We start from the raw sequence: 72,089 nt of genomic DNA on the forward strand, positions 1-72,089 counted from the left end.
TTCACAGAATAAACCTTCAGGTCAGACAAATACAATCTTAATCTCTAAAATACGACAAAAATGAGTAGTTTATCTAAAACGTCATCTTGTTGAGTCGGCATCTGAACCAATGAGCTGTTAGATCAGGTGAGAGCCAGGCGGTGCAGTCGGTGGAGAGCAACTGCAGCACCTGGCTCTAAAAACTGCGGCCGCCTCGCTCTCGCGGCTTTATCGCCGTCCACTTTTGTAATACGTCAGAGCAAGTCGGGATGAAGTTGGACTCAAAACTAACCGGCATGCATTGTGCGCCAATCGCCGGTGATCGAATCTGCGAATCAAGTATAGGTAGTACCTGTGATTGACACCTTGATTAGCAAACAGAAAATAAAATGTGTTGGAATGAAATAAATAATACATAAAATAACACTGGGAGTAAAATAACTTTACAGTACTCACTTTTCTACTGGGTTACAATCGTTTTGTTTTGGGGGTTTTTTTGTTTGTTTGTTTTGGGTTTTTTTGGTATGATAAACGTATAGTGAAAATCTAATATCATGCAAGCCCCAATGCTAATACGCTAAACCAAGATGATAAACATGTCAAACATCAAACTGCTAAACAAGGTGTCACCGTAGCCATTGTGTTAGCATGTTATTATTCTAGAATTAGTTTTTAGCTCACAGCACCACTGTGCCAAAGAACACCACAGCTGCTGGTGTGGTTGTAAACTTTTAGTCTGGTAACCACCATAATGTGCACCCTAAATCTGCTGAAAACTTCTACTAAAGTTTACTTCTGAGTGCAGGACTTTTATTTAAGAGAGGGTTTTTACATGGTTGTTTTACAACATTCTCTTAATTAAAGGTGCTGAATATTGTCTCTACCACTGATTAAAAAGAGGGTGGTAGAGCTGAGTCATGCTGTGCAGCCAGAAACTGCCGGACTGAGATGGAGCCCTCAATCCAAAAGCTCCAGCATGTGTCCCTGCTCTTTGGGTGGAATTACATTTAGTTTCAGAAACTACATACATCCTGAAACAACCCCAGGAACAACCATTACATATGGAGTCCAGTCCTGCACTTTGGGTGGCGAGTGCAGTTTCATTTGGAAATATTAGTTGGAATAATTTTTTACAGTATATGACCTCATTTCCAACAATAACAGCTTCTTGTTTACTAAGTGCTTGCCCCCATATTTTCACAATGCAGGACAACTTTGATGATTTATGAATGAATCATCATGTGTTTTTATGAGTACACTTAACTAATTCAGGCCTTTCCTTTGAAGAAAGAGCACTGGGACAGCAACATTACATAACCTCTACCCAACTCACTCAAACATGTACACTCTGTACAGCGCATGTGGAGGTTTCTGTGCATAACTTCGGAAAACTGTGCCTGCTGTGAAGCAGGAATTTCAGGCACACACGTTCCTGATCTCCCCCTTGACAAATCACTTTGATGGTGATTCGCTTGTCTGTTTGCATTCGCAGCAACTGTCCTGAATTTTGTACAAGTCAATTTTCCCAGCTTGTATGCATGTGGCGCTTTAAAATTGTCTCATTTCCTGCCTCAAACTGTCAGGGGGCAGAATCCAAGATGTCATGGTTAAAATAATTATACCTCAGGAAGTGGCATTATGACTTTGTAACTGTCATTCAGGCTTATGCTGATTTATATTTAAATGGTCATTTATGTTGCTCCTCTCTTTTGTGTTTTGCTCCATTTTTGTCATATGGTTACTATAGAAACAAAGAGAGGAGGAATGTATTTTATTTTTGCATCTGGGCTATTTTTTTGGTTTCAGTGTGGTGGAAGCTTTGTGTGTGAAGTTATCTCCGCAGCATCAGAGTGATGTTTGCAATTATAGGTCTTGCCCCTGTCAAACTTCCTGATGTCCTAATCCGCAAAATATACAACTCCAGATATGTGGATCGAGGCTGTGACATAACAGCAGCTCATAAATTTAACATGCTCTGATTATATAGGATAATGCATGTCAGAAAAAAAAGTTATGTAAATTCTGCATGTTTGCCTGAGGCGAAATACTGTACCATACCAGTGATGAAGTGGCTCGACTGATAAAAGGGACATATAGTCGATTTAATACCTCCTCTCTCAGCCCCTTAATTACAGTATAAGTCCAAAATGACTGATGCAAATGTTTACTATGTGTTCAGTGTTTCAGGAAGTTTGACATTAACACATTAACCCGCCCAACCCCTCTGTTCTCTCCACAAACACACACACACACACACACACACACACACACACACACTGCATTAGCTTCATGCTGACCCCATTATAATGCACACTAATTCCTTGTGACATTTAGCTTTACAGTGTTGGTCATCCCTGTCATCTAAAAATAAACAACACACACCTCTAAAACACCATCCCGAGCCAAATTATGCTGCTTTTTTAAAGTGCATCCACAGATAGGAAGCTTTTAGAGGGACTAAAGTAAAGTGGATTGTCCTAGCCACTGCCAAATGTATTCTGAAGGAATTATTTAGTTGTTTATGCTAAAAAAAAAACATTCATAAAACACAAGTGTAAAAAACTCTTTAAGAATACCTTGTGTATTACCAAAAGGTGCAAGGATCATTTTGACATAGCACACTAATTCATGACATTATGATAATTACATTAAACACAAGACTGTTACAGACAGTGGTCTTCGTTTCACAATCTGCTGCACAAAGCCTGCACAGTTTTAGTGAATATCAACAACAGATGGTGGACACACTGAATGCATTTTGGCTGATGGCAAAACTTGAGCTTTGTAGTGGCCTTCAAAACAAACATATAAGTGATGGAGGATGGGAGGGAGAACGATGACACAATGTAATTCTGGCAGGTAGCAGCAAGGTTGTCGGGAAATGTCTGCATGTCTGGATTTTTACAAACATTACCACTGGCAATTTAGCATAATTAAAGTAACCAACAGTCTTCATACTGGATTCATTTGTCTACTTATCCTAAATGATACTAAAAATACCTGCTTTCACATTAGATACATGTGTTTAACTTAAATATAAATGTACAGTAATAACATCAGCACTGTTTTTGTGCAATATTTCAATTATAGTTATTATATTATATTTCAATTATATATGTATAATTTCTACAGTACATGCTAATTAAATCAGTATTAGACATTTGTTTTCATTTGCATGATAAAGGAATATTGTTATACCATCCATACATTTAATTCATAGCACAGTAACAAGTCTTTAATTTGTCTTTGTGCAACCTAAGCCCCTTTCCTAAATGCACTGCAAACCTGATCTCATCAGACATTACCAGGAGGAGCTGTACAGAACGCAAATGTCCAAATCATTTGGATCAGACATTAAAGGGACTTTATCATGCCAGCTCCCTAGTGAAACATCTGTGTAATGTCCGATTGAGCCCGTGTGTGATTAGAGCAGGTAATCGCCCAGAGAATTCACAGCGAGTGAGTGTGGATGACGTTTCTTCATAACTCTAGCATGAAAACAGAAGGAAAAAAAACATCCAAGGGTGAACAAGTGGTGTCATTTACACCAAGATGGCAACAATGGCTTGATGGAGAGATGACGAGACTTGTGAACTTCTGTCTGTAAGGACTAGAGCTGAAATCATCATGCAAAGTAAATGAACAGCAAGAGGCTCTGTTGTTTATGACAAAATTACAAACCAACTATGTCACAGTTTAACAGATGTGTCCTGACTCTTGCATGCCCTACCCAGGTGCCATCCCTTGCCCAAACCAAACGGAGAATCTCCAGTGGGTGAGAACACTTCTGACACAGACCTTTCCTGCTGTGTGCTACATGTATGAAAGGGAAACTCCGGAAAATGTCTGGGCCTGATTCTCCAGACACTGACCAGACTTAATATGGGAACTCCAGCCAACATGTTTCTCAGCTCACAACAGTTCCATGTCTGTTTGGAAAGCCTGGTTCAGACCAATCATTTGCAATGAGACAAAACAGTTTTGATGTGAACTGGCCGGTCTGAGCGACTGAAGCCGGCTGATGGTGTCACCTGCAACTCAGCTGGTCAAATTCCTGGTGGCTGGTATTAGAACAAAAACCACATCACAGGTTTCAACATCCACTCAGCTTGTAGTTAAGTCCACAGGTCAGATCAAAATGACCACAGACGGCATGTGACGCCGAGCCCTCTCTTTTCATCCTCACAGTGTGCTAGTGTTGGACAGTAGGTTGCTGCTGCCGCTCACTGTTTGTGTTTTGCAGAACAGCACATTGCAAGTAGTTGCCTGTTTCAACTTCTCTCGTTATGAATCTTTGGTCTGAACTGGGCTTAAGGACTCAAGGACTGGCTGTCTTGTCTGCTCCATCACTGAGTAGATAATTAAGGAGCCGAGCGCCTATGAATCTGCAGCTGTGGGCGCATATTTTCAAACCAAGACACTCCCTGCATTCAACTTTATTTCATAGTTTTAATCATCATTATCTAGTTGAAAAATCTCAACCTAAGGCAGGGACCAGAGATGTTCAATTGGTGTAATTACTTTTTTATCTTTTAAACTCTGCTTTGCTTACAGATACTTTTTTACAGTAGGATTTGGTTATCTTAACTTGTAAAAGGTGTAAGACAAAACACAGTACACATTTACTTTACCGTATAAGTGATTCCAGGAGGCAAAATCAATGAGAAGCAAGTGAAAGCGGCAGTTAAGGTGATCTAGGTCTATTGTCCCACCAGCTTGTTGTCTTCTTTTACTCAGCTTTTTGTAACCCTAAACATTATTTTCCAAAGTGAGTTCAGGTTATAGTCAACCTTGCAATCATTTTAACAAAACTTGACCAAAAACTAAAATCAAATGCACACATGGATGCAGGCGATTGACATATCCAGAGAGAATTTCAAATAAATTACATTTGGAAATAACTGAAACCTTTTTGTTACAAAAGGGCCTGAGCCTGACCTGAGGGATGTAACAACCCAATATAAACTTTTGGTGGGAGTACTCCAGTGTCCGTAATGTATTAGATTTTCTGACTTGCCATAATTTTACAACTGCAGCAGACTGTATCAAATTCTTAATTAATTGTATTCCCACGTCTCACTTCCTTTTCAACTGCCCCTGTACTTTCAATAGTTGTTATAGTGTCAGTAAGTGCTACAATGAACAGAACAGAGCCTTCACTTATTTCCCTTGTCACCAGCACTCTCTTGAATGGCACTCACTTTGTCAATTATTATGCCCTCTGTCAGTAATAGGAGAAAGATGTTAATAATTTATGAATGCGTGAAAGGAAATTCTCATTTTGCTGGAGGTCAGAGGTCAGACTCCATCACAGAGCGGCACGCTGGAGCTGGTAGAGATTCAGTGTCTTGCTCAAGGACACTTGTGTATTAAATGAGGTAACTGGGAGTGGGGACTGATAATTACAAATGGCCTGTGGACATCAGGAAGGTTAGCAAGTAAAATGAAAGATCTTTTACACTAATGTCTTATTCTGCTCTTTACCCTGATTGACAACTACAACTTTAACAGAGCAACCAGCTGTCAATTCTCTCACTCCTCTTCAAAACCCTTCCCACTGTCCTGTTGTCTTTTCATATATCAAATCTCAGCTCCTCCAGTCACTGTGCTTGCTCCCTTACAAAACTTGTAACGTGTTGTGCTTGTACACCTGCTTTTAGTAACTATATATTCACATGTGCACAACAGCTGCAAAGTGTTGCTTCTGAGTTTTGGTTGTACATAATAAGTGTCCACAGGTTACAACTTAAAACATGAGTGGTTGGGTCAGTGTATAAGGATGTGACGTACAGTAAAGTCAACAGGGAACTAAACAAACCACAACAACAAAAGCAGAAAGTTTTGATGAGAAACTTATCTTCATTTATGTCATTGCAACTTTTCTGCTGTGACCTTTACATTATGTTAATAGCATAATACCCTTCTTAAATGTTGCTAAATGTTTATGTTGTGAATGATTATGATTCTTAAGCAAGAGATTCTGGTGTCAGCCAGAGATACACTGCCCCTAACAGATGTTTGTTTTAATTCCTTAGGTGGGATCAAAATACACAAGAAAGTACATGAACAATACTGCTTAGATCACAGACATGTTTGTCCATATACATGCTGGTTAAAAAAGTATGTCATGAGCCTGAAAAGTACTCCTGACAATCTCCTGGTTCTTTCCAAGCCTGATACCGTATCTTACCCTGTGTCATCATATTTTCACTTTACACCAAAATTCTGTGGCTATATTGTCTCATCTCCTAACGATTCTATGCAGATGATACTCTGGGTTCAAACTAGGGCTAGGCGGTAGGCCTAAAATTTATGTCACTGAATAATTTGAAGCGAAGATGCAACAGTATATATCACAGAGTTTCATTGTTCTCAAAATCTGAATATATAGTAAGGTGGTAAAACACTGATTTCGCACCAGCATGGCAGCTAATACTGCACAGTTAACTGTATTACTAGGACTTATTTCACATAGTACAGAGGTAATTTAAGTATATTTATTGTGCAAAACTGTAATGGTAAATAGAAAGAAACACAAAACATATTCTCAAGTAACTTCCATCTCTGTGTTGACAGTTCTTCAGTGTGGTCATCAGGAACTTTGAAGTCTCTAACCAGCTGCACAACTCCCACTCAAACATTAATGAAATGAATGTTAGGCTCCATGGTGAGACTTGACCATGGTAGTTGCATAGTGTTTCATGTAAGTGAGTAACTTTGCTATTTCAAGTTGGCCAGAGTGTTCAAGGCCAGGTACCACTTATCTTGTATCCAGTGCTTTGATCATGTCTTTAAAGCCCCTTCTATCAACTGTCAGGACATATTATTTTGCTTTTCTCATTTTCTTGAGCCATTTCTTCATTCCCAAACAAGGCAACATGGGCTCCCACGTTTCCCAGACGATTCTGTGGCGCAGGCTGATGATGACGAATCCTGTGAAGAATCTTGGGACAACTTACTTGTATTGGTCAAGCAAAATGAGGGCTCTACTGGCAAGCACAATGTACTAAAATTTCATATCTTAGCACAAATTCATGTGTGTACTTTCTATACCATTTATACCACCCATCCCTGGTTCAAACTATAATTTTCTGCATGGGTAGATGATATTTTTATCATGACCTGTCACATATGATTTCACTTTATTCAAAACTGGCAAACCCAAAGAGGCACAAAACCATTCTTGCAAAGAACCATGTCAATTTCTGATCTTTGATAAGCAACTGTCCTACAAGATCCACATTATAACCACTGTCTGATCCTGTAACACACTGCATTTTATAGATGTTTCAAATCAGACTCTGAATCAGCAAGGACTCTTACAGCAAATGGTCCAAGCTCTTGTCGGTTATGCCTGACTAATATCCTCTTTGCCTGCATCTGAAACACTTGAAGCTCATGCAGAATTCATCAGAACACCTCCATACATCCGGCCCATGATTCACTCCTGTGGTCACTCCTCTGCCTTCTTTCCCAACCTGACTGACGGACTAGTCCTGACTCTTTCCTTTCATGGCAACCCAGTAGTTATCCTCATCAGTCAGAGCTGCACATTGTCCTCTGAAAGCAGTCTCAAAAAACCCGTCTCCTTAACTTTTAACCCTCCAGCCAACTCTGATCCTCTTAATGAAAAGGCTTCCCATCTTTCTTTGCCCTCCCCAACATGATGCTTTTCTTTAAGCAGAGTTATATCTCACCTATCCGCCCTCAACCTATGACTCATTCTAATTTTAGATAACAGCACCTGGTAAATACCAACACTGTCACTTGAGCAATATTTGTGAATGTGTTTTTCAAACCTAAATATAACTTTAAGGGTGTGTCTGCTCCTGTGAGGGCAGCCTTTAGTGAAAAACAGACGGGCATGAAGGAGACTGTCTCGGCCTTATGGCTTTCTGTGACATGTCATTCGTCTGCATAATTAGATAATAATGACAGCATTTCATTACAAGCTGATGTAGTACACAGGGTGCTCAGAGCTTCAGACCACCTTACCCCTGCCGAGACAAGTCAACTCAGCTGACAAAGTAAGTCAGCGATTGCTTGCTCTCCCACATCTTTTGCTTTTATGTCTTTGTGATTACTCACACAAACTGTCCTTGCTTTTTTTGCATTCTCAGATGCTGCCAGGGTTGAGCACAGGCCAAAATGCTGTTCTGACAGACAAGCCGTTTGCAGCTGGTGCTGTACTGTATGTGTCTTTGGCCAAAAGATGTGAGCGATGCTGTACATAAAAGACAGGGTTTCTCAAATACTTCATACACCGCAAGGCAATACTTGAATTTGGCAGCACATAGACACTATAAAGCCCACGCACTTCAAGATAAATAAAAAGAAAGGTCAACTGTGGTCCTGTCAGTGAGCATCACAAGGCACACTATCAGGTGTATTTTCAGCAAAGCTTTATTATTTTGACCCTTCTGATGCTGTCTCTTCTAATATGCAATTACAAATATTCTGAATTTCTTACAATAAAGATTTTAGCACAGTGCTGACTAAGCTGTGTTGTGCAAATAAAGGAAAGGTGGCTAAAATGAGTTTTAGTGGGTTTACTACACACAGCATCCCTGCCTCCGGCTCATTTTAAACAGCGAGTGCAGCCAGGGTTTTGTTTTTTCATAGGTTTTAAGATTCCAGTTTGAAAAGCACCAATTAAAGAACACAAAATCTGGGGCAACATGAATATATTTTAGACTTGTTGTCAATGCATAAGTGAAAGAAGAGTGAGAAAGAATAGTTGCCATTACAGACCTCTGCACCTTTTTCTTTTTCCTGTGGCTGGAAGCTCATGAACTCTTAACCCCCAAATTCTAGCAGATTTTTCCAGGAAGTTTCTCGAAGAAACTTTAAAGTCCTTAGTTATTCATGTCCACAGAAAAGTTAGGAGAAAGGAAGTCTGGTTAGAGTTGCAAGGATAAAAATGAACAAAATATTTCATACTACTTTATTATCTGACAGAGGTTCACAGTACAGGCTTTCAAACAGACACGTAGTTAGTTGTAGGCAACGAAGATCATAGATTTAGTTAAATATTTTAACAGTAAAGTATTGTCTAATGTCACCATTGACTTTTTTATAATTAACCAAGACACTGATCTTTCCCAAACCACAGCCAGCTGCCCTTAAAATATAATTCATGCTTTAGTCGCCTCAAATGAAAATCGAAGAAGAGGAATTAAACATGTTGTCAGTGGAAAGTTAGAATGAAATGTGGAAATGTGGACAGCAGTGCAGTTGACTGACATGTTTTATGTGTTACTTATCACAATTTTGTTATTTGTCTCAGAGTATTTCAGGCCTGTTTTTCACAGTTGGAATTGGACGCTTATCTCTAGTTGTCAATGAGATAAGATAGGAATATACTGTGGCATCCGGAAAGCCTCCCAGTTTGCACCAGGTCAACAGGATTATGGACACTGGTCTCTGATTATGCATTTTTCTGTAAAATTACCAGTATTATTGGTTATTTCAACCAGTATTAGGGACACATATGGTTAGACCTTGAGTGTTATGGGGTATAGGTTTAGTAACCCACCTTCAAATAAGAGTACAAAGATGGTCCAATGCAATGCTGAAGCTCTGCCCTGTTGAACTAGAAAATGTTTTACTCGCTGAGATCTCCTGAGAGGAAACCTTTTTTCTCTACCATATGTTTATTGTTTATTAGACCATTTATGGATTTTAAAGTTCAGTTAATAAAAAAGACATTTAAAAAATAAAACAAAAAAAAATCTAGAGTGACAGCTGCTCTGTGTTGTTTATTCATAAATGTCTACCTTTCTTCCTGTTGGAGCTCCCTGACTGTGCTGCTGTTCATTGATAAGTTACATCATATATTTCATACTCATCTAATGACAGCCTGCACGGTTTGGTGAAAATACAGTTTTTACCATCTCTGCCATCTTCATTTTACTTTCTTATGCAAAGCATGCATGCTGAGTGATTTTTAAAGGAGAAATATTAAATGTAAATTATGCAAGAATTAGTGTTTACTGTTTTGTAAAAACTGTTGCTGGTGAAAGAAAAAGTGAAAACCAACCCCAGATACCCTTTTGGAAAGAGGTTTGTCCTCATTGAGCTGCGCTATATTTGCATTTTTTCAGAGCTATGTCCATGAATTTCTAAGCTTTCTCTTGGATTAGTGCTGCAAACAGCCTGACTCCTGTCTACTACCTTTTTATAAAGTCACAACCTCACATGCATGCTGTGTCCAAGAAAGTCCTGAACACAGCAAATTAAGAAAAGCATAAGGAAAGAAAGGCAGAGGGCAGACTCTCTGGTAGGAGGGGCGTTAGTCCGACCTCCCATAGGTCCAACTATCCATAACTCCGACTACCCGCTAATCCGACCATGCAAGTCTATGGCGAGTTTTATCGTTTTAGTCCCATAATGTCGACCGCCCATTAATCCGACCATTTTAATGCCATTATTCCGACCGTCGGATTTCATACCCAGTAGTCCGACTGGCCGTTGTCTGTGCACAGTCTGTGCATTTCTCCCTCACTGCGCCGGCACAGACTGTGAGGACAGTTGCATTTATCTCATCAACGGGAAATCACATCCATCTGCTATATGTGACACACATGCCCTTATTTGGATATGGTTTGTCATGTCAGAGGTAGTGAGTTTTGGAGTATAGACATTTGTTTGTTTTTGCATCTTCAGCACCAAGGACAGCGCTCAAACTACTGTAGTTCTTGTCTGCTTTTGTCATGTGGTGAATTCTACTGTTGGCTTCCTTATGGAAAAAATGTAATAAAATTTGCATTTGTTAGAACTTCTAATGCTTTATTTGTGTGTAGCTTATGGCAGCCGCTCAGCAGCCTAGTGAGTGGTGATGTGCAATGCGCTATACAGCAGGAAAAAAAAATACAGTGATGTCACTCATTCATTCATTCAGTTGGCAGCCCCCACTACTTAAAACATCTTCCCGTGTGTGGGGAATACCAGGATGTGTTATCCAAATAAGGGCATGTACGTCACGTATAGCAGATGATGTAATTTCCCGTCGATGAGATAAACGCAACTGTCCTCACAGTCTGTGCACAGAGACATTGCAGCTGTTTAGTGGTACTGCTGCTCTGTGTTTACTGGAAGGGGGAAGTTGCCTGGTCCCCCCTGAAATGTAACTTTACTGCGGTCGGATTTTTGGGAGGTCGGACTAATGGGATTCAAATACTCTGACACCACACACCCAGACTGTCTGCTAATAAATACACTACATAATTTTAGGGAAAATCCCACAAAGTGAACCTAACAAATTTTTTGCCATTTTGCCTTTAATGGACAGGACAGGTAAGCGTGAAAGGGGGAGAGAGAGAGGGGGATGACATGCAGCAAAGGGCCACAAGCTGGATTTGAACCTGGGCCACTGCGGCAACAGGCGCCTGCTCTACCCACTAAGCCACCGACGCCCCAACCTAACAAATGTTAAGGTACAGTAGAAAATAAAATTACTGCTTACCAGCAATCATTACTGTACTAAGATACATGTATTTAAAAGGTAGAGCCTATGAAGTCCACACACTCTGATTCAAACTCTTTGCTTTCTGTCTCATGGCTGTGTGATCACTGTAAACTAGGTGGAAATTCAGCAGCTCAGTGCTCATATGGATTGTGGGTGTGAATATGACTTTAGTAATAAACACCAGTGTTAACTTTATTTATGTCTCATTTAGCTCTTCTTTGTAACATGTGCTGCAGATTATAGGCTAAACTGTATTATAGTCACATAGTTTATGGGCAAAAACCCACCACTGTGAGATCACTATAATGTAGGCTGACACATATTAAAGGACTGTACACAAATTCTGTGTGCAGCAGGTAGTGATGCGTTTATGGCATTGTTCAACAAAGTCTTTAGCCGCAGTATGGATATGACAGCAGTGCTGACAGATGTCTTTTCATACAAGACCAATCAGATGAAATGACTGGTCTGTTCATTCCGTAAGCTTCCCGCTTAATTCCAACCCATAGTCATTATGACCACAATGTATATCCACCACTTATTATATATGGTAGGAATGCCTGAAGAATCAAAGGAGTTTGCGTACAACAAATGCATTTCAAACAATACTGCCTGAAATAGAGGAAAAGCTCACATAGCAGAGTAACTAAAGGCTTTCAGGTAATCTGCGTGAAGCTATCAGAGGGATTAAACTGTGTTTTTTAAAGATGAAATATGACTACTTTAATGAAAGTACATGTGCTCGTGTGAATATTTCATAAGCCTACCAAGGGAACTGCTGCTGGTGTTGAGATCAGCACAAAACAGCAGAGAGATCCATTGGAACAGGTTATAAATAAGCTGTCGCTAGCTGCGGCTGTGTGGCGGTGCACTCAGATTGACCCTGTTTAACGTGTCAGCAACGCAGCGAGGAACCTAATCATTGAGGGGTCTGACCTGCTGTGCATATACGGATAGTATACGGAAGATCAAAGGTTTAACATGAACTTGTGAAAACTGCCCAGCGCCAAACCTTGTCCCCTACAAAATGTTAATGTATTATGAAATGCCAAATAGATTTTTCATGGAAGTGTAATTGCTGCCTGGTTCATGTTCACTGAGTAACAGTCTGGGTTGTTTTGTTTTATTTTTGTTTTTGGGCTGGACCGTAGAATATGAGGCCAGCCCTATAAACATGAAGGTATGTCTGTGAGTGAGTGATGAAGTTACACCACTGGTCAAACTAAGTGATGATGTGTGTTGCTCTTTTGAAATGAAATTTCAAATGTATGGCAATGGCTGAGGTTGTGCAACCACCACCAATCACGGAGGACAGACTTGCAACTCCCCAGAAAAGTCGTGGTGAAGCAGACCCCCTGTTTATTTTTGTAAACTGAAAACCACTTCCCTCAATGGAAACAGAGCTTTTATTTACTTTTATTATACAGATAAGAAACAATAAATAATAGCATTTGTCTTGTGTGTGATTTTCCTGGCCTCATATGAGTAGAGGAAAAGTTCACTAGCAGCTAGACTAATACGGGAAATATCATAGGCTAAAGCTAATAATGTTAGCATGTTGTATATGTGGGGAAAACATTTCTAGTATGAGACAACTGTTGTGTCAGTTAGTTATAGCTACAGTTCAGTCAGACAACTCTGGATTGAATTAAGCATTTTTATTGAGCATAAATATTTGCATACTGAAGCAGAGCATGAATAGTTTTAGCATGGCTGAAGCAAGATTGGCGTCAGGCTCTATCTCAATTTATTCATTCCCTGAAAATGATCTGCATGACAGACATTACAGGGAATGAATAGCAGACCCCCAGCTGGGGATCCTAGAAACAGAGCCCACAGGTGGATGCTGGGGACGTGGTGGGATTTGAGAAGCTTCATAAGCAGCACACAGCAGCGGCAGCAGCAGCGAGAGCAGCAGAACACAGCAGGATCAGCAGCAGAAACAGCAGCAGAGCAGCAGTAGCACCATGCAGCATGCAGCAGCAGAGTAGCAAGGAATGATCAGGTAAGCACAGGGGGTTTAAATAGCCCACCCTACCAGCTGAGGAGAGCATGTGGCTGATCAGCTGATCAGAACTGGCGCACTTGAGTTGTCTGCCTGAGCTAGCTCCGCAGGCTTCGCATCATTTAGTTATAGTCGAGTCAAAGTTTGTGACTTTACCTTTGGTAACTGTTGCCCTTGTTCCCAGCTTCATATGATTAAAAGAAAAAGTCCACAAGCTGCAAGGCTAATTCATGTAAATTTTCATAGGCTTATACTAGACACACCAATGCACAAGTTTAAATGCTCACAAGAGTGTAGGCCACTTGTGCAGGCTATGGCGAAGACTCTGTGTAGCACCTACATACAACTATAAATCAGCTTTTATGGCCTCAAAAGGGGAGAGTGATGTTAAATTGCTCAAAAAGGAGCTTCAGTGGGTACAGCTCCAGAGAGGGCAGTTCCCTGCTGGTGTGTAAGTGTGTCCAAGTGTTTTGTTCTGAAATTTAAGATGAGTTATTGGGCTGGACTTCAACAGCAGGACCATGGCTGTAAGAGAAAGTCCATGATCGACTGAATGCCACCACTACCTGTTTCACATTAAAGGCCATTGATTTTGGCTCACGTGATTGGGCCACATGTTTTGAGCATGTCCAGTACTGAATAGCTTCTGGAACTGTATTTTTGAATCGCTCTCACGGTGTAACAAAATCACAGGTGAACTTATCTGCCCATCAGAATAATGCTATAGCATTTGCATCTCTCTCAGCCTGCCGAATCATTCTATTCAACTGGAAATGAACAAAGCCTCCTTCATTTATACAATGGATCAGAGAGATGATGAGCATTATTAAAATTAGAAAAAGTGAGATATTCACTAGGAGGATGTCATAATGTCATAATATACCGATGCCCCTTTAACTACCATAATTATAGCAAGGCTTTTTTTTCTTTTTCTGTTTGTTTTGTTCTGTATTTTGGTTTGTCTGTTTGTATTAACATGTACAGTCTATGTAAGACAGTACTTTTGTCTGGTCTTTGCTACTTTAATGTACATGTATATATGTCAACCTTGGAAGGGAGGGGAGGGGGAATAGTGAGGGAAGATTCAGAGTGGGAACTGTAACTGCACCTTCTCCTCTGACTTGAAAAATCAAAATAAAGTCTATATAGCCTATACACACACACACACACACACACACACACATATATATATATATATTTATTTATTTATTTATTTATTTATTTATTTTTTTCTGCTGATCAGTGTGAAGATAAGCTATTTCTATATAGTGTATATCCATACCTTTAGGAAACTGTGTCCGGGTCCACCCCAGGTCGCTTCCAGGACGAAACGATTTACAGCACTCAGACGGCACACGTCATCTTACCTAGCTGCTTACATTTATAGTGACTCTTATAAATAGTCGCTATTCCTCCTCCTCAACCCGACATCCGCGGGGAGTTAAAATAGCAGCAATCATCAGGTAGAAGTTCTGTGAAAGCACTGGACTCACCAACAGTCAGCCACGTGTCAGTCACACAGAGAAAACCCAATCCTCCGGAAGTCTGGCAGGAGCCGGCGGGTCCATGGCTTTAGCTGTCCGGGGAGCCACACACAGAGGCCACAGGTTGTGCAGATTCACCCCGCGCCAGCGGGGACGAGGAGAGCAGGGGCCGTGGGGCTGGAACACTTCATCCAGGCCGATGACAGGTACCAGCCGGGCGTCGACAGGGTCCAGCGAGTGCCGAGAAATAAAGAGGCGAGGCACCGCTCCATACTCAGTCCAAGAAGCCGTGGAGGTGCTCGCCAAACAGGCCTTCAGCCTTACCAGCCAACCGCTGCGTTTACCCCGGCGGCGGTGGCGCTTACGCTGGAGAGGCGGAGCTGGGGCGCGGCAGAGGTGAGCTGGGATCCCCGATAGGAGCAGGGGTAAAGTTTTCCCGTCTTGTTGTTTCATTCATCCCCAAAACAAACACATGCGCGAGCCAGGTAAGCGTCTTTATGACAATACGCGCTAGAGCTCATGGGAAATGTCGGCTTCATTCTGGCAAAACACTACCGCTTTTGTCCACAGGGTCCCCAAAATCAACTCAAAATGAAAGTTCCTTGTAGGGGCTTTAAAACCATTGATTCAAACTAAAAAGCCCTGTAGCATTTCATTCACAGTCCAGTCGTATAGCTACTACGCTTTGACCTAATCTTGTTCAGTCCAGATTCAAGTTTTATGTTCTTGAACCACATATCAGTCTGAATGAACAGTAGGACACAGCACTTTGACCCCAGAGGCCACATGTGATTGGGTGTAGCCAACAAAATATCTAGACTGGGTTGAATATTGGAGCAGTGAACAAGTCTTTTCTTATGTCACCATAGACAGGAATGGTTCTCTCACCATATCCAGGTGCTTTGGTTGGCTAAACATATCCATAAAAATATAAGTCATGCTATAGTTGCCACAAGTGTATATTGTGAGAAAGGAATCCAATATGTTGTTCAATATCAACATTTTGCAACATCACACATTATGTTGCCAAGTGTTACATGCTTGTTACATCATTTGACATAATTCTCATCATTGAAAATAAGAAGTATATAAACAGAATATTTAGTAGACAGGGTTTCTCCATCATTCAGTGAACACAAAGTTAAGTGAAGTGTTTTTCATTTGTTTACAAAGGCACATGCTACAGTATGTGTCCCTTATCTCACATCTTGCCTTTTTATCTTACGTATTTATTTTTTGACATGTCTGGATTAAAAGAATTCATACAACAAAGAAAAAGATTTAGTTTGTTGAATTCAGCTTTCATTTGTAAGAGGAGGATTTGAGAAGACTGAGATTGATTGAAAAATGACATATGGTGGCTTCAAAGTAAATAGTTTCAAATAATATGTGTGAAGTGCAGAAAAACTCCCTAGACAAAGCAGTCATGGCTTGAAACAAACCCAAAGTGATAAACACACTTTTTGAGGGATATCTCGCTTTGAACCAAAATGTTGGCTGAATTAACAGACCAACAAACACTGACATTTTGGTGAACTTCTAATATCTTCTTGGATTTATGTCACTGTCATCACAATAGCGGGTTAAAGTGTCAGTGCAGAAACCAGATGATTCTTATCTCTTTATTGAAAGTAAATGCCAAAGGTTCCCTGATAATCAGCTTTTCTTGGCAAACATTTCAGCATTCAATTATAGTATTTTTTTCATCGACAAAGTCTAACCAAAGCCAAAATACCTGGCAGGCTCTGCATCACCCCTGACTCTATCAAGCCATTGAAAATTGGTTCATGTTTTGACATGACAAGGTGGGATGCTAGTAAGCTGTAGCCTGAGCACAGTGTAACTGCCAACACCTCCACCCTAAATACACACACAGGATTTCCATACCCCAATCTTCTGAACATTACTGAGAAAATGTGCATCAAGTTCAAATTAGCATTCAAGTATGCCTTCATCAATGCAATAGTCATGTTGAATAAATGCAGTCAATATATGGCTGCCCTGAATGTAATGAGTGTGTTCATGTCACTCACCACTGTTCATTAATAAGATGTAATTACCATTTCAAAGACTGTGATAATGGCCACCGTGATATGGGGACAACAGAGGCCTTCACTCTGAATCAAAACAATTTAAGGGGTTGATTTCCCGCAATGACTGCCAATTCAGCTGATGAAATGAACGTTCCGCTTCAGCAGCCTGGGCGTATAAAAAAATGAGTCTTCTTGTCCACTTAGAGGAGAAATTCCCCATCTCTACACTGCAAATGTAACCTCTCCTCCCTGACAAACAGGGAGGGAAAAAGGGAGCAGGTCTCATCACGCAATCAACCGATCAGTTATTGCAAGACACAAGAAGGGCAGTGATCATTCCACACACAAATCAAACATTTCAAAAGCAGTAAATCACGGCTAATCACCCCAGCTGACAGAAAGTCATCCCACCCACCGGCAAAATATTTTGGTCAGTGTTTTTCTATTTAAATGCAAATTAAGTAACAGGTTTCTCACAGGCACAGAGTCCCTGGCCAAGGCGATTAGTTTAATTTAATATTTTATATATAAAAGTGGTATTGCTTGTGGTACCATGCACATTCTTCGTCTTCTGCATATAGTAGCACATGTACATATGTGGTGAGATGGAGCAGCTTGGTTTTCTACAGAAATACCAGTGCATTTGGGATAATGCTGGAAGCTCAGTGATAAATTCTTAAAAAGATTCAGTGAGACTGAATAAGATTCAATAGGAGAAACCAAGATGACCAAGGTAAACTTAAAATGAATGACTACGTATGAAATATTGTCTAACAGTGTGTAAAGGTTCAAATGGGAACCTTTCAACAATCTTTCTTCAAAGGCATTCAGGGTGTTGCCCTTGTTTGTACACATGTGAAGTGAGAGAGTAAATCAACAAGTCTACCAACCCATATCACCACATACGTTGTATGCCATATGTGGTCATACAACCTATGTGGTCAAAAGAACAAAATGCAAGACTTGATTTTACATTACGACATGTAAACATATACAGTACCAGTCAAAAGACTGGACACACTTTTCCATCCAAGTAAATGGGAAAGTGTGTCTAAACGTTTGACTGGTAGGATACTGTATGTTCATTTTCGTTTCTATTCATTTTTTCAATGTTGACACTTAAAAAAATAAATTTGACTCTTGAAAAAAAATTAAACACTAAAAAATAATGTCATATTTGTTGGTCTGTTGTTGAATATCTTCAAAAAGCAAGGAGATATTAATAACAGTTAAAGCGTTGGTGATAAAATTCTAAAAATAATTGCACATCATCGCAACATGCTGAGTATTGCAATATTATGTATTGTGATATTTTGCAATTTATTACCTTTTTCCCCAAAGGAAAACGTCGTTAACATCAGTTTTACCTCATAAGATAAAGTTTTCAGTCTGTTCATCCGACTTGTAAATCATTTTTATTGCAGCAAAATGTGATGCAAATCAGACAGACTGACCAACACCATCATAAAACCTGTCAGAAATGCTGCATAAACCTGACAAACTGAACTGTTGGCAGATTTAATGCCCTCTGTGAGATCAGATTAAGTGAGTGAGCAAAACACTTCACATGCAGGTATCCCGCTACCTGAATGGCAACACCCATGTTAGAGGCGTTGTCTGTTATGACCCCAATCCCCCATTCTTGTGCTGCATTTAGTACTCTGCAATGTTTTCTCCGGTGTGACTTCAGTGTACTGCTCTAGTTTGGAGAACATGAGACAGCAGTTGCCAGCTGTCTGAGAGATAATGTGTTGTCATAGTCACATATGAATCCACTGACCTTGAAGTCCAGGCGTCACAAAATTAATGCTGCCCTCTCTGCTGTACTCAAAGATTCCTTATCTTTATGCTTCACTTCTCTGTAGAGCTTGGGTACGGCTGTGTTGGTGAAAAAACGGTCAGGATGGAGTCACATACCTGAGTTTGTAACAAAAGCCTCCGTTTTCAACAACTCTGTATGGACACAGATTCTTGCACATGAAGTAGTTCATGGTCTGTAGAGGCTAATGCTGTCTCTGGATGGTGAGTGTGCTTGCAAATTGCACGTCATATCCATATCCTCCTTTCCTTCCATGTTCAAGATTTTGAGCAGGATCAGTCAGTAACGCTACTATACAACCAGAAACAATGATTATCAGCTGAAAAAATGGTTTTAGGGTTTAGTTACTCTTTAATGCCCCATCTGACATGCTGTGACTAAGAAAACTAGAACTGCTCAACATGCTGCAGTCATCGCACCTTTTACCATCTTCTCAGTCCATAAATAAGAGTTTCTATTCACATAGTTATAATGATTTCCCCTGGGCTGCAGTGACAGAATACAGGTCCTAAATAGTATGAAACCAATCAGTGACTCAGCGAACAGCTTTGTAATACAGACAGAGAGAGTGGTGACTGCTTGTCCCACAAACTTTTATTTTACCAGACTTGGAATGTAATTTTACTTTGAGTGATTGACAGTCTAGTAGATGTGCTGTCTGAGGTTACCATGGTTTCTGGCAGTTAAAGAATGAGCAAGCTTGAACCTAGAACATGGCTTAAAGGGCCAGTGTGTAAAATGGGTTGAAAACAGTGACATCAGTGGTCAAATTCTAGATTGCAGGGCTCACTCGCTCACCCCTCCTGTCGGGTAAATGACGGTGGCCTCGTAGGGACAAAAGGCCTTGCGCACAAGTTTTTCAGGAGTAGGTCTATCTAGTGATAGGTGAGTATTTATTTAGAAATCTAAACCACGTTACGATATTGTAATGAATCCCTCACGAGCAGGAGACCAGAGGAGCATTCGGGAAAAAGGCCAGTTTATTTGAGCACTCCAAAAACTCCAGTAACACTCCAGGGTAAAAGACTCCGTCCCAAACTCTGACTCTTCTAGCGTAACACACACACTTCATACACACATACTCGTTTACCATACTGAGTGGGGACCCCCTCCCCTCTCTGCTCCACCAATCTCCAGCCCGCAGACTGACTGACAGCGTAGCCTGTAAACAGAGCTCAGCTGTTTATTTAGCCTAGCAATATCTCCGGACTATAGTAGCTGCAATGGACGACGTTGAACACGATTTTGAAGAGTTTCTTGTAGCGGACACAGACCCAGAGCCATACCTGTTTGAGCCGGAGCATACAGATGAGAAACTCCATGTGTTTGATGCTGAGCGGGCGAGAAGAGAGGCTGAATGCACAGAATGGGATTCGGTGCTACTGCTGCCATCGTTGGGGAGATATATCATCAGGAGGAAAAGCGCCGCAGAGAGTGCATCACAAGGAGTGAAGTTGCGTCTTCTTGTCCTCGCAGATGACGGTTCGGGTTTATTCTCTCCTGTTGCGTGGTAAGTGTGGTCCATTCGCAAACTTTATAACTAAAAAAACTTTTCACTACTCTCTATCGACAAACTACTAACACTCTCTGCTGTTTCCTCCTCCTTCTTCCTTCCTTCCGCTGTCTTCGTTGGTTCATTTATACACGCGAAACACGTCTGGCTGGCTGGATTGTCCGCTCGGTCTGCCGTACATACATGGCAGTGCAAGATGGCGACCTCTCTAAAGCAAGGCCCTTGCTATATATATATATATATATATATATATATATATATATATATAAAAGCATAATTAAAAGGCTACGAAAACCAAACAAATTTTATTTTATAGTGATTATACACTTATATAAACATATTAATGGGTAGAATATTCAGATTCAGATTGACAGTAAACCATGCCAAATATTACACACTGGCCCTTTAAGGCTAAAATAAGCTCAGTAGCACACTTATCTTGCTTCAGGTCTGAACATTTAGGATGTATCCAGTCACTACAGCAGCGCTTTCAATCGCCCCCTGGTGGCTGGCTGCAGTATAGACCATAAAGCCCTCTCCCTTCCATGTTAGCAGATGGGACATGGGCCAAAGTACGGCTCAAATAAATTTTTCCCAGAGATGGTTTCTGTTTCTTTGGGTAGTTCTTACCATGCTGATGTGTTCAGGTGTTCGTTTTTCTGATAAGTTTGGTTTTAGTTGGTTATTTGATACTTTATTATTTGATGTCATAATTGACAGCTGTGCATGTCAATTGGTGTGCTCACAACCAATGGACAGATGAATTGGTAGGAACTCTATACTGCTGAAACCTCTACTGTGCAGACTCTGGCTCCAAAAGATGTCACCAGCAGTGGTTGTATGTTGGACATTTTGGCTTCATTTTTTGTACAGTGAGAGGAAGAAAAAACACACAGTGTTCATCTTTATTTATGGTCTATGCTTAGCAAGCAACTAGAAACAACTTCTGTGACTTTTTCTGACAATTTTAAAACAGTTTTTTTTTTTATCTGAAATCTTCAAGGAGTGTGACATGCAAAAGAAAAACCCAAGACACAAAAATAATCTTCTCCACAGACATTTATCCACACCTCAGGAAACCTACACTTTTTGGTTCACTGCCAGTGCCACACTTTCATTTGTGTGTGTGTGTGTGTGTGTGTGTGTGTGTGTGTGTGTGTGTGTGTGTGTCTGATTTTTCCAAAAGCAAGCCAAAGTTAGCTTTACAAAAGAAGCTATCGAGTAGCTTTGAGCGATGTTGCCAGACCCTTAGCAAAGTGGATACAGGTGATCCCTCTCAGATCCCTGTGACTGTGACTTCTGAATAAACGCTGTGCAGCAGCTGATGGCACAACTACAACAGATTTGTTCTCTAAAGCCCCAAGGTAGCGGCACAAATCTCTCCTAGCATTCCTTGTTCCTTAAAACAAGGATGGACAGCCTTGTATCCCATGCATTTGAACATAGGCCTACTGTAACATGTAATTTCATGCTTAGATAGACAACATAAGGAAGAAGGGATGAATGAACCAGCACAAAGAGTCTCTAGCGTTCCCCGCGTCTGTTTGTTGATGAGATATTAGCATTCATATTTTGTTTCAAGGGGGAGGAGAGCATGGCAATGCCTGCAGAGCATGAAGTTCTCCTGCCTCGCCAGCTTTCCCCCTCTTTTTGAAAACTTTCCTCTCCTGGATCCTCGGGAGATGTAATTACTGTGCAGTCAACTTGTAAGACCCATAGTCCCGGGGAATGCATCTCCCTTATCGACCATTCCTGGTTGTTATTTTTAACAGCTCGCATCAGAAAATGGCTGTTATGCAGTTTTCCTTTGCTAAAATGTATACCATGCCATCACAATGAAGAGGAAAGGGGCATTAATTCATGAGATGCACCCAGACAATCAAAGTATTGCGGGGCCCTCGGTGATTCAGAAGAAGTCATTTTGTTTAGCTGCGACATCTGAAGGGTTACATTATGGCAGAGATTATAATGTGCAATATCACACACGGATGGAAATATTGATCAGCGAGCAATCATCTGCCATACATCGCCCATGCATAATATTTCAGCTTTCATTTTCCCGGCAGTGAGCAGAGAGTTGACACAATCTCTTTAATGGTGCTGCAGTCAATACAGAACTGACTTCCCTAATAATTTGTGCCTCTCCATGGCTCATTGGTTTTATATTGAGTTTTATAATTCTGTCAGCCATATGGCTACAGTGGAAACTGATTGTTCGTGCCTCTGCCAAGTAACTCCTGTATAAGAAGAACCGTGCTGCTGCCGTTCCTTTCAAATATGTTTCTTTCATCTAATGTATTCAAAAATCAATTCAAATTATGTCTATTAACCCTTAAAAGGACATGACATATGTAGCCTGTATGCATTTTTATGGGTTGTCAGTCATTGTGTTATTATGCCATGAAAGAGAGCCATTTCCAGGCACAAAGTCATGTGCTATGGTATTCTGTTATATGATAAACACACTGCTTATGCATAATAGAAGTGTGAATTTTATTATAGGAGATTTGAAAGAGACGCGGCAAACCTGCCAATTCTCCGAGACATCATTGAGGTTGCTGTCAGCCCTAACCTCCTGCGCACACTCTGACAGCACGCAAACAAACATCAACTATATCACATCGCAAATGTTTCCTCTCCCTTTGGATGCCATAGAATATTTTAGAAATTATTCAGGGTGTTGTGTTATGCTTATAAGAATGTGAGTTGTGCCACTTAAAAGCTCCAGAGCATGTTTTATTAATAAAGTGTGCAAAATACAGCCGTCCGAAGCTGCGAACAACTGTGCCGAGCAAAAGCAGACTCGTTTAGTGTCAATTTATGTGACAAGGAGATATAAGGAACACTCTGTTGTGATGAAGAGTGAATTTTTTAGCGGGGCTCAATTGAAATCTAGCACTCAGAGAAGCAGTATCCAGACAAAAGGCACTCTTTTAATCCTAGACATCATCAGAATATATCAAGGTTCATTTCAGATTGGAATGAGAGCATGTGGAGGTAGAAGAGAAGCTTTTGAAGACACGGGCCACAGACACACACTCTGCACCGCGCTCAGAAGGAGGCTTTCAGTATGTTCCTTGATCTCACAGCTTACATAATATAATTAAGCAGTTTAAGCTGGCTTTATTGACGCAAGCACTGAACGCAGCAGTGTCATGGGGGGGAAAATCCCATCAGAGTTCCCCACCACCACACGGCCCTTCACCCACCACACTCCCCCGTTTCCCTCCTCAGCATATGTGGATTGATAACAAGGAAAAAAAAGTCTTTCTTGCATCGCCGTGCCAGGGATTGCCAGGAGGAATCGGTTTGTTCCACAGCTCTCTGCTCTCGTTGGCCTGCCAGCCTCACATCCTACTGGCTGCTACAGAGAAAGTGCGAGGAGGTTGCCTCTCAAATATCATTCACAGGGAAAGCGGGACAGCAGTTAAAGCAGAGTGAATACACAGACTGCGGGATCCATTCCATTTGATTATTGCGCCATTTGAATTATTAAACACAAATGCAGAATTGCTGGTGGTAGTGGGTGGAGGCGGAGTATCGGGGATAAGTGAAGGGAGATGAGGAAAAAATATAACTGTGCAAATCAAACCCTGAGTGCTGAATTTTAAAAATGAAATGCATTATTCATGACTAATCACTTCTGGCAGTGATTGCGTGAACACAAATTGCAAGTGGTGGGGAACTGACAAATGCGCAACAAACACAACACATTTAAGATGTAAATACTTCTATTAAGCCACCAACATACAGGAGATGAAGTTGAAATAATCAGAGGTGCTGTGGCTTGACTTTTGATTTACGACACTCAGTAGGAGGCTGGCACGTCTCCACGCCAATACGGGCTCCTTATCTCTGCAGTGAAGAATGAAGAAGACTGACAAACTCTGCAGAAGACACTGATAGTCTTCTGCATGCGCATTAAAATTTCTGGCCCAATAAACAGGGTTTTACAGGGGGAAAATAAATGCATTATCATTATCCAAGAGTGCTGCAGTAACCCTGTCTCTTACAAAATGCATTTATATAATGCTACTTTGTTATGCCAAATTCATTTTGCTGACGTTCATTGGCAACATTTTTTCCAAGCAGAGAACTTGCACACCAGAGTTTTACATCTGCAGCCACCTGTTTCAAGGTTAAATGGCAAGTGTGTTGGCAGAAATACAATATAATATAATACGTTTTTTTTTTCCTTTTGTGTATAGTCACCAGAATATAAGTATCATTGTGTTTTTGTTACCTTAGAATGAGACATTTATATGTACATAGGGTGCAGTCCTGTGGTGTGTCTCAAATCACATACTTCCCTTAGTACACCTCTATGAAGCATGCTATGTGCACTATGAACTCATTGGCGTAGTGCGCAGATTTCGACAGGGTAGGGTTGTCTCTAACCAAACACGGCCGTTGTGCACTCACTGGAAATGACCACCGCAAATTAGCAAACTAGCATTAGCATTCGCATTATCGTTCGCGGTACCACAACATTACAGACTGCTAAATTAACCCAATAAACATACTGCTGGCTTATACCCGATGTATGGTGGTGCAAAAAACACATGTATTTCCAGTTTGAAAAGCGATTCTTCCCCTTCCGCTACATAGCCAAGATGGCGACCAAAGTGTCCATAGTTCCACACTCAACGTCTTGACCGTTTTGAGTGCACCATCCGGGTACTCATAGTGCGCTGCATTTTTCCACACTTCTCAGTATGAACGCACTTATGCACATAAAACATTAAGTGTAAGTACAGAAGTACGCGATTTGAAACACAGCACCAGTCTAAGGAGTCTGCTGCCATGTTGCAGAGCCATGTTTCTACTGTAGCCCAGAACAGACAAACAGCAAACACTCGCCCCCGATAGGGTCATTTGTCTTTTCATGCAGCAAAATCGCGATGAGAGTGTTGGAAAAACACTTTCTTTTTAACATGAAACTGCTTTATACAGTGTTTTGACCGGTTTAAATCAAATGGTCCATTTGTTTTGGAGAGGAAGAGACCTCTGCGGATAATTCAGCTCCCAGAGAAAACCTCCTGAACTATGAACACTGAAGGAATTCTAACTGGGAGAAGTTTAAGCTGGTTGCTACCTGCAGTCCTCACCACTAGATGCCACTAAATCCCCCTAAACTGTACACACTGGACCTTTAAGGCTACAAAACACTTTAACTTAGGCTAAGGAAAGACTGTGGTCAAGCTTGTTATGGTCCAGGTCAGAGTTGACTTTTTAGAATATAATAAAGGGTAAACTTTCCTCTAACCTAGACCAAGTGCGTGAGGGCCCTGATACACCAAGCTGACAGTTGGCTGTCGGTCAAATTTGGGCCATTGGTAAGCATCTGCTGTCCTCATCTGTGCGGTGTGTCCTGCATCCTTGGCCCTCATCAGCACTACTTGGTCTTTTTTCCATTTTTAGCACGTTGAATCAGCGAATGAAATCAATCAGATTGGCAGTTCTGCTCAGGGCATGAGAAGAGAACCCGAAGTGAGGAACGTAGATAAAGAGCTAAAGTCGAGAGGAAGTGAGGTCAAAACCTGTTATATAAGGTAAGACTGTTTTTCTTTAGTCATTGAGCTCTTCGGTAGAAACGTTTCGTGATGGTTTGTATTATTGTTCACTGGCGCACTGTAAATAGGCTTTGCTTTTCAGTGTTGGATTTGATGTTAATATGCTAACTGGCTAACTGGTGTCAAGATGGTCTTCCGATTTTTCTTTTTGAAGGCCAATTATATATTACCGCCATCTGCTGGTACAGAGGGGTATGTCTATATGTATCTCACGCAGGTGCAGAACATGCATGCTTGTCGGCTGTCATTTTGGTGTTTTCATGTGCAAACTTTTTAGCCACGACATGGCAGATACGGGTGACACAACAGGGGGCATTTAAGTTGCCTAAACATATAAATCATGCTTTCTTTAAAGCTGCACTAATGATGCTCATAGAGATAGCCTGGTTCCAGACCACAGACCCCGCCCACTCAACTGAGTAGGCTTGTATCTCTGGTCTGGCATACTGCAATGAATTTGCGATTTATCTCCTCCAAAAGATGGAAGGACCAATGAACGCCGGGGGTGGGGGCGGGTCTAGCGATTAGCCAATCAGCACCACGCTGATGTCAAGCTGTGCTCCGGTGGGTAACTGGTGAGGATAGGGTGAGGATAGCAACAATGGCGACCGCTACAGATCCCACAGACCACATTAACGATGCTATCAAGGTATTTCACCACTACTCGCGTTAATGGAGGACCAAATTAAGGAAGCTGCTAAACTGGATTTAACAGCGATGCAGCTGGGCGTGCACGATGACGGAGACATTTTAAACGGGCAATGCTCGCTTGTTTTCGGCACCCCAGAGGCGTGGATACTAATGACGTCAGATTCTGGGTGAGTTGTTGATCTCTACTGATTGGTTAGGGAAAAATCAAATTCCCTCCCCCTTGTAAATCGCCTTCAATAGAGGCAATGTCAGACTGAAGGTCCTGGGAGCTTCAGTCTGACACTCAGGCTATCATAGAGATGTAACCACAGAGAATTATCACCTGACTGTGCAGTTCCTCTCAGATCTACAGAGTATTTTAGGGTCACTGTAACTGCTCTCACTGACCTTGTTTCCACACGCAAAATGCATAAAGCAACTTTACCCTACCTGTCCAGCACCAGCAGCTGACAGACAAAGATAGTGACTAGCAAGTTAGCATAGCGGCGCAGCTAGAGCCACGTACTTCCCTCAGGAGTTGGTGGAGAGCAAGACAAGGCTAAATAGAGAAGAAATATTTGACTTAGAGTCATCAGAAACACAATCCCAATTTAATGTTAATCTATGTCAGCTGCATGCATAAAATGCACGCGTGACCCGACCCACCAGATTCAGGCTGGGCAGGATCGGGTTGTGACAGTATCAAAATTCCCCCAAGCTTGAATTGGGTCAGGTTTGCTCCAATTTCCAGGTGTTTTGCTTTGTCTTTTCCTTAAATGCGCATCTGATGGTGTGTGTACTGTCATGAACAATGTATGGGGCTGTGTTGCCATCAAGCTATCCCGACCCCTGCCTCCTATAAATGAGAAGGAACATTATATAATCTCTATTTGATATATATGTATGGCATATGACAGTTTTTGGGCTCTGCTGAACATGTCGTTGGAGATGGCTCTTGTCAGAGATTGTATGTCACAAATGTCTGTTACTGCACTGAAAAGACTTTAGTTGACTTTACCTTGTAATAATTGTTTTAATATTACTCTTATTTATTTATTTGTATATTTTTTACAGTTCAAATTCTGTTTTTTTGTTTGTTTGTTTTTTTATCAGGCCCAGGACCAAAACTGCTGCTGTGGTTCTGACTTGGGTTCAGGCTTATGTAGGGTTTGGCATGATTTTTTGGGTTGGATCATAGCTCTGATCTCCACGACTGCATCCAGTATCACAAACATTGTATCACAAATCTCCAAACGCCCTAGTGACACTGATGGATTTATGAGACTTGCTCTGAGACCTGGGAGCTGAAAGCTTCGAGATTAGACCTCAACTTGCAGCACCCAGGGTACTGAAATGAAATCCCTGTCTGGAGCTAATATGTCATGGTTTGGATGTCTAATGTCAGTAATCAGAGCAATGTGTGGCGGGACTGGAGGGGTGGATGAACCCTGAAGGGGGTAGGCGAACCTATTTTAGTCTGGAGGAATTAGCTGCAAAGATGCAGAGCTCACGAATGTGTGAACGCCCACGTCACATGTCAGGGAAAATGAAATGTGCTCTCTTGTGACTGTGATATTGAAAAAGAAGACTGTCAAATAAAGAGGGGAATACCTACTATATGTGTAATTGTGATTACCGTATAGGTGTCATTCAGAATGACTTCTGAGGGAATGCTCTATTTTTGTGTCAGGTAAACAGCAAAGCTTGGGAGGTGCAGTCAGGAAATTCAAGGGTTTTCAGACATTCTTCTCCTGTGCAAAGATTCGATAGATTACCCGGTTTGTTTGCCATGTAATGCTCTCACTAAAAACCCATTTTACATTCATAAAAAGGTGCTTATCTGCAAATGTCATTTAAACACAGAGGAGTCAGAATCATTTAGTCAATTCATCAGAGAGGAAATTACACATTGGTAATGGAACACTATGTGACCTGACTGACAAGGACATGGAAGCAACCTGTGATACTTCCTTGATAAATCACAAGACTCGGTTCTTAATCCAAGCTTATCATGTGCTGTACCTGTTTCACCATGCCACTTCCACATGTGCCTGTGGTGCGCCGGGGGAAACACGCATTTACATAAAGATATTAAACTGCATTAATCATTCAGGTAGCAGAAATGTTTGCTTTGATTTATGGGGAGTGGTTTTAAAGTTAAAGATGGTGGGGATTGTTCCATCAGCAAACAATTCAATCAGTCAGTGGCGTTTTTCTTGTAGAGGGCACAGGGGATAAGGAGCAGAGGAGGGGTGCACATGGAGTTGTGGGGGGGTTGAATAATTAACCGAGCCTCGGGGGAGGGCTTTGCATACTTTTCAACGTCGCGGTGGGGGCCGTCCTCGCGGGAGAAATGTCCGCCTCATTCCTCATTCATGGAAATGGTCCGCTTCCTCCCCAGTCATATGGCTCCAGTCTAAAAATACTCCAGGAGGTCATTTGCCAGGCTTATTACGATCAATATTTCCTTGCTGCCTCCCCCCTACCCAGCTGCTCCCAGGTGAGATGCTGCTGCGCTCTGAAAAGCTACACAGCATCGAGAGGGTTGAGTAGCTGTAGCGTATGAGGGTCAGATCTGAACTGCAAGGCATGACAGGAAACAGATTGCTGATTTGACATAACAGAGGTCAAAGAGTTGCCTGTGTTGCAGCCAGGGTTGGACCAATATATCGCTTTGTTCAAGTGTGACAGGCCGGTGTTGAATAGTGATTAGCAGAGTATTGGCCAGTCAGTGCTGTCTGCACTGATATGACAGAAGTGAGGGTTTGATTTCACTTGACAGCGTCGGGGGAGTCACTCTATTAAGTCTCGCCTTCAGGAGCTGCTAACCTACCTACGTCTATTTAATTAGAAAGAGTTTAAGTGTCCTATGATGATCTCAATGGTATTGCAGAAGCTTCAGCATCACAGAAAACAATTTTATGGATACTTAATGAATATAAAAATAAGAGTTTAAAGACTTTTAATATAGAAAGGATCAGTTTATCCATGGAAACAACACAGTAGCAGCAGTGTTGTAGTGGAGGGGATGTGCAAGTAGTATACACACCCCTTTTTCTGGCTGTTTACAGTATATCCCCCAATCAGACAAAAAGCCATTGGAATATATAGGAGAGTGTACCCACTTCCTCCTTGTAACTTACCCATGTACCTAGTAGTACACCCACCTCATCAACTACCGCTACACCACTGAGTAGCAGATGTATCACTGTGAAATTAAACCCAAATCCACAGGCAAATGCAGTTTATAAAAGGTTTTCAGAGTGGGCGTACTCTGGTCCTGCGGGACTTCATTTGTGTGCAGGTGGCAGTGCTGGTAATTGGCATGTTTGCAAAAGAAACCATACAGAGATAATTGTCCCGGCTTATGTTTCTCAACGTGATGCTGCATGTCATGCGCCGCTCTGTGCTTACATGCATTTGCAATGCACCGGGCGTCAGAAGAGAGTAATCGTAGGAGTTCAGGGTCACTCAGGAAGCAGCGGGGTGGCCGCTGTGGCTGGCGGGAAGTCTAATGCATTCTGTGGTCTACACATACTGCCCAGATGCTTGGCATAAAAAAAAGAAAAAAACGTACCGATTGCCCACTCCAAGTTAGGGAAAGATTGCTGATGTGGTACAGATCCAATGACTTCCTCGGCTCATTTCCAGGTCTATAAAAGAAATAGCACCTGACAGGGAATCAGTGTCATGTATTACTGTCATTGACTGCTGTAAGGTGGCTCAGAGGTTAGCTCTGTGGCCCCACAGCAGGGAGATTCCTTTCTGTGTGCAGCTCACTTGTTGGCGTGCTCTCCTGGGTTTCGCACAATTTATGGATTCTGCACTTAGAAGAAGACCCTGTTCTTCACCACATGCAGCCATTTGAGTCTAATTTTCTTTTGCCTCAACACACCCACAGAGGCGATTGACTGTTCTATCATGTTTACCGCCATCTAATGGCACCTAATTGACTCTCCAACTGAGATAAATAGCAGTGTATACACTCCCTCTATCTTGCACACACTTTACTGTGGAAAAACTTTTTTTTGTTATTATCATACATTTTGTATTTTTCTTTTGTAATGAAGTACTCCAGCAGTTTATTATTGCATTGCCGTTAAGTTGGGGGACTGAAGCAAAGCAACAGACACTGAAATTCAAGTCCCTATTATGAATTAAGTTTTTTTTCCATATTGCAATTCAACAGCATCTTTTCGTTACAACCTCCCAGCCTGACAAATAAACACCAACTCCAATCTTCACACCCCCAATTTGTAATGCAGGCTTTTTGTTTTTTATTTTGAGCCCAAGCCCAGTGATATATGATGTCATCAGGGTGATTTTTCCAGACAGTGGAAAGCTCCCTCCAAATACACAGAGAACAATATACAGCCGATTCACAAGCACATGAGATTCATGTGTTTAAGTCTGTTGCTCTTATGAGTAAGTGGCAGGAAAGAGTTCAGTTCAGTGCTCCAAAAAAAAAACCCTGAATCTCTCATAGGATCAGAAGCACTGTTGACCTCTGGGGTGTAGCAAGAGTTTTTGCTAATGGTCACCAAAAGCCCTGTTTCCACGAAATACTTTCGGTGTGGTACCTTTGGAACAAAAGTCACCTTACAGACATGGTACCTAGACCTTAGATCGTGTGAGAGCCTCTCTCAGTCAGATATTTAAAAATAGTGGGTTTGTGCATTCCTTCTCAGGCAAGCACAGGCAGCCAGAGCCCACAGGAATGAGGCTCTGTGATGCTTTTTTTTTCATTGAGTGAGGATTAGAGTATATGCAGATCACAAAATCTGGTTGAAATATTTGTGAACACTTAAAGATCCACTCATTAAACTCATACTACTACATTAAAGTCTGTGTCATCCAAGAGAGACAATAACTAAAGTAATGGTCAAAGTTGTAACATTGAAATTTAAGGTGTGCCGATGGATTCACATCGTCCACTCATGTAGTCACCAACATTACAAGTAAACGTTCCACCTTATAAATTGCCAGCAGTCAGCCCAGTGAATTACTTTTCTCAGACAACAGCTGCTGCGAGAGGCAGCAAAACATCGTTTCACTTCATAGTTATAGTTTACATTGTAAAACTTGCCACAGTATGAACAGTGGTTACAAAACCAGCCACAACTCAGCCCTGAGCAGAGTAACCATCCGCTATTGACCAATCAACACACTGCAGTGCTCACAGCTCCACCTTTTAGCACCGGATCCATGTGCAGGTACCCCAACAGAGGGGGACCAAAAATGGGACAGAACCGTTCCATTGGTACCATCCTTTTCACAGTGGAAACGGAAAATTGTGTACCGAACTAACGTGAACCATACCGTGCTGTTTGGTAACGGGGCTAAGGAGTCGATTGTTTGTATTATTTTTGTTGTCATCATTGTTGTTGTTGTTGTTGTTGTTGTGTGACCCTTTTTGCTTCCATATGCAGCCTCCAAGGAATATTTAAAGGGAGCTTAGTGAGCCTGTAATGATAATGAGCTTATTGACTTATCAAGGTCAGTAAAATGATGGAGGTCATGTTCATATAGCCTAAGACATTGCCTTCATGTTTACATGTGTGCTTGCATAAGTATGTCATCATCATTTTGAGTGCCACTGCACTGCTACTGTTACAACTTCTGTAACTCAATGCAATGCAAGGTTTTCATTCTTTCTGAAAATGCCCCCGAGGTTTGCCATCCATATCTCGAAGCTAAATGAGTCTTAGAGTATGGATTTGAATCTTTTACATTACAAAATCACAAAAGCATGTGATTTAAAAAAGTTAAACAATTAATTTGTTAGTATTTAAAAAAAAAAAACAGCAGCCTCCATATATTTGTTTGTGATAGGCTAGTGTGTGTATTGTGCACCATTGTAATTGTTAGATTTGCTGCTTTCTCATCTGTAAAAAAAAAAATGTCTCTGCTGTTGGGCTCTCCTGGGCCTCCTGGTCTCACAGGTGTCTATCACTTAGGCTGCAATTGCCTCAGAAGTGTGGGGAATGGTGTTTGATAAAGGCTGGTAAAATTGAAATAATAATAATAATAATAATAATAATAATAATAACCAATACTACTTTTGTTTGTTTTCCTTCCCCATCTGGAGTGCACTCCATGACATACTGTTGAGGAAGATTATTTTTTAGAGCTGGATTTTATTAACTTTCATTATTAAAAGCATCAGTGTGGTTTAGAAAAGGTTTTCTTACATCTGTTCCAGTTTCACTCTCTCTTCATAATGTGCTCCACTATCTTGTGTGATCTGGACTAAAAGCTCATTATGTGCCCAGATTTTCTTTTTGTTTTTGATAACTACATCTGTATTATGTTCAATGATAGCGCTGTGTACAAGGGTGAATTTGTACTGAGGTATCATTTCAATTCTGTTGTGGAAGATGACAGCATTATAGTTTTTGTGTTTTTCCTTCAACAATCATGCAGTGCTCTCACATCCAGGCAGCATGTGTTGATCTGACCAGAGCATTTACCTTGTACTCGGATTTCTTTTGAGAGCCAACGAAGTGGCCCATCGGGTCTCTCCTCTACACCATTGTGAGTACAAGCAATCCCATTTAGGCTATTTCCCTGGAGAGGCCACACAAACTCTACTGCTCCGCTGAGCATCTGCTGTAAGTGAAATGTTTGCCCTGTGACAGACAATCCTCTGCAGAGCCTCAACTCCACAGCAGCACCTTATGCTGGGTGCTTTGCTGCCAAGTCCTTCCAAAAACCCACTGCTCTTTCTCATTTACTCTCAGAACAATTTTGACAAGTAAAATTAGCTTTCTCTTCACGATATTACTCTTAATTTCACTTCATGTAGTGCTGTATAATTCACATCATTTCTCGGGTGTTCAGGAAGGACAAGTGTTATGAGTCCCACCTCAGAGCACGTATTTGATCTGGCCCGAGCCGTCGTTCTGGTCGTGAGGTGTTACACACAATAGGTTGACGTGATGGGCTTGTCAGCACCCGACGCTCCGTGAGGATAATAGCTGTCAGTTATCGTAACTGCCCAATAGTGGTGATCATAAAAGGAGGAAGGTTGTGAGAGGTCCCAGCGAGAGATAAATATTTGATGGAGATTTTAATAAAAGGCTTAACAAGCTGAATTATTGAGGGGACAAGTCTCAAGTGAACTGCACCCAGAGCTAAACGGGTGTATGTTTAATTATTCAGCTGCCTGCATTTAGCTCCAAAAATTCCTCATCAAGCTAACAAGTTGGACGACCTCCTGACTCCTTCCCAGAACCCTTCATCGAGGGGTGAAATATTTCTGTTCGCTGTCAGGTATTGATTCAGGATAAAGCTATGACAGATTGATACGTGAGCCATGGTTGACTCTAAAGTAAATCTGTCATATAGCTTTCCACAGTAATCATAGTCTACAAAGGGGATATAGCACAAGACACAGCATATAACTGTAACATCATGGAGAAAAAAATGCTTTAAGTTAATTTTGTAGACACTTTGCTTTAAAGTAAGCATTGATCTTTGACCTCTGACCTTCCTCATGATCACCTTTATTGACTGCTGTCAGTGACCTGTCAGGATTACAACAAGCCAAAAGCATACAATGGCCTCCAAGTGTCTTATGAAGTAAGAAGTAGAAGTAAGCCAGCAAGTTAAAGTAGAGTAGAAATTCAACAGAGACATTAAAAGACAATACTGGTGGAAAATATGATTTTCTTGCACCTCTGAATGAACTCTAGCACCCCTTGAAAACCTTGAAATATTAGAGCTGAGAGATTTGAAAGGTTTTAAAACTGATCCTGAATTAGCCCTTTTCCTAATTGACAGGTATGTAATTTTTGTTTTTATTTAGAGAATATACCGCAACTTGTTAGACGTTGTTTCACTTCAATATATGACGACATGGAAGTCATAAGCAAGCTAAATGTAGCTGATGTGAACCGCTTTTGTCTAGTACAACAAACGCCACAAAATTATCTGTGACTGTGACCATGAACACAAATATACAGCCGGCAGTTGTCCTCAGTTTATAAGAAATTCAGAGCTACACCAGAACATTTATGAACAGTTCTTACTTTACTACTAACTTGTGTGTAACATTAGCATGTTAGCATGTTTCCACTAATTACTTGGACTGACGTTAGTAGCGTTGGCTTTGCAAGTGAAGGCTGCAGGTAACAGCTTTGCTGTGTTGGATTAGATCAGAACAGAAACACGACAGGAGAATTTACTGAGTCATTTTGCTGTTTCCACTAATTACTTGGACTGACCTGACGTTAGTTAATCCTCTTGCTCTCCAAAACAAATGCATGCGGTAATTGCCGGTTGCAGTCGAGATTTTACGACACCAGGCTGTGGGTGCCATACCGCTTCGACCAAAGGGGCGCTATAATCAACGAAAACGAAAAGTTCCGCACAGCTGCTTGAAAGTAGTTATTTAGCATTTTGTATATATTACTGTGAATTTCGTTTGCATACATTGGTCATTTTGCAATGGAATGACATAATCCACGATAACAAATCTGTGTTTCTGCAGCAATGGAAGACATAGCATGTGTGAGTTTGATGAAACAGCTGAACTCTGCTAGATTTTTTCAATATGCCCCATAGACCGTGGAACCGGGGGGGCCAGGGGGGCCATGACCCAGGTAACTTTTGTACTCTGACATAGAGGGCTGCATTGGGATTGGGTCCCGCCAGGACCCGCGGGTCCCCATTAAACAGTAGCAGAAGAAGAAAAAGAAGAAGAAGAAGATGTAGCCTAGGGACAGGATGTCAACACAGGAGCTTGGTGCACATGCATGACCGTTTCCACTCCATATTTATTCATAAATGGACGAATATGCCCTGAACCAGCTTTCATACCAATTTGCTGTTTGCTCCACCTGTCTGTCCGTCTGTCTGTCTGTCTGTCAGCTCCATCTGTCACGAGACAAACTTGAAAGAAGACGTGCAGTTTATTGTGTTTCACCGGCGACGAGCTGTCATTACGCGCGACTATTACGCACGTCTGCGTGCTCTTTATAACTCACTGTGTGAACCTAAGTTGCATAATAAAGATTTGCCCCCTCGTAATTTTTAACCGCCCCCTCAGTAACTTCATCCTGGCGCCGGGCCTGCCTTAACCTCAATCACTGCGTGATTATATAAAGGTAGAAAAATAGCCTAAATAAATACAGAGGAGGAGAATAGAATAGAATATGAAACAGTCTTTATTTCATTAAAAACTAAATGAAAACAACGAAATAGGAGCGCTATTCTTGACGAGTGCGTCAAAAGACATGCAGGCCAGGGAAACGAAACAAACAACCCCATGAATCTTTTTATTAATAGCCTATAAAATGACGTGTTTTCTCCTGCGGGATGGGAGAAGACACAAAATCAATGCATCTCTATCATTGTGCGGGCATAAATTCTCAGAGTTTTGCGGGAGTGGGCGGGAGTGGACATAGGCCTACACATTGCGGTTGCGGGCGGTAATGGTCAGAAATTCAGCGTTCTGGTTACTTTTCAGTAACTGCACAGCTGCGCTTGTTTTGTTGTTAGGTGTGTGTGTGTGTGTGTGTGTGTGTGTGTGTGTGTGTGCGGCTCTGCACATCAGTCTGATATGAGTGCTGACTTGTGATGATAATGAATATGATGTTGATTTAGATTCAAGGCAGCAAGATGAGTTTTGGTTGTGGTTGTGGACTGGATGTACTTTGTTGTTTGCTATAGTTTCATCTGTGCGTTTATGTGTAAATAGGCTTGGCCTGTTGTGTGTGAATGTTAGAGTGGGATCAGAGGGGTTAATCTGAGCAAGCATGTGTTCGTGTTCATGTGTGTACTGTAGATGTGACTGTGTGGCGTCGGAATAAAAAAAGTGCTCCGCAACGTTATTTAATACATCAGTAATATTGTCTGTTTCAATGCATATGCCCCCCCACCCCCTCCACGTGACTTGAAATTATGGCCCCCCTTGTTCAGATGTGTTCCACGGTCCATGATATGCCCTATACTGCACTGGATCAGTGGATATGAACGGTTGTTTGAAAACTGGGATACAGTGATACGTGAGCGGGGGGGTGTAAAGTGGGGAGGCATTGGCCCCTTCCCTACCCCAGCATTCAACCCCCAATTCCAGCGCTCTTGCCGTCATTGTGAGCTCAAGTACACACTTGGGGCCAAATTCACAAAGCTTCTTAGTGCTAAGAGTTGCTCCTAGTGACGAAATTCTAAGAAAATTCTTAGTTCTTAGAACGTTTTCACCTTAAAGTTAAGACAAGGTCCTTGTAAAGATAAAATTTATTCACAAAGTGTCTTCACCCTTAGAACAGCTCCAACAGTGAAAGACTGTTAGGAGCAGGGAGGAGGACTTATAAGAGGCTTAAGAGTTTCTTCAGCGGAGGAGGAAAATGGTGGAAAGACAGAGAAATATTCTCCAAACACTGGATGACAGTGAGTTATTAAAATACTACAGATTAGATCATGCAGTGATAATAAGTGCAGTCGATCTCATTAGGGATACGCACACATGTCCCAATTAACGCTAGAACGCCAGAAATAAAACTATCACAACACTAAGATATTTGGAAAATTGGAAAAATGCAACAGTGCAGCAAAGATGACTTAAATCTGTCTCAACCTTCCATCAGCAGAGTGATCACACTCACGATGAAAACACTTTAACAGCCAGCAGTTCATGTCATTTCCACTGGGTGCCCACACCTTGCAGGCTCACAAAAGGGCGTATCTGTGACAACCAATCATATGTGTTAAAAGAATGTATCACACCTCGCAACAGGGTCAACCACACCTCCTCACTAAGGTAGAAGTTTCTGTCCCCTCCTCGCTCAGAGTTGCTCTGAGACCTTTCCTAAATCACTCCTAAGCTAAGACTCCTTACTAAAAATGTTTAGGCTAAGTTAGGATCTTTCTAAGTTGAGTATGTAATGTGTCTCTAGGAACACATTTCGTCATGATCACACAAACAGCCTCACAAGGTGAAAATAATACCAGCAATGCTGTTATGGCTGGTAATTATACCTTTTACAGCATGCAGTATGTATTTTAATGATTTATGTAACATATTTATATTCCAGCAAGGAGAAGTTTGCAGTTTGCTAAGTAACTACATAGTGGTGGCTCCATGTGTAATCATGGATCTAATACTGACACCACCCCCACAGCTGGGTTAGGCCAAGCAAGAGAGGTGCTCCGTTGGAGAGGAAGCCAGGGCAAGTGTGGTTAAAAATTTCAACAATGGTGAGTGTTGGACTGGGAAAAAAAAAAAAAAAAGAATGAATGGAAGATACCCAATGCCTGACTCAGTGCTCACAGGACCCTCCAACTATTTTGCACAATGGATATTACTAGATCACAAGTAATGTTATGTAATATTGCTTTGCAATTTTCTTTCTTTTTATGGCTTGGGGCCAATGGGCATTGGCATTTGTAGTTGAAATGGAAACAACTGCTCACTTGAAGCACCATGTGTTATCACTGAGTGGCTGGAAATATGTCTGACAGAGGGTCTTTAAACTGAAGATTGTGTGGCATTTTCCGTCCAAATACTAAGAGCAGGGGCCTGCAAAGTGAAAAAAACATCTTAATAAAAACCTTAACAAGAAATCCAGAAGGTGCAGCAGCTCTCAGGTAATGGTGGAGTCACTGGTATTGATCAACAGCCCTATCATCTCCCCACAGACATATAAGAGTCATTCTGTGTTGTGAGCAAGTAAAAAAAACTGCACCTTTGCTCCAGTAGAGCTTTTCAGTGCCCATTGTGGTTAAATTGTGCATCATAAACCTGCACTTATCCATATCTTTACACTAACACTGGGTCAAATGATTGTGTGTAATTTGAAAGGTGTCTCTCATTATGACAGACCCACAGAGAATTACTTTCTTCCTACTCTGCAGTCCCACTCAAAGCGTTTTAGCATCTTTGAGCTTGTTATTTTCTGCTTTTCTGATCAGGCTCACCACTGTCATCAACCTTTAATTCCAGCCATAGCAGGCAGCTGTTTTTAGTGGAAAAAAACTCTGATTTGATAAGCCTATTGTTGGGCACCAGCCTAGCAGGAGTTAGTGGAAACAAAAGCCACAGCTAAAAAAGCAAATATCAGACTTACGTTTGTCAAGACATGAGAAACAAAAATGAATGAATGCAAATTCTATTCTCTTCTAGCTGGAAGTGCAAATAAGCAACACTTTGCTTTCACATTAGCTATATAAATTGTACAATTTTAAGCTTGTTGTGAAGTTCTGTCCCCAAGTGCCAAAAACAAAAGTGCAATTTCAAAGCAGTTATAATAATGCATCCCCCTTCTCAACCTGCTCCATCTCCATTCCCTAGGTCTGGATCAGACGGCATCCTATCTGTACCCAGACCTATAACCAATAGATTATTGACAATTGCTAAAATTTGATGGGGTGTTTTTCATTTTAACATAGCATTTGTAGCACTTTCACGTGATGCTACTCGGCTAATTAAGCCTGTGCATTCCAATAAGCATTATGACTCGAGTAAGTGAGATATACACAAGTTGGAGAGAAATAAGATACAGCAGTCAGAGAGAGTCAGAGAAGAGTAATTTCACATGCCCTGTTCTGAAGAGAGAAAAGTAGACATCAAAAATAGAGCTTTTAATCAAGAATGAGCAGACTTATTCATTCAGTCATTATCTAACCACTAATCCTTTTAGGGGTTGCAGGGGGATGAAGCCTGTCTCAGCCGACATTGGGCGAGAAGCAAGGTATACCATGGACAGGTCGCCAGACTATCACAGGGCTGACACATAGAGACAGACAACCATTCATGCTCACATTCACACCTACGGGCAATTTTAGAGTCACAAATTAACCTTTGGACTGTGGGAAGAAACTGGAGAACCTGGAGAAACGTGCAAACTCCACATGTAAGGGCTCCCCTACCCCAGGGTTTGAACCCCCCCCGCTGCAGGTTCAAACCAGGAACCCTCTTGCTGTGAGGCGACAATGCTGACCTAGCACCACCGTGCCGCCAAATTCTTCCCATGGTAGTTCAAAATCAGTGTGTCTCATCATGGCAATAATTAAAACCTGAAATGTGAAGCGCCACTATGAGACAAAGCACAGAGCATCATTTGAGCAATCGTACCCACTCAAATCTGCACTGAATTACCAGTCCCCTTTGTACAGCCTGTTCAAGGAGGGAATCATGTGCTATAATTCTGCCTGAATTATAATGCAAGTTAAACTCAAGATGCCTGCAAATCGCCTACTGGCTATAACTGATATTTGTTATGATAATTCATTATATGACAATGCGTTGCTTGTGGTGACCTGTGGCCCCCATCAGCTTCATGGAGCTCTACAATGAGTTTCAGCTCAGTGCTTAGCTGTCCGTCCCCTAACTGTTTTGGTTCACTCTCCCCACTCTCAAAGCGTTAAATAACCCACGGTGTACTACCTGCTCAGCACCAAGCAACAAACAGACACTGTTAGAAATTGGCTGGTGAACACAATGTATCATTTAGCAGCTAAAGAGCCAGAAATTTCCCTCAGGAGTTGGTAGAAACCAAAAGTGGAGCTAAAAGAGAGTCAGTGTAGTTACGCTCATGAGGTGGAGGGAAACACATCTCCAAATGAATGATAATGTTATGCTAAATAACTGCTAAATGTGCATATAAACAATTCTTTGCTAACAAGTTTGCAGCTGACAAGGTGATAATATGTCAGTGTTGTGTCCGCAACTTGGCTCCGCTGCCCTGAAGTGGCCAAATCTGTTATTGCCTAGACCTGCTCTCTCTTTGGGTGTAAAAGTGTGTCAAAGTACTGCGTGGTATGAAACCTGACTTTCATTCATCTTATCAGGTTGTTAGTATTTTCCCTAATTCCCATTTTTAGCAAAAGAATCCCAAGTGCCATCTACAAAGTGATTAGAATTCAGAAACACACTTTCTATTATAAGGCCCTCTAGATGATGTCAACATAATCAATAATGCCATTACCTTTCAATTAGTCGCAATCATGCTGAGTTTATTAGGTTAACACTGCAATAATATCCCTCAATAAAATCAAGCAATCCTTTTTGAAAGTCAAGGGATGTAACTGCCTCCTGTAATCCACACTTCAATCTGCTCTTTACCGTCCCTTTGACATCTTTAACGGCATCTCAGTGCATCAGCGCTAAAGTAACTCTTCCTGCAACATCTCTTATGCCGTTCTGTTCTCCCCTTCATCAGCCACTGTGATGAATCTATGAGCTAACACACCCTGACCAAACATCATTTTATACTGGAGAAGGGCCAGTATTTGGAAATCTTCCAGGTAATTCAGAAGAGCGGGCTTGATTGTGGCATTAAATATGCTGCAGACACCATACCATAAATGTGGAAGTTTTATATCACCTTAAAACTCCTTTGCCGGGACACATCTTCACTCATGCTTTACTACTTTTACTGCTTTTTGAATGTACATCGGACACTTTGCTGCCATCAAAAGAAAACTTTACCAAAGTTTTCAGAAGGCAATATTTAAGGGGTGTACGTCAGATGGAAAACACAATCCACTTTGATCACAACATCTGTGCTGTAGTACTTCTGTTCCTTGTTATGTCACGGGAGCAGCCGAATACTTTCTGTGAGAGCTTCTAACCAGGACGGGGTGTTCTCCTTGTTTATCCACCACAGTTTCCCGCTGGCGTGAAAGGGCTGTCGGTTAATTTTTAATTTCATCCTTTGAAACACATCAGTAAAGTGGGTTTCCTAATTAACCCCATTGCCTATGCAGATTGAGGCAAGAGGCGGCCTGAAACAACACAAGCCTCTAAAGTGTTGTCTGTTTTACTAAGACCTAGTTCCATCACCTAAAACCTCGCCATCGCCACCCACCGGCAGCAACGTAAACATCCTCCAGCCAGGAATCCAAGCATTATTTGTTCCATTGGTCAAAAACAGAAAAACACTCACATAGCATAAGATGGTAATGTTTACTTCAGTGAGCGATCTCTTTCTGTTATCTGTAAGGGTAAGATTATTCCCTCCTTCAGTTGCCCTGCTGTGAATTGGCCTTTTCCACTCCCCTCCATTCTCTTTCACATCTGACAGCAGAAATAACAGGCCTGAAGATGGCCCCATATCTGCTGTGAGAATGGAAAACAAAGCCCACATCAGCCCATAGACCTTCAGTAGAAGACAATGCCATCCATTATCTTGTTATCTCCTGTTTGGGAATTGAATCGGCTGAGAGGAGTTATACAGTAATCATGCTGCCAGATTCTATTAATTTTGTGTTGCAGCGAGCATGATGCAAACAGCCTGTTGCCCGCTCTGCCAAAAATGCTTCACTCTGTCCCAAAAATGCTGAAGACATGTTGGATGGTGACATTTTATCCTTGGTTTCAACCTGCTGCAGGTGAAAGGAATATGTCATCAAAAGGTTACTTGAAATCATGTTCAGTTCTTAAGCTGTGGTGACATAATACAGAAGGGGAGTGGATTTGTCGCTTTGTTCTACTGTAGGTGTTTGTTTAATTATAAAATACAAGGTTGTAATTAGGGTTAATTTTGATCATGATATTCACACACCCATTCACAAGAAGCCCTTTCTTGTTAGTCAGGCGCTCCATTCACTCCATGAGCTTTGCTTCAAAGCACTATCTGTTTAGAGGAGGTGAGATTTAAATGTTTTGTGATGTAATGTCTTGCCTTTTATTTTATTTTCTGTTCATTCATGATTATCACTTTTAACGCTATCCTGGTGGCTCGACGACATTGCTGCAGTAACATGGTGGCCACCCTCCAGTTTCCCCCCAGGTAGCCCCGCTGGGTAAGCAGCTTCAGTTGAGCCACAAAACCCCTTTAGAATTGTTCCCTATGTTAGCGCCATTGGCCATGCCAACACTGCTAATGCTACCAACAGAGATATCAATGCTAAAGGGGGCTTGCAGCTCAAAACTAAAGTGTTCCCTCACTGGGACAACCCTGGAAGACCAGAGGTTGGGCACAATGTTTCCACAACATCATTGTTGGGTCGGGGCATCTTTACCAGCACTAATTGATGAATGAGCGGTGCAGCAAGCGAGTTTCCACCCCACCTGGTGGTTGCATCGTGCAAAGTAGCCAAGCCTAGCTAACTAGTGGGGACCAGAGGGTGGGCAGTGGGCACAAGGTTTCCACATGTTATAAATGTTGTTAACATTACAAGGTTAAGTCATGACCAAAGATCTTAGGTTTACCCATTTACCTAATTATAAATATGCACTACTCTTTAATATTTTTCCCTTCTCCAGAGTAGATATGATCTCCCAGCGAGCATTGTTTTCTTATATCTCAGACTTTGCAGTGCCCTAAAGTCCTATGGTATTCCAGGGAGTAGCCAGTTGTTAATCATCCCTTGCTTCTTTTTGTATTGACCCAGACTAAATCCACTGCATCCACTCCATCATTTATCCACTCCAAACTTGTTTTATTCAACTCTAGTTTTCACCAGTGATATCTGTGTGGAAGAGACGATTGAAAGCAACTGCCACTGAAAAATGTGGAGCAATGTCTGTAAATCCTCAAAGACACTTTCACATCAGTTAATCCATTTCAAAAACTTCCATCGATTCTGATTTATTCAACATGGCAGACTTTAGGCTGAATAATCAGACACTAGTCATTGCACAAAGCTCACCATTGGTTGAGCTGGGACATGTTTTGGGAGTGCACTGTGGCTTTTGACTTCTGATCTCACATAAGAACCCTCCTAAAGAAACTTTCACAACATGATCTTCTTATGTGCCCTTCTGTTCTTCCACCCAGCAACTTGTCTGCAACAACAGATTGAGAGTTAGGGAAAATTCCATTTCTGATGAGCACTGCAGGTTATAAAAACAATTCCCAAATCCACGGCTGAATTACCTTAGGGTCAAAACCAATGTAAAATCAAATCCTATAAAATGTGCTAAAAATCACCAAGATCTGCATCAGCTTTATTAAAACCTATATCTTTGCTTGTGATCATGTCGTTTTTCCGAAACGGTATTTTTGTGTTTTCTTTTGTTCTTTTTAATGTAAACTGTTTATTGGTTTTGCTTCTTTTATGATCAATAATTTATCAAATTCATAACTACGCTGCTATGATGATGTTTCACAAATACATCTTGACATATGGGCATTATAAAAATGGCTGAATGGGGGGAAATACTGTTTGGCAGATGAGAGTGCAATGACTGGGAAATAATGGTGAGGGAAGAGTTTCTATTGATATTATAAAAATAAATGAAACTAATGTGTTTTATATTTTATTCTTTTTTTTGATACCCATCTCCTTCTATTTTAGCTTGTCTTTATTTTATATTATTTTCTAGCTTTTTAAATAGTATTGAAATGTCACTCTATAATTTAGTATAGACTTGATGTTTTTGGTGTTTTATGTGGAGCACTTTTGAATTGTCCTATTACTGAGATGTACTACATAAATAATTTGCCAAAAACAAAGAAAAAAAACAAATCACTCAATTTAAAACAGCACAGCCTTTCTAAAGTGAAGCCACATATGCCAGTCAAACAGCTTTCCATTTACTTCCCCCAACAAACAGGCCATTTGAGGAAAGCTTCCAGAAGCTTGTTTACAGCTGTTAGCTTCTGGCTACAAACACAGGCATCAATCAAAACCCCAAGACTAAATGCAGGGAGGTTTGCAGTTCAATTTAGGGATGTTTGTGATATAACCACATCAAATGATGAATGTTAAAAGGGTTGCTCACAGTGCTGAAATGGCAGAAGAGTATCACTCAGATGTACATGATCGATTTTTTGATTTTTATTGTGATGGTCACAGCCACATGGTAAGGTTTTCCCAGTTCACACTCTTTAAACTCATTAGTTTGTTATCTACACAGGTTAGTTTCTTTTATGGCAAACCATGCCTAAACAATTAACATCACACAGTTGGTTTGACTTTGAATCTGTTTATTTGCTTTTAACCTCACATTGTCCAATTTTTGTGTGTGTACACATTCTAGCTTTGTAGGGTTACACAGGCATATTGTTTGATATTGATTATCTGTTTCTTTTTCTTTGAGTTAGCATGGTTGTTTACAGAGGTCCCTTCCTGGTGGAGCAAAAGGTGTGGCTGAGGGCTGAGGACTCTTAAATCCTAGGGTGCGTTCCAAATCTCATACTTCCTCTTCTTTACTTTTAGTAGGTACTGCACCTGCCCTTAAAAAGGATGTACTGTTGCAGGCAGTATGCACACAATCAGGACACAATACTTTCTCGTAACATTACACCTTGAATTTGGACCTTCTTGCTTTTATATCCATTACCTTGGAGATAAACAAATGCTGTTTACCAAGTTTGCCGGGGACGGAGATCAACCCAGAGAGCTCTGCTGTTGTTACTTTGCAATGTATGTAGTTTAACTTTAAAGTTATAACATATTATATTTGTGACAGTGACATTACATCTGTAGTTCTCTGTTGTTGTCATTTTCATAGTTATGTCCTGTTGTTGTTTGTGATATTTATGATTATTTTGTTTACTCAAACAATTAATATTCCTATTATGACTATTATATTGGTCATCAGTTACTTGAATGCGCTGTCATCCATCACTGAGACTTCTGACAGCTGTCAATCAGTTGTGATCTGTTTGCAGCTCAGTCGATGTGACGTTATCGTCCACTGCGCAGAGGATTGTGGGTCAGAATAGCCAGAAAAGCATGCTGGCTTGCATACTGCAAAATCAGACCAGATACAGTAGAACTTCCTGGTATTTTTGGCACACTGCATTTCACATTTAGACATACTAAATCTTTTTCTGGTTAACTATACAGTATGATAATATGGGTATTGGAACACACTGCTAGAGCCAACTCACTGGACCAAACCATGTGCGGCCATGTCATGGGGGGGATTTGGGTTAGTCAGTTTTGCTTTGTATTTAGTTGTAGCTGCCGTCCTTTTTGGTTACCCTTTGTGTATTATTTGGTTTGGCATATATATGCTCCCTCGTGTGTCATTTTCACAGGTCAGTTTGTTCAGCTGACACCTTGTTTAGTTATTATATTGAGTAAAGTTATGCTATGTTGACCTCTTTCAAAGGCCTAGTTGTTCAGTTCTTGGTTTGTAATTTTTCATGCATTTTTTGCGTAAATAAAAACCCACAGCTTTGTTAACAGCTCTTGCGCCCTTGTTGCCTCACTGCTGGTCCCTGACAGTCATGCACACATACATGTGCCCAACCCTCATGGGTTTACAAGACACCATGGCAATGACGTTGCCATAAACAATCAAAAGTAGTTATTTTACTGCCTGGTTCTGACGTAAATATTCTGCATTCTATCTCAGGCTTGACTCAGAAATTCAGCCACAAAAAAGGTTCCCTTCCTAACACAAACTCAAATTTTCCATAATTATCTCTAAGCAGCCTTTAGCCTCTTTTGGCTAACTGTTTTAGTTTTTTAGCCCACACATTTTAATATGGTTGAGTCCCTCAGCTCTCATCACCCTGATTATATAAAACTGTATGCAGCTCAGACAAATCAGGCACAAAATGGCTGAGAGCCAAAGTAAACAACTAGACAGCAAAGTTAACATCTAGCAGCTAAATAGTCCCACAAAAATCTGTTGGATGTGTAAACAGGAAATAGTTTGCCAACATCAACTTGGTAAGTTGGTAGCACATTATATCTGTGTTTATGAGTGTGTTTTAACACAGATATTTCTACATTTTTGATGTCTGATGTTAAAGTGTGAGCAATTTAAAAAAAAGGCCCTAAAATAATTACTGTCTCAGTTCCAGCCACCAAAATTGGTGCTGAGCTCTGAAAACCAATTTAAGGCTACTCGAGTGTCCTTATATCAGTGTACATAAAACCAGTACAGCCAAAACAAATATTTTTACATTTCCATTTGGTCTTGAAATGTTTGTCTGATCTTTTCACTTTTTTAAAAGCATGCCTGGATAAAGAGAATCCCCAGCTGTACACATACTTGCCAATGTAACCTTGAGACAGAGGACTGCGCTTGTTTGAAGAGTCAAATTGTGCACATACTGTACCCCTGCTGCTGCACTGAAAATCACACGCTGATGACTCAAAGCCTCTGAAGGTTACTTTTTCATTACGACAAGGAAGAAGAACCTTAAACAAATGGAAGGACAAAAACAGTCTGTGTTTACTTGGCCTTTGGAATTGCTCAGGTCCCTTTCACTGTTAAGTCACTGCAACAGACAGGGCTTCTGTTGCTTTCATACAATCTTACCTTGGTTTAGTTTTGTTTTTAAATAAAAGATTATCAACTTTTACACTTTTGCAAATGTCAGTTCAGGTAAATGTAAGCTGAAACAACAGAGTTATTGAATTCCTGGATGTGACTGGATATTATTTCACACCGTCTCTTTTCTTAATCTTTTTAATGTAATGTACTTTGTGTCAGGGTTTAATATGACTGCAATACTCTTTTAAAATGGTTATTTCTCATTACAGTTCTTATATTCAAAATGAATCAGACAAAATTGCAATAAGTAAGCCATTTGCTTTTAGCAAATTCTTGGTTTTCTCTGCTTTAGTGCTGCTGACATTTGAAGAAGTACACTTATTTAAGTATAAAAACATCATGCCTTTGTGGGGGGTTAGGTGAGCGACTATATTTTGACCAGGTGCAGTGACATCCTGGAGTCTTGTCATCACCATACTGTTTTGCTTTTTTTTTTTTTAAAGATATGTTTTGCCTTTATAGATAGGACAGTTGCGCGTGAAGGGGAGAGAAAGAGAGGGGTAATGACGTGCAGCAAAGGGCTACAGACTGGAGCTGTGGCAACAGCCTCGTACATGGGGCGCCTGCTCTATCCACTAAGCCACCGACACCCCCTGTTTTTGCTTTTAAATTGTTGCAATTTTGCATGGAAGGGCCTGAGCTGAGTTTGAGTTTGAGTTTGAGTTTGAATTTGAGTTTGAGTTTGAGTTTGTATTTGAGTTTGAGTTGCAAATAAAGAAGTTACTGTTCCTGATGAAGACACAGTTCAGGCACATCACCTTCTGTAGCTTTAGCAGTGCAGATTTTTTACCTTTGGACTGAGCCAGGCTATCTGTCTCCCCTGTTTCCACTCTTTATGCTAGGCAAAGATAACTAGCTTCATATTTAGTAAACAGATTTAAGACTTGTAGTGATCGTCTTATCTAAGTCCCAGAAAGAAAATTTAGTGTATATCTCCTCATGATCCACAAGCTGTACCTTCTGTGTGAGCACTTTATGAAATCTAGTGTTCATACATGGCTCGAACAGAGCTACACAACACTATGCTATTCAAATATTCCTCTTCCACGTCTTCGGCCATGAGGAGCAGGCCACACCATTATAGGTATGAAACGTTAATAACATTGGAGATATCACTGGAGCTTCCGAAGGAGCACTGATGGATGGGTTGTATTTTTTGGGGGGTTGAATTCAAATATCAAGAGTCTTTTGTGAGAACTGCAGGTTCCCCTTTTACATTTATACAAAAGTGCCCATTAGATTGATGAAAAAAAAAGATTTTTTACCCAGGAGAACATGCTCTGGTTACAATAAGATTCATAATATTGCTTATTTTGGTCTCATAATAACTTAACAGGAGAACAATATATGAGTATGGTTAGCAGTACCTCCCCCACACTCTCCCTAACAGCTTCCCGTGATCTCCTTTAAGTGCTTTACTTGAGTAAAAGCCTGAACTTTCCAGGAGTGCACTCTCCAATATGATTAACCTGTTGTTCCATGCATTACCGCTTTGTTTTTCTTATGATATTTAATAGCCCACCTGCTCCAATGAAGCTGACCCTATATATTTAAGAAGTGGAGGAAAATGGGATTCAGTGTTAAAAAAAAGCAAAATTCGCTAAAGATAATAGAAACACTGAAAATACTTGTAGTAATGTACAACACAATGCAATATAATGGCTTGAGCAAAAGTTTCCAAATACACCTTTTTATTCACAGACAATCATTACATTTAGCAGCATTCATAAAGTTTGATTACCAATTAAACCAAGGTGTCAAAAATGTATAACCCTCCAAAGTCAAACACCAGAAGTTATCTTGCAGAAGAAATAGCACTTTTAAATAGACTTACTAGTAGTGTGTGCAATAAGAATATCTAACAAAGTGAATAAATTAAGCATGGATCAATAAAGTAATAATTAATCTAGGCTGCAACCAAAGAAGCATCTGCGTATTGAAGATATGTGGGTCTCGGTCGATCCGACACTGTAATACTGCCCTCATTCATCTCAGCAAAGCTCCTGTTTTCTTAGTTATCATCAGTGGAAACTGAGAAGCTTTGAAATAATCATCACAAAAAAGTGAAAGAAAAAAAGAAAAGGGAAGCCCTGAGAGGCGCTGTGGAATATTGAGTGACACCTGCCACAGATAGGGATCAAAACCAAAGGGGGGATTCCCACTGAGTGACATCTGAAATCTGAACACAAACCAGGCACTGCATGAAGACTGACACACTACACAAGGTGAGTTGATATTCACTCAGCAGCTGCGTTTGAGGTAACCAGCCTGTTTCTCAGTGTGTATTCACCACTATGCAAAATAGCTGTGTTTATGTTTATTGTTTGTGTGTGTGTGTGTGTGTGTGTGTGTGTGTGTGTGTGTGTGTGTTGGCAGGTTATCGTTTCCATGTGGGAATGAATAAAAGATTCAAATGCTGCCTTTGCCGTCTCAGGCTGTGTTTCTGGTCCTCAATTCAACTGATTTTATCTGTCTCGTTTCAAGCAAACGGACAGAGCGGATGGAAAAAGTCATCATCAATCTCAGCTTCGCACAACCACATACTGTTGCTTCAATAATACGCCTCATATTTCAATTTCAATCTCAAACTAACTGCAGAGATTGTTTTTGTATTTGCACCGTTTGAGGTATTTTGCAGCACAGAAACCCCTTCAGGGACTCAATCAGTACTGCTTTTCCATGAAAATGTGTTATGATTTACATCACGCAGTAAAGAGCTGAATCTGAATACTGCATCTTCCGCTTGTCAAAGACATGGAGAAGATGTAAGTGCTTGGCATGACTGTCCTCCCCAGAGATGTTTGTCCAAATGGCTATGATCTTTCCCAAAACTTAAAGGGGAATTCCATCGATTTTACACATCAAAGCATTTTACTGGTCTTGGACGCTACTGCATATCTGGAAAAAGTTGTGGAAAAGCGATTTGTGGTTCCAAAGTGAGCTGCAAGTCTGATAAATTGGCTCAAATGACACTTAAGCCTTCAGGTTGACAGTCTTTATGCTTTTTATTGTTGTTGTTTATTTTGTTTTTGTTGTTATTTGTTCCCCTTTTGTGCCAGAGAAACAAAGAAATCTTCATTACTAAAAAAATAACTGAACTGTTTTAAAGCCATTCAGTCCTTTATTACACTATCTTTAAATGAGCAAATTCAGTTAGTGCCAATTACAGTAGTTAGTCAATGAGAATGTGTGTGTGCATGTGTTAGGGGGCATAAGCACATACAGCGAGCAGCAGCAGCAGCAGCGACTTACCATCTCACACCAGCAACCACGAGGACTGAAACTGAAATGGAGCACCTGCCGCAGCAAGCGAACACGCCATCTGCGGTAATTTTGACTTGACCATCAGACCTCACTACAAGCTGATTGGCTGTAGAAACAGATGACCAGATTTACCTTCTAAAAGCTGGTGATTTGATCAGTGGAGCTGCAGGTGACACCATCAGCCGGCCTGAGTCGAGCTCAGAAGGCCAGTTCACACCGCTGCAACTTTTCTCAGAGACGTTCTTAAACGGTTTTGTTTCATCGCGAATCAGCAGTGATGTCGTCACAACTAAGCCACCTGAACACCACGCATACATTCGTGTACATGACTTCCCATGTCATAACCAATAACTCACCAGTTCCATGTGAAGGCGGCATAATTCTTGGCCAGTAGTAACTTCCTGGAGTCACTGTGAGGTTGCCAGGCAACCAGTGGAGACTCAGAAAACACTATATGAATGTTTTCATAAGGGTGATTTGTCACATTTTTGAAAGGTACTTGCAGAAGATGACAGGCACATCTGATCAGAAGGGCTCATATGGCCAGCTTGGATGCCATTTACAGAAGTGTTTTGTCATTTACTTTGGATGACTTGTTGGGTTTGGCATGGCCGACACTTCAGGGCTGTTGGGTTTTACACTGAAACAAATGATTTGCAGACTAAACAAACTGAGCAGCATTCATCAAGCAACACTGAAGCAGATGGAGGAAGGCTTAATGCCAGGACATTTTGCAGGTTAGTCTGCATTTTTGGCAACTTCAACGGAAGCTGAGGTTGGACTGTAACCTTGTGGCGTTCGCACCTGCTGATGCTGATGCTCGCTCGATTTGTTAGAGAAACACGGTTAATTGAAACTCATGAGGTTGGGATTTATTTTTCGCTGCATTGATCGTATTTCACATTGGTGGGGTCTTTCATTTCATATAGCATCCCCATTGCCTTTCCTATCATTAAAATGTTTCCGGCTCTTATTAGGAAAGAGACCCAAAATCAATACGGCTTACAGTCAGTGTTGTGAAAGGTTTTGGAACAGTCCTGCTGTTTTTCTCTGCTTGGCTGTGTGTGGTCGGGAAATCACTGAAGTCTCATTAACAGAGAGTTATTCCATACGGCCAGCGATATATACAGTAATTACTCCATTCTTTATGTTGTGTATGTGCTGGAGCTTTTAAATGTAATGGTGCCTCATTAAGCTCCCTTACTTTAAAGAAATAGTTTTGTTTTTCTGTTCTGCTGCCAACATGTTTTATTGATAAAAGAATAAAGTGAATACTCAGTATGATCACCAAAAATATATACCTTCAACCTTAGAGGTGATGTTTCAGGAGATACTTGGCATTACTTTAGCTGGAAACCTGCCCCCTGTGTGTCATTACACTGCTACTTATCTCACCGTTGTCCTACAGCGTGTGACTAATTTCTGCCTGAGCTGACTTGGAATGTCATAGTCAAAGTCAAACCTCCAGCTTTGGACAATATGCAGCTCACTGCAGAGACCACAGAAATCCAATCCAAATCCAATTTGGCTTGTGATTGATTACCAGGCTCGCTACTTAATTAGGTGGGCAGCTAGGCTAATAACTGATGTAGATACATAGGAGCTATTTCCTTCAGCTTCCATGTAAACATACCATCGACCTTTGCGGCGGCGTTTGACCATGTGGCATTACTTATCTGTCACCAGCTTGTAAAAGAACACACCTCTCCCTAATTCCACTAATATGCAGATAATCTACTAATTCATCTTCCAAGCCTGGAATGCTTTCGTAAATGAATTCAAAAAAATTCACCCGTCCATACACTGTAATTGCTCCCGTGATTTGTGAGGTGACCTTCGAAGGGAAAGCCCCTCGACCACACGGCAATAATCAAGCAAAGGGGATTTAAAGAAGACAGAAGAGGCCATTTACTCGTATCCACATGCAATCCTACACTCTTATCAGACCAATGACAGCCTCCTGGATGATAACACAAGGTGAGCTAGATAAATACACACAGCTGATTCAAGTTCATTGGGAGCATCTGGTCGGATGTGACGTAGCTTTAGACAAACAGTCAAACTGCCATCTTGACCTGGGATTGTCATGAGTAAATATTTTGGGACTCAAATGGAATGGGTGCAAGATATTTGCCCTCCCTGTCAAACACTGAACACTGAACTCTAGCATCTGCTGAACTGAACTATGAAAATTTTCCTCACCTGGAGTCTGAGCTTTTTCAAAGACTGGCTGAATTATAAAATGCCAGCCTCACATTTTGTGTGGATGGGCCAACTATGAATCGGGAAAATAATGAGCCCGGTCGTGGACTGTGATGCAGTAAAGTAAAGAAGCCAGCTTTCTGAAAGAACTCATTTAAAGGTCAATGTAGCCATTCAAACAATACAGGTATTGTACTTCAACCATAGAACAACAACTAGTCAGTAAAGCCATCAAGGGCCAGGTGTTAAAATGAATGCACCACTTTTCATAGAAAGAACAAAACAAAATGTGCTGTGAGGATGTGTGCGCACTTGCTTGCCTGCTGTACACGATGTGTACACAGACTTATGACTCAGCTAAGCAGAGTGTGATGAAGAAATGGGGCAGAGAGAAGAAAACCACAGAGGACCTTTTCAACAACACTTTTATTTGGATCCTTAATCTTTTCAGTGCATCACAGGTCTGAACATTGTCTCAACAGAGCTCCATGTTATCTGTAGATGTGTGTGTACTTTGACATCCTTATCTATATGATCTGATTCCAGCAATGTCCAACATGTGACCCAACACATGCATTCACACCAGCACAGGAAAAGCATATCAGAATATAAATCTGACCTGCTCACATGAGTCATCAATCAATGGGCTGTTACAGCTGTAGGTTTCTGAATAAGCTCATGACTGTGCACATTTCTGCTCTTGTGCAAACACACACTTGTGCATGTTGCCCCTGCATGTAGTGTGCGTTTGGAATGAAACATACAGATTATATATTGCTTGTCAGGAACAGCCATTTGCTGGCATGAGTTTCAATATATTATGATTCGGTTGGAAGGTAGATTTTAAAGGACACACATAAAAATCTGTTTACTTGTGAAAATAGTTGTGTAATGTATTCTGTGGCTCTGAAGAAGATTTATCAAAGCTGGAAAAACAACCCTGGTGATGTCATCAGGGATGTGAGGTGCACAAGCCCCATTTACACACCCAAAGTGAGCCAAAATGGTTGTAGAAACACCTTTAAATAACTGCATATCAAGTCGTGTGCCCCACCACCACTAATTAGACCCATTAGACCTGTCGATGAGAAATAAAGAAAAGAGCAGTTTCACAGACTGTGTTGCATCGGCGAGGTTCTCCAACAGTGCCAATACAGCTGTCATTACACGCAGCTGTGGTAATTTGTTATATTTATCAAACGTCAGAGGGATGATCAATAATACATTCATAGTACTCATGTTGAAACTGACTTCACAAAATGCTTCACAGGATAACATTAAACCATCATAACAGGGTGATGCATGTAACTAAAAAATAATAGTGAAATTCATCTCTCATAATTTAAAAATAACTATGAATGTGCCTCTGATTGAGGGGCATGGAGCCTGCAAAAATAATAACAACAACCTAAAAACAACGTTATCTGTCTCTGAACTCTGAATTCAATCTTCATATCACCCGCAACCATCTCAGCTAAAACAGTGTGCACACCTGAAGAATGACAGCCTGCGTCTTCACTGATCTTGCCAGCAAGCTTTTCATCCTCCAGGGCCGACTTCATGTTGAAAGCGTACGACTCCAGGCTGTTCTTGGCAGACGCCTTGTCACGCTGGACATCGTCTTCAGCCTTGTACTTCTCAGCTTCCTGGATCATGCGTTCAATGTCCTCCTTGCTGAGACGACCCTTGTCATTGGTGATGGTGATCTTGTTCTCCTTGCCAGTGCTCTCGTCTACAGTTTTAAAAATCTCTGTGTTTCCCAGGCAGAAGGTGTCTCATCAAAGTCCATAAAGTTGTATTAATGGACTTGAAGGATCCTGTGCTCTCAGTGCGGGACTCAAGTCAGGATATCTCGGCCAGATTTTCGGTGAATGTTGGGCCGTTTTGCAGTGAAGCTGCAAGCGTTTGGACACATGGAGCTGGATTGGCGAGTTGATCCAAGGTGCCCAATTTTCCGCTGCGTAGGTGTAAACATATTGGCGGAACCTTTTTAGTTTAAAAAGAACAAGGCGCCCTTCCGCCACGGGAGGAGCTGTTGATGACGCCGCACATGCGACCCACTGGCGGTGGATAAACAGGAAACAGCTGATAGCAGGAACAAGCAGCTAGTACAGTAGCAAGAGGGAAAGGCAAACCTGAAAGACACTGTCCTTGCAAACAAGGAGGCCATTAACCATCAAGTGACGGGAACAGTGAAGGACGGGCAAACTTATGAGAGAATCACCGAAGGACTGACTAGCCGCAGCTTCCCTCGGAGCAAGGCTGTTTACGTCACATGCTGAGCTACATGTTTTGTTACTTGCTCACGCCCCCCATTGCCCTGAAAAAGGCACATTCTGTATGAACAAAAGTAGGTAGGTAGCATTTTGCTGCACTCCCTGATTTTGTTTTTATACTGCCAATGCTGAAAGAAGACTGATTGGGCTTTCCTACAAATTTGCACAATTCCTATTTAAAAAGGGCTTCAGACAGTGGCACAGTCCAGTGGTCGTATTGTTACTAATTTTCATTTTTGATTGGTTGCCAAGCTACAAGGAAGCAGGTCTTATCTTATCTTTCTTATCTTATCTTTCAGCCTGGCAAGCTGAAAACAAACTGTGGTGCAGTGTTTCATGTAATGCACATCAAGTGGCGCCCCAAGCACACACCCGATGTGTCGCACTTCAGCTCATTAACAGACAACCACACAAAGTTATTACTACTTTTTCTGAAAGATCTGAACTTCTTCCACCTTTGCATTAGCTTAAAATTATGTGTGGACACCCTTAATAAAAGTTGATTTCTCACCCTAAGTCTCTAGAGCTGTGTCTCTCACGGCAACATCTTTTTGGTCATGGTTGGTTGCAACATGGATGTTGGGACCATGGGTCGTTTAGCTCGGAGTATATCTCAGCAAGTCTCTCCTTATCCATTTTTTCCTCACACACATGACACAGCAGCAGGGTTCTCTTTGTATTTATGGTGAGGAGAGGAGTGGAGCTGCCATAGGAGCAGAGAAAGAGAGCTGCTACAGAAGCTGTTATGTACAGGCAGAGAGTGTGTGTGGGGGAGAACTGCATTCACTTCCAGGGGCAGTGAGGCTGGAAATATGACAGTGATGTAAAGTGCCCTGGGGCGGAGCGTCCATGAGAACCACCGCTGATGTAGGGGTTGTTCACTGAAAATAATAAGGGCATATTTTTGGACGCACACCGTTCGCTTCCGATTTCTTTTGGCCTTTAGAATGCAAAAGCTAGGAGAGTGAGAAGTGGTGTGCTGGATTATCATAAAATTTGCATTTCCTGTACATCAGTTCTGCAAAAATAAAAAATATAAGTTGGATGCACACTGAAGAAGTCATCCTCGCACTGTGCAAGCCATAAAAAAAACATCAAGACTTTCTCTTGTCACTATGTATGCCTCCAAAACACCCACATCAACACCCGACCTCCGTTTTGCAGTCGTATGTTTGGAGTGCTGAGTGTTCTTCTTGAGTGACAAAACCATTTCATGCAGACTGGAGAGCATTTATTTATGCAGACTCTTGACTGATGTCAGCTGGACTGACAGGGGATGAATGCAAAGAAAAGCTGGGGGCACCATACCCAGCAGCACAGAGGTGCCGGCACATCAAAGAGGGAAGCGGAGATTTTTGATACAGAGGGGAGGATAGCAGGACAAGCTTCAACCCTGACAGTTCGCCACAGTGTGCTTTTGTAGATTACTGTTTGGTCTTTCCCAGGCGAACGCCGCACAGAAGGTAAGCAGCAGACAAGCTGACAGAACACACATCAGGGTATCTCTTCGCGTTAGCTGAAAGAAACAGCAGAAGTCAAAACAAAAGTTGTGTCAGATGTTTGCAGGGCCTGTAACTCAGGGTCAACGCACAGCAGAAAGAAGCACTTACACTGTTAAACTCTGATGATGGCACCAGCCTCTCGGTGGGTGCTCTCTGCTAAAAACTTGATCAAGGTATTGTGTAAAATAAAGCCACACAGTATAATATGCAGCACAAAGCAGTGAAATTCAGATTCACGGCCCCACTTGGCTCTAACACCTACAATCATAACAGCTCAGGATTTTCTTCTACAACCTATAAATCCCTCATATCTGATAGAGAGAGCAAAATACAGACCTGAGGCAAATTACTGCAAATCTTTATTTCTTTTTAATGTTGTCCTGTGAGTGGATGTGGAAATGATTTTAACTGTGAATGTTATCTTGCAATCAAAACAATCATCAGCTCGTGTTTTATCCAAGCTGCACCAGCTGATGAATGTTTTAAAGGCTCATCACACAAGCATTTATGATGATATCTTGCAGCTGGTTCATGAAATATTTTCTGCCAATTATGTAGTTTGGAATTTTTACCTTTCATGTTGTTATGTTTCTTAACACTGGCATATTGACACATCTGGAGAAATTATCCTACTGTAGAGTTAAGCTACTGCCAGTTATACATGTTTCTATTCAGAGGTATATACATACATATATATATATGTATATATATATATAACTTAAAGGTCCAATGTGTAGGATTTAAGGGGATATATTGGCAGAAATGGAACATAATATAATAAACTGAGTATAGCATTAGCTCAATGATGATGTCAAGCTCATCTCACACCCCAGCTACATCAGTTGATCTCAAACAGCCCAATCAACTGATGGAGCAGCTGCTTGATGGAAGGGCGTCAACTGATAGATCACATGATTCCTTTCTATGCAGCCAATTGGTGAATCTCATTCAGGGCGCCCTATTTAAACTGCTTTAGCCTGCCTACTGTTGCTGCTTCCTCTGCAAGCCGCTTTGCAGCCCACCTCCACTCCAGCTCCTTCTTTTCATGCTGTGTCTGACTTATCAATGTCATTTCTGTTTGTCACTGATGCTGTTCTGTTCTGTTCTGGGGGGTCTTTGCTGCTGCTCTCACTACCTTAGGCTTCCCATGTAGGCGCATGGAAGGGCAAGGAGGTTTGCCTCTGTGCCTCAGGCTTTCCTTATTTGCACATGGAAGGGCAGACAGGTGCGCTCTTTCTGTCTTTTGGACCCCAGAGCAGAGCCATACCGCCAAATAAATAAATACTGCAAATGGTAATAAAGTGTTCTTTGATTAAAGTGTTCCTGAATGAAGTATGTTTTCTTTAGTGTTCAATCACCTGAAAGTAAGAATTGTGTTTTCATTACTTAACAATGAGCCATTTACATCTACATCGGGAGCAGGTCCTCGACCAGGCAGATCGCCATGTTGTGCGACCATGTTTTTAATGTTAGCTATGTTAGCCCAGAACAGATAAAGCAAACAATGGCTCTAGATAGGGGCATTAGCATTTTAGCATTGTCCACCGAAGTAAGCAGGCCCTCCACAACGAAAGCATCTCAGAAACAGTTTTTTTAACAGGAAACTGCTTTATTCAGTGATTTTACCGGTTTAAATCATAGGGTCCGTCTGTTTTGGAGAGGAAGAGACCGCTGCTGATAATCTGGCTCCCAGTAAAAACCTTTTGAATGTCTGGATCTTACATTATCAGAGAAAAAAAGGTGAATCCATATTAGCAGGTGCTAGGTTAGCAGGCTGTCTCTGAAAAGCTGAACAGCATTGGAGAAAAACTGATTGGTAACATGCAACCGTTTTTTTTTTTACTGGTTTATATTACTGATTTGTTTTGGAGAGGAGAAAACCTTGGCTTATGGTAAAAATGGTTATAAATAAGGCGAGTGCTTTTGCCAGTTTTAAAAACCTGGTTCCTTTGTTTTGGAGAGGGACAGACCTCCGCAGATAATTCTCCTCCTGATTAAAAGTTCCTGAACAATGAATTCTAACGAAGAGAATTTTCAGCCGGTTGCAGTCTGCACTTGTCATTGCTATACCACTAAATCCCCTAAAGCATACACACCATGCCTTTAAGTTTATTTTTTAAAGTATATTTATTTTATTGCATGAATCTGCTGAGGCATTGTAGTACACTGGCACAGAGAGTATTTATGCAAAAAAGACTGTGTGAATGTGCTGTTTCATTGTAGGTGATTATAATAATCAACACAATGCAGAGTTAGGCCCACTACACAAGGGTATCCAGCTGCTTCAGTGTCAGGGTTCACCAAGCCCTGTGTGTCTAAAAGAGAATGTGCTTCCATGTGCATTTGCTGCAGTCTGAGAGGAATCAATCATCCTGCACTGGACATGAGGTAAAGCAAAGACAGTGCACTGATCAAAAATCCTTGACTGTGACTAATGGCTATGCCACAACTACGCTTTGTAGCAGCTAATCATCAACTTGCAGCATGCAACATTTTAATCGTGTTCTGAAACGGTCTGCCATTCAAACCTAAAACCCAGCGAGCACTCCCTGTGGATCAGCCTCACCAGCCCGTTCACGGGGCTCAAGAGGGACATTGTGTGTGGTGCCATCTGTTTGACTATTCAGAGGTACGTTAGAAGAGATTTCTCAGCTAGAAAAGTTTTTTGTTACACTCATTCACTTTGGTTGAGGGCAATTTTAAGACTTAGTTATTGCAAGTAAGGCTGCAAACATTAAAAAGAAGAAAAAACAATCACTGCAGGTTTTAAGGTTCTTTATATTCAACAATACAATTATACAAGTAATAAAAGGACCGAATCCTCAAAATACTGCTCTTCAGCACCACACAGTGGACAAATACTTCACAGAGTAGCTTTAATCGTAAACATGAGCCGTAGCTATCCACCTGACAAGGATGAGAATCTCCAAACCCCAAGAACTCTATTTGGCTTTTACAGCAAAATAAATTCAAACCTACAGCAGCACATCTGTAGGAAAAACAACTGTATGCACTCAAACATGAAACCTGCCAATTAAATGTAACTGACATGTTTTCCACTGAGAAAACCCTGACCTCCCGGTACACCGTCTACCCCTCAACACCTACACACATTCATCTCTGCTTATCTCAGGGGACTGTGAGCACACCAGCCTTCAATCTACAAATAAGCCTGCTTAATTACAGCTAACTGTTGGCTGTGCTCAAAGCCATGAATTAAATTCCATAACGCTGTCCACAATCGATTTGTTATATCTCATGTGATAGCCATCAACTGCTTAAATACAAGCAGCAGCCACAGGAGCCGAGCCCATTGGTGGAAGATGGATGGCTTCACAAGGCCTGAATCAATATGTATCCCACACAAGCTGGGAATCAAGCTAAAGACTAGCTGCTCTCACTTCAAAATGAAGAAAAAGAACCTGATTGGTCAGGTTGTTTGAGGCAGCACACTGCTCTGCTCTACTTGTAGAGTATCACATATATATATACATACGCACGTCTGTCTCTGGCACATGAAAGACTCAGCCAGTGCTTTGCCCAAGGGAACCGTGAATGGTGCAGATGAAAGATTTTATATGCATGTTCCCTGCATGAAAGATGAGAAATATGGCTTCCCACTATGAAAGCATTATGTGCAAACATGACTTGAAAAAGGAAGCTGTTTGTCAGTAAAATGGCATGGCTAACTATAATAATGGTGTTAAGGTCAAACTTGCGTTCTATAACAAACTTTCAGAATTACAAATAAAGTAAGTTTATGCTCATTTAAACACAATTAAAACCTGAACAAAAATAAATAAATTAACCATTAGTTGACCTCTCCACGATGAGCAGGGGAAAATGTCAAACATCAAATTTCGTTGTTTTCACACTCACAGTGGAAGAAAATTTGTGCCCACTACTGGTAATGAGCATGCCAGAGCTCGTTGACATTTCAGGTAATTTTACGAGACAGTGTTGGCTAATAATAGGGTGACACAGGAACATTTTTCTCTAAACCTCTCCTGGTTCCAATTTATTTCTCTCCATTCCTACCTGGTCTCATAACTTCCCATTTGATTCCTCACGCTCTCGTCACTGTTTCAACCCCAAGTGATCAATTCTGATTTTGAGTATGACAGATCCTCTATCCAAGCAGGCTGTGTTTATGAGGTTGGGAATCACCAGAAGACCCACCATAGGATATTATTATCATGACATGAGCTCACAATACAATGTCATTGCGATATTGCGATATGCTGAATAGTGTAATACAATATATCATGATATATTTCAATTATCATCTTTTTTTTCCAACTGCAAATTATTTCCCCAAAGGAAACCGTCGTCAACATCAGTTTTACCTTATAAGACACAGTTTTCAGTCTGTTCATCTGACTTTAATCATTTTTATTGCAGCAAAATGTGATGCAAAGCAGACAGACTGACCAAAACCATCATAAAACCTGTCAGAAATTCTGCAGACACCTGACAAACTGATCTGCTGGCAGAAAACACTTCACATGCCGGTGTCCCGCTAACCATTCTCGGAACCCAGAGGCTGTATTCAGCGTCTGACTTCCGGCAGACAGCGATACAGCCTCTGGAGGCAGACCCCCGATTTTTTGGCATTCCGGTTTGATTTGGGCGGAGGAGGTGAATTTCTGTTTCTGACTTCCGTTTATATATAAGTAAATATGCTGAACCATTGCGATGGACTCAGAGTTTGCAGTGACGCCAATTATGTTCCGCCTCCTTAGTTCACCGCACGGACCGTTTAATCTGGCAACAACTGCAGCCGGCTCAAACGTGATTGGTCAATATCACGCGGACTACAAACAGCCTACAACCAGAAACCAGGGCTCTTCCGCTCTTCTTCCAGATGCAAGATCTCCGGGGTTTGCCTACAGACTCTACATTCACTGAATGTAGAGTCTGTATATAGAGACTACCCGCTAACTGAATGGCAACACCCATGTTAGAAGCATTGTCTCTTGAAAGTCTTGTGCTAGCTCTCATATACTGCTGTAGTTTGGAGAACGTGAGACAGCAGTCTCCAGCTCTCTGAGAGATAATGTGCCTTTATAGTCACATATGAATCCCCTGGCTTTGAAGTCCAGGCGTCATAAGTTAACACCACCCTTACTGCTGTACTCAATGATTCCTCAACTTTATGTTCAGATTCTGTGTTGGTGGAAAAACGTCAGGACGGAGTAGCATACCTGAGTTTCAATTTATTTAGCATGTAACAAAAGCCTTTGTTTTCAGCAACACTGTATGGATACAGATCTTTGCACATGTATTAGGTGATGGACTGTGTTATCTTCTTTGCTCTCTCAGAGTTGGATGGTAGTTTTGTCAAGGTAAGAATGCCCAATCTTGGTTGATATTTTGGTGGAGCGGGTTTAGCATTAGCTTGGCTGTCATTGGCTAACGCTATTTCTGGATGGTGGAGTCTGAGTGAGCCCTCACGTTTGTAGTATTCCCAGACTAGTTTATTCTCATATGATACTGTTTGCAAAATTGCATGTGTCATATCCAAGTCCTCCTTTCCTTCCATGATAAAAAATCCACCGGTGCCTCCATCTTTGTTTTGATGAACTTCCTGCCAAATGCTGCTGACTGAGACCTCTGCTGACCTCACAGCAGCACCACCTAGTGGACAAAAAAGCAATTGATTTTATCATTTTAGTATTCAAAGTTGTATTAAAATGTGTATTTGTAGAAATGAATAATGTACATGACAAAAGATTGATACTTGGCCTCCGTGTATCAATACAATATTGCCATGCAAGATATCGTGATACTATCGATTTTTCCCCCGCCCCAGCTTATAAGGTGCAGCTTTAAGCATATGAGCACTCATACTTTTTTTATATTAATACTGGTTTAAATATGTGATGGTTATGTCACCTGCAATGACAAACCCACAGAGATTTGTTACCTGACTGCAGTTCACCTCAGCTCTACTCAGCCTTTTAGCCAGTTTTAGCTCATTGTTTTCAACAAGTAGACAGCCACTTTAAAAAAAAAAAAAAAGCTCATATAAACCAACTGTATGCTATCTGCCCAGCAAAAACACAACAAACAGAAAAGGCTAGTAAATATCTGGTAAGGAAAATTGAACATCCTGCAGCTTAAAAACCAGGGGTCTCATTCACAACCACTGTGTATGCACAAAATGAGGCCTGAAAGAAGCATATGCCACTTCCCATGCCCATGAACAATCTTGACAGGAGAACGTGCACATCTGAACAGAAACTCTGTTTGTTGCAGTGCCACTAAATGGCTGAAAGAAAACAGTAATTAGTGCACCTTTAATACTCACATGCTGTTTGTATGTTGACAGACTTTGGTGACTGTAATTGTTCCTCCTGTCTATGCTGGCCATGAGGCATGTGTGACTACAGTTTAAAAGATGTGAGATAAAATCAAGGCATTAAAATATATTTAGGAATCTGATGTTATCACTTAACTAGATTAACAACAGCACCACAGCTTGTGTTTTCAGCTTTACCTGCAAAATGTTGGGGCAGAGAAGCATTACCATATGGGAACAGCCCACAGGAAGAGAGCACTGAGCTGAGGTTGAGATAAGGTAATGTGCTTCTGGCGTCTGTATCTCAGCTCTGCCCTTCAGTCCAAAAGCAGTCTTCCAGTCTTTCATCTGATTGCGTATGCATATCAGTGTCACAGACAAACAAACACTCGAGCTGCCTACAGAGCTGACTGTGTTTTTGGGTTGTCTTTGTGTCTCCTCCATGAGATTGTAGCTGTACTCGCTTCCAGCCCTCCAATACAATACTCCCTCAGTAGGAATAATTTAATTTGTTGCGATTTTCCACACAGAACATTATCTATGTGAACAACACTTGAGCAATCACTCAGTAATTTTGTTCAGGCTATCCAAAGAGATTAAGGAAATCACAGGAAACACGAAGAGTGCGAGGCTCCACATACTGTCGCAGTGTGTGACTTCTCCGAACGCTTAATTTGCGTCACTCCCAAAATTTGGTGCCGATTTCTGCTCCTCCGCCCATTCACAACGCCTCAAGAGGAGGCTGGTAATCACTGCAATTAACGTTTGTCTAATTAAGGCTTTGCTTGGTAGTGCTTTAATGGACCACACAATACTGACAAATTAATCCATGCTCAGATAATAAATCTGATTTGACAGAGCACAAAATCATTAACCTCATGACCCAATGACAGTATCCAGCAGAGTGTGTGAGATGCTGTGATTGGTTGCAGCTGGGTACACGGCTCTTGTTGGCATCCGTCTTTGCTTTGAAACAATTATTTTCATATCCAAATTTTGTGTGTGTCTCAGTGGTGTTTTACATATTTTCGGGGACTGTCAGAAAAGCTTATATAATGCCTCACTGTACAGGTCAGTGTACTTTTACACTTTCCTCAGCACACACACTATGTGTCACTATGTAATGACATAGTTTCATAGTGTGGGCTAGGCCTCTCCAGCTGATGGAAATTTTAAAGGGGACCTACTAATTTTCAAAATTGATACATGTTATTCCCATGGTCTGAGACAGTCAAAAATTATTATATAAAATGAACAACTCTCTCCATAATCCAAAACTAAAGTGAAAAACTCAAATTTGTGATGTCATCAAGTATAAAGTCTGGAGCTGCTACAAAGAGAGTGAATTGGGAGAGATGTCATTGAGGACACTAGCTCTTTTTAAACAGGAATTGTGCAAATTTGCAGGAAAGCCCAGTCAGTCTTCTTTCAGCATTGGCAGTATAAAAGCAAAATTGGGGAGTGAGGCAAAATGCCGCCTACCTACTTTTGTTTATACAGAATGCACCTTTTTCAGGGCAATGGGGGACATGAGCAAGTAACAAAACGTGTAGCTCAGCGTGTGACGTAAACAGTGACATGGGAGGGAAGCTGCGGCTAGACAGACGGCGATTCTCTCGTAAATCAGCCTGTCCTTCACCGTCCCAGTCACTTGGTGATTAATGGCCTCTTCGTTTGCGAGGACAAGGAGGGCGTGCAATTCCTTGTCTCCCTAGTTGCTCGTCTTTACAGTGTCTCTCAGGTTTGCATTCCCTCTTGCTACTAGCTGCTCGCTAATTCCTGCTATCAGCTCTTTCCTGTTTATCCACCGCCAGTGGCTCACACATGCGACGTCATTGACAGCTCCTCCCACAAGTCTTCAACAGCCCCTCCCTTTGCGGAAGGCCGCCTCAGTCTGTTTAAACCAAAAAGGTTTCGCCAATATGTTTACCCTACGAGGCGGAAAATTGGGCACCTCAGATCAACTCGCCAGTCCGGCTCTGTGTGTCCAAACGCTCGCAGCTTGCTGGCAAATCGGCCCAACATTCGCCAAAAATCTGGCAGTGTAAAAGGGGCTAATGAGAACATACAGGCACATCTTCTTTTTTATAACTGAGAACACTACAACAGAATAAAACTCATTTGGGTATATAAACAGAAAAACATTCTGTGGGTCCACAAATCAGGCTCCCATTCATTGTCTATAGAACAGCTCCAGACTTTCAACACCCAAATAAACAATTTGTCTTGACTTGGCATAAGGACTTCTTTCATAATAAGATGTATTCCATCCAGTGCTGTTTGTTGTGTGATGGGGTTGCATGTGTAGGTGTGTGTTTGTAGGAACACGTCACTTAGCTTGGTTCCTGTTTGCTTTCCATGTGAAAGAGAAATGAGAATCATTTGTTTAAAAAATATTCAGCACTGTAAGCACCACATTCTTATGTGGGTGCTCTGATTTATAAATTCATACCAAAATAGGTTATATAAAATGGTTTATCGGGAGAAAACAAGCAACTCTATGTAAAATCAAACAGTCAGCACCGCCATATAGCCTACATGGAATGATCCCTTTTTTTTAAGCACATTTCCCTGCAACTGCAGTGATTCGACTGTGATATCAAATCAGACTCCTCAGGTTGAATTGTTGAATAGCTGACACTCCAGGGTCACCCCTGGCAAATATTGATTGAACTTTCCTCAGCCATGAAATAACATTTTGTTGCCCTTAATTGGGTGGTGTTCACCTTTAATGCCACAGCATACAGTAATGATTAAGACCCTAGGTCTTCAACAGGGGTCCAACACCGCCTGGGGGTCCCATGAGTTACTGCAGGGGGGGCTGCCAAGTTATTGCTTAATGATCTTGGTTTGGTTTTATTTCCATAAAACTAAACTATGTCTGAAAATACACATTAACAGGAATCCAACATATTATTAGCAAAGCTAAAAGCTAAAAAAGCTAAAAAGCTGTTCAGAAAAAAAACACCATTTAATCAGTACACAACATTAATGATAGGCTAACTGTTAGCCATGGATGCTAAAACACTGTGCGGCACTGATCTATAACAGCAAGGTGAACTTCTTAGCCATTTGTATACTGTTGAAACGTACTGGCTAATTGGCTGCATTATTATCCTAAGGACATTCTTATGAACCCCAATGGATCGTTTTGTAATTTTTCAAGCAAGACACTCGACTCTGACACACCATCCACCGTAAAAAACACCCATAAATATTAAAATTATCTCAAGTGCAACTCAGTTTTATACAATATTTATAGTGGCGGTCCCTGCTGTGTCTCTTTCTGACCTAAGAGGTCCTTAGCCTTAAAAATGTTAAAGAACACTATAGTTTGGGGAAGGCTTTTTCCTGTTTGACAATGTGTGCCTGACATTACCCTCATGTTTTCCAAAATTGGCCACCTCTGGGATTGTCTAATATGCTGACTGCAAGCCAGGCCTTTGCACCCAACATCAGAGGCAGACCTCACTGAAGCTCTTGTGGCTGAATGGGAGCAAATCCCTGCAGCCAGCTTTCAAAATGTTGTGACAATCCTACCTACTGGAGCGGAGGATGTCACAGCAGCATATCATTGCCCAGGATTTTGAAATGATATGTCCAACAATCGCATATGGGTGTGATACTTAGTTGTCCTTCTGACCATGCACTGTGTTTAATAGCAGATCGTTTTAAGCAATCAAAGACATACACAGTTAATATCAGGTTTTGGTGTCAGCCCTGGGAATAAAACAGGCTTTGCTTCTTTCGAGACTCACCATTTTCTGCCAGTGTTGAATAGTCATACAGCTCCATGGCATTGTTCTCTCTCTGTCTCTCTCTCTGTTTTTCTAAGACTCGCTGCACCCGCTGCTGTCGCTCTCTCCGCCTACATGTTTACAGCGCAGAGAATCCTTTTGTTGGAGGCTGTTAAAAGCCATTCTGGGAAATACAGGAAATTGCTAACTGAAGCAAAAGTTGACAATGCAGGTCGAGAGGAAATGGGTACACGAAAAATGTAAATTATAACACTTCAGCTTTTGGAACACGAGTTGGAAATCAGACAATTTTGATGTAGAACAATGTCAGAGCATTTGAGGGTGGATTTATGTCTCTCAAGGCTGGATCACCACACAAGTAAAGAGGGCTCCCAACCCACAGGGGCCCCTAAGTGCGAGTTTCAGTGCATACAGTGGGTCTTGTAGTTTCATAAATTTCCAATTTGTTTGAAACACAATATGACCTAATGTCAAAGGCCCTGTGTTGTGGAGGGGCTCTGTATGAAAACAGAAAACTCACACAGTGTATATTCTTTAATTATGTTATGTAATGACGCTGCAAAGTCTAGTCTTCTGTTTGCGCTGTAGTTAATGAGAGTTTAGAGGTGACAGGCACACAGCACAGAGGGCGAGGGGTTAATACGATGCACAAAGACATATTTTGCCCCGGTGACCTCTAACTGGTTAATCAGGCCATGATATATCATGCAGCAAACATTTGAGCCGGGTCACCTTGTGCACTTGATAGTGAATGCATCCCAGTACCCAGTGGGAGGACCAGAATATGTGCATATTACAGTATTATCCTTAGATCTAGTCTTTAAAGCAGACAGATGCTGCTCACAATCCTTCAGAGAGTCTTCCACTGCACTGTGATTGCTAAATTAAGCAGTGAATACCATGCTTTGTGGTGCACATGACTCCTGACCAAAACAGGTCAGCCAGAAAGAGAACAGAGAACCACATCATGCTTCTGACTGCTTCCCTAAAGTCTCACAGTTTAGTTACTGCACATGCAGCATGTCTGTGTGTGTATGTGTGTGTGTGTGTGTGTGTGTGTGTCTATGTTCTCATATCTATATACATTTTATACAGTAGATGTAGGGGCTTCTACTTGAAGAAACTAAATTCATAAGATTAAGACTCACTATCAATAGAAATTAAACAGAATCAAAAATGTCATCTCACTTTAATGGTGACTAAAATTATCATGGTTATCAGTATGCTCACTATATTGTTAAAATGTGCTGAAAATGTCCAAAAAGCACTAATACACACATTAAATTAAATTAACTTTAATACATTTTGTTTGAAAAATACAAATAAAAATTAGCAGCAATATGCACTTTTTATTTATAATTATAAAGTTATAATATAGCCAACACCTCAAGTAAACATTTGTGCATTAACATTAAAGATGGCACAGTGGCCATGCGTCTAGAACAGTGGCTTCAAACTTTTTGTGCCCAAGGCACACCAATGGGCAAGTGAACATCTCAAGGCACACCTGTATTTATATCTGTGCACAATAGCTTCTTTAATACGTATCATCATTCTTATCACGACATAAGACAATAAAAATAGTTTGGTTTTTTGTTTTGTTTTTTCAAGTTTCTTTCAGCGGTACGGCCATCTTCACTGGTGCTTTGTCAATTAATATACACAAACTGTGAAAAATAGGTCCCCCATGAGGGTTTTCAAATTACATTAAATTAAATTTTTTAGGTAGAGTTTGCCTCATTATTAGGAAATGGGTGGGAGCAACATGCTGATACAGTCACTTAAAAACCAATTCATAACTTTTTCTATAGGCCCAGCACACCATTTGAGAACCCCTGGTCTAGAAGACCAGTGGTTAGTATTGTTGCCTCACAACAAGATGGTTCCTGGTTCAGACCCGGGGTAGGGGAGCTCGTCTGTGTGGAGTTTGCATGTTCTCCCCGTGTCAGCGTGGGTTTTCTCCGGGTACTCCAGCTTCCTCCCACAGTCCAAAGACATGCAGATTGGGGACTAGGTTAATTGGTGACTCTAAATTGCCCGTGGGTGTGAATGTGAATGTGAATAGTTGTCTGTCTCTATGTGTCAGCCCTGCAACAGTCTGGTGACCTGTCCAGGGTGTACCCTGCCTCTCACCCAATGTCAGCTGGGATAGGCTTCAGCATCCACACAACCGCTAACAGGATAAGTGGTTATGGAAATGAATGAATGAATGGTCGAGAAGACTTGCTGACTGCAGTAATAAGATGTTCTATTATTGCATTATTGCATATCTGACAGGTTTATTTCATTCATTCATTCATCTTCTAACCGCTTCATCCTCTTGAGGGTCGCGGGGGGGCTGGAGCCTATCCCAGCTACATTGGGCGAGAGGCAGGGTACACCCTGGACAGGTCACCAGACTATCGCAGGGCTGACACATAGAGACAAACAACCACTCACGCTCACATTCACACCTATGGACAATTTAGAGTTACCAATTAACCTAGTCCCCAGTCTGCATGTCTTTGGACTGTGGGAGGAAGCCGGAGTGCCTGGAGAGAACCCACGCTGACACAGGGAGAACATACAAACTCCACACAGAAGGGTTCCCATGCCCGGGATCGAACCGGCAACCTTCTTGCTGTGAGGCGAGAGTGCTAACCACCACACCACCGTGCCACCCCACAAGTTTATTTCATTTTTAAAATTTGGCTTCACGATGTTGCTTAAAGAGGACCTATTTTACTCATTTTCGGGCCTTTGTATTTGATTTCTGGACTCCTATAGTGCAGCTACACACGATTACCTGCACACAAAGCTTTGTAGATCTTCAGGACGCTGTGCCTCTCGCTGCACTGCTTCCTTGTATTTCCTGCATCCCGTAAAAACAGTCTGTGTAATTTACTCCACCCCCCGGCCCTGGCCTCCCACCGAGCCCACTCCGCTGTGATTGGTCACACTCCCGAGGACTTCCGAAGGGCTGCCGAGCGCTGCCGGCGTGCCTGGGCATGCCCATATAAGTAAGTCCGGCACACATTAATGTTACATGGACTACGCTGTTTAAAAAAAAGACTGTAAAACACAGCGTGCAGAGCCATCCAAAACAGCTTGCAGGGCTCACTTCAAAAAGCACGAACCTCATTATTTGACACGTTGGCATCGTTTAACACGAGTATGCAACATTGTAACAACATTTATAGGTCAGAAAAGAGGAAAAGCATAATAGTTCTCCTTTAATGATTTAAAAAGTACAAAACATAAACAGTAATTGCATACAGCTGCAACATCCATCCTTCCTTTTGCTGTAACCAATTGTCCTTTACAGAGCGGACCCCAGCTGACACTGGGCGAGGGGCGGGCTACACCCTGGACAGGTGGCCTAACAGTCACAGGGCTGACACACAGACATTCACAGCTACGAGCAATTTAGGGTCAACAATCGACCTAACCTCTGCATTTGTTTTAGACTGTGGGAGGAAACCTGGAAACTTGGGGAAAAGCCAATGCTTACATGGGGATAACATGCAAACTCCACACAGAAGGTCCCAAGCCATCCAATAGGTTGGAACCCAGAACCCTCTTGCTGTGAGATGACAGTGCTAACCACCATGCCGCCCCCACAGCAGCAATATGACGTGCTAAATTAGGTTGTGTAAATCACTATGTATATATATCAGAGAAATATTACAGAGCCAAATGTATGACTCACAAACAAAGCACAGCCACTTTCATTTCTCACATTTTGCCGGGGTTTGGGTCTGAGCCAGTGCGTGTTGGTCATAATAGGAGCACTTCTGAATTATACAAATGTCATTAGCATATATTCCAAATTCCTGCAAATAGTCTCCCACACTTTGCATAGCTTTGTGAAATTAGCCTCTATTAAGAGATGTTCCAGTCTCTGATATTTTACAATGAATGTGACCTTTAGCGATGTTTGCTGCTGTAATCCAGCAGCAGAGGAACGCTCCCAGCACCTTTCAAAGCGACCACACTCTACGCTGACACACACGTGCATTCTCAATAATTCAATGTGGTCCCAGGAGCCGTTGGCAGAGGAATGATCTACAATGTGGCCCGTATTGGGAACAGCACTTAGACCTCATCCTAGATATTGTTTGTTTGGTGCATAGTCAATATGGTGGCAGCTCTATCTCTTTGATTGATAAGGTCCTCGGCATGGGGCCCTAGCTTTCCATTAGAGGAGAATGCCTCCCACTGATTTATGCTGTCATGCGAGCAGCTCATTTCCTCATAATCCTTTGTTTGTTAACCATGTTTACAGTTGGGTTCCATTCTCCTTGACCAGCAGCTCTTTTCAACAACCCTCCTCCTTTTCTTTTTCTCCTCTCGCATTCCTTCATCAAATGTTTTAAGAATCGGTGGCTGCCGTGCTCTTGGGAGGCAGATTAAGTGTTGACTACACTTCTTCATTTCATTTATTCACTCATTTGTGCAGAGTGCACCTCACTGTGCTAGGTGGGTTTGTGTGGTCGCAGGCTGACACACACATTTCGCTTGGCAGAAGGCCACGAGGGACACCAGCGAACAGCTGTTCCTGGAGCGGTGGGTTCTCCCAGCAAGGCAGACGGAGCTACCGGTGCTACAGTGTGTGTGTGTGTGTGTGTGTGTGTGTGTGCGTGTGTGTCTGCTCAGTAACTTAACAGCCAAGAGGCCATATGGACACTCTTACATTTATTTATTTTTCTCAAGAATAGATGGACTCTCGCTATCATTGGCAAACTCATGTAGCAGACTCAGCTAACTGCACTGTGTCTCCGTGTTAGAGTCATTGTGTCATCTCAGTGTTTAATTGTAATTACTTACAAGACATTTTCGTGTATCTGCTTCCTGTAATAATCAGGACTGTTTTTTTCATCTGTGCTCTTTTTCTTGAAAACTGAACAATCGTCTGACTGAATGAAATTGCTCAGTGACTGGAAAATTTCAAACTCTGTCCCCTGAGCTCTCGCCGTTGCAGCGCCACTTTCTGTCTTCAACCAAATCAACAGTGGAAGCGGAGAGAAATTACAGCACCAAGGGTAAATTGCTTGTGTATTTAATTCTGTGGAAGGGAGATTGCAGTGGACTGCAGGGAGCCAGGAGTTGTAAATGTATTTTAGTATAGCGATGTGTGTCCCTCCTTGACTTTCTGAATTCATTGTGCACATTTGTGTGTGTAAATAGTGTGCAGTGTTGCAAATAGTGAACTCACAGGGAGAGGAAACTCTTCCCTGATGCAGCCAGTGTTAGTGTCCAAGAGGAAGCTTGGTTAATTGAATTCTCCGGTTCAGTGGTGAAGATGGCTGCGCGCAGCAGCCAAAGTGCTGCGGATACTTGACTCATGACAGAGGTCAATTAAAGACTGGAGGCCCACCAGTGGCCAAACAGCTGACTGGAATTCATAACAATCACACATACATACCATCCCACAGTTCACATGTTCAAAGTTAAAGTTTCAATCTGCAACTTTCTTCTTCCTTTCTTTTTTTCATAGCAATGGGGCTGGATTCCAACATCTCAGCAATTAACTTGGTGAGAACAATATTATTATTATAGCACAAAAGACCTAATGGCTAAATCTAAGAATATAAGATTCAAGTTGAAAGAAACTATTTGTTGTTGTTGTTGTTGTTGTTGTTGAAATAATTCCAAAAAAACTGTCACAGGCACTCATCCAATGGTGTAGGTTTCGATTCACCCTTGGAGGTGTCACATATAAAAGTTTTGGGGTTCTACCCCAGGAAATGCTGTGTCAAACAATTTCCTGCATCCTGGTGGATTTTCATGCATCAATTTTTGACTTAAATGCATCAATATAGGGCAGAAATCTCTTTAATTTCATCAAAATAAAAGTCTTGTGCTACTTTTAGATCTACACCTATGCACACATCACACTGGTTTTACCAATGAAAAGTAATTTCTCCCAGTATTTCCTGTCCCTCTATCATCTTCAGTTAAGGTGCTGTGGAGATAGATAGATGGAGAGCTTTATTAATCTCAGAGGGGACACCAGGCACTTTGCTTACCCATGCACAATAACAAACTATATATGAGTCAGATAAATGAATACCCATAAAAGCGATGAATGTTGAAAACACAAGCCATATCTCAGGAAA

This window comes from Epinephelus fuscoguttatus, linkage group LG7 (assembly GCF_011397635.1).
Source record: "Epinephelus fuscoguttatus linkage group LG7, E.fuscoguttatus.final_Chr_v1".
Classification (NCBI taxonomy): domain Eukaryota; kingdom Metazoa; phylum Chordata; class Actinopteri; order Perciformes; family Serranidae; genus Epinephelus; species Epinephelus fuscoguttatus.